The following is a 60,948-nucleotide window of genomic DNA, read 5'->3' on the forward strand; positions in this document are numbered from 1 at the left end:
TAGAGATGAGCTCAATAATAAAAGTTATTTTCATACTAAACCCATTGGCTTCTATAAAAATAAATGTAAAAGAACTTGTGTTCAGGCCATTGTAGTGCCATATCCGACATGAAAGCCATGCGAAAATTAAGGTGCCCTCGCCACGCTATTGCTAGGCAATTAAGTTGCCGTCGCCGCAACGTTCCGCATAAACTAGAAGTTGGTACCGATCCCCGCGAATTATACGTTCTACCCGTGCGTAAAATTGCCCAAGCTGAGGTGATGAGCACTGTTCAAGCAGAAATTTAACGAGACGCCCGATCTCCGATTCTCGGAGGGCGCACGCGTTAACGGCACCACGTGTTAGAACTGTCGTTGAATGCTCAAACAGAGATAAAACACGCCACCCGTCTTGAACGAGCATGGAAAGACTCGGGGGAAAGGGGGGTCACTCAAGAAGCAGCTGTGAACTATGATTCAAATCAAAGGCGTGGTTGCGATAGATGCCGCGCGCGATATCAGCAAGCATCAGCACACGGCTCGTAAACCATTCTGCGTGGTGCGCTCTCAACTATAAAAGATTGTGCAATAAGAACATTTCTCCATGGAGCGGACGAACTTGTTTTCTTACACGAGCGTTTTGTAGCAGTGGGTGTCATGATGTCGGATTCAAAAGAGTTAGCTGTAAGCCTTCGCGTTGTCGTGGACATGAGGTCATGATATCGACGAAGGCAGCAGCCGCTGTTTTCATGAGTGAACTTCTTATTTGGGCTAACCTGTGCCCGAAAAACGAAACGTCACTCTACAAGCAATGCACGCTGTAGACTAATAGCAGCGAACATCGAGCGTCAGCCGTCGATAGTCTGCCACACAGCTAAGTGCGGCAGCATTTATACTTGTTCCGTCGAAGATTCTGCAGCGTTATCGCTAGCGGCCGTGCAAGTTCCAGAACAAACTAATGTACATGGTGTGCGCGTAATCTCATCGGAAGGTTCTAAGATTATCTAGATGGCCCCCAGTCATTCGAGCGCGGTTTGCGCAAGGCAGCGTTGCACGTGTAATGGTGCGGTAACAAAAAATAGAAAAGAGCGCATGTGGCATCACCATTACAATATTGCGAATTGTTGCTAATGCAGTCATCGCTTTGCCGGTGACACTGGGTTTTCTTTAGTTTATATGGCAAAAAGATCGTCGTACCATTGCCGAGCACAGCACGCGCTCGGTGGTTGCTCGGCAATGGTGCGGCGAGTTTTAGACGCGAAGCAGCTCTTTGACTAGCCTGTGTAACGCTGTCCCAACGCACCAGGGAAGGCGTGGCCAAGTAGGCCACGCCTTTCCTCGCAGTGCACGCACGTGACGACACTCTCTCCCTAGCCTGTCACCGCTCACCCTGTGTCATCTCTCTCGTTTTACCCTCTCCACCGCTTGCAACACTCGAGCCCACTCCTCACGTTGGATTCGCTTGCAGGATTTCAAGTTAGACGGTCGTGCCCTCGCGATCTCCAACGCCAGCGTAGCTCCCGCCGATTGGTTCGGCCTCCGCGGTCTCCTGACGCCGTGCAGCTCTCGCATTGTGGTGCCCCACCCTTGGACTGCTTCGACTGGATCCCCACTTTCCTATCTCCTTCTATTTTCCGTCGCTTGCCTCTCTATTTCTTCATCTATTTCCTACTATTATTTTTATCCCTCCTTCCCCCCACCCCCATAAGGCACTGCGCCGTGTCGCCTATAGGCAAACAGAAATTAGGTGCCTTCTTCATTTTTCTTACGAACAACTAGCCAACCACGTTGACATCATCTCCTCACCCACGCCACCTCTCCGTCTGTCGGCGAGAAGAAGCCGCATGTAGGCGCGCTGCGCTCGCTCGCGCGTCGTCGTCTAGCCTGGCCGTGGTCCCGTGGCGCCGCCAATGTGGACAGCACGCCACTGCTTGCCACGCGATCACGCCGACGGGCAGGACGCCACCGGGGCATGCTTCCCACTAGTGTGCGTGTACCTTCCCCGGCCGTCACCGGCGTTGCGGGTTAGCGAAGCCGATCGCGTTCGCGAATGGCAACGTCGCGCCTGAAACACCGACGAAGCGAGAGCCAGCGAAGCCGAACGCAAGCGTTGGCAGAGGAATACTAAGGACACCGACGAGGCTAGTCAAGAACGCCGATTGCGTTCGAGAATACAGACGGCGCGCGGGTAACACCGACGAGACGCGAGCCGAGGAAGCCAAGCGCAAGCATCTTCAACGCGTCCCTCCTCCCGTGTTTTTGTGTTTCAAACAAACGTTTACTCCAGTAAACGCTACACCGAGTTTGGCTTCAAACTGTTCTTCCAGCACCCGCGTCGACGCCCGTTTCAACCGGGTCAACGCCATGCTCACCGCTGACGCTTCGCATCCTCTTCCTCCGAGGAGATGCACCGTAGTTTTTTTTTTTTTTTGCAGTACCACTGCCGTTTTTACAGTTTGCCTGACAGCTTTGCTCTTAATGCATATTTAACGCACACTCAAGTCCGGGTTTCGGCTTTGGCATCTGCTTCATACGCTGTTAGCGCGAAGCGGCTCTGTAGACGCCGCAAAAAACCGCTCCTCGACCCAGCCCCATGCGTCTCGAGACCAGAAAATAGCAAAGAGACCTGTCCACGCTATACATGTAAACTTGCAAATATTGTCTTTTCAGAAAGCGGACAAGCCGAAGTTCAAGAAAGCTCTCAAGGACTGCAGCTCTTGAAGCGGAGCGCCGTAGCGTACTGCGAACAAATGCATTCCCGAATTAGATTAAGTACTCACAGAGCGGGCCTCTTGCACGTGCGGTACAAGGAAGTCAGCGAAATGTCCAGCTGACAACACTGTCGCCTCAGCTTTTACTCTCAGACAATAAAGGGTGCACTGTCGCGCTTTTTCTTCGTTAAAGTCAAATTGGTTACATCGCACTTCACTTTCAACGATTATTCATCCACGCTATAGTTTCACTAACAAAGACGTGCACTTCTCGCCCCCCGAGTCTGTGTATGTCTATTCTCACGTTAATAACTGGCCTTGGAACGAAGAAAATTGACGTCAAATTTGCCAACGTCTAGGATCAAATAATAAACTCTTGGGGTTTTACGTCCCAAAATACGATATGAATATGAAAGAAGCCGTAGTGGAGGTATTCGGAAATGTCTACCATCTGGGGTTCTTTAACGTGCACCGAAAATTTTAGCACAAGAGCCTTTAGCATCTCGCCTCTAACGAGTAATGAAATGAGTGAGCGAGAGTGACAGAGATGTATAGGTGGTAAATAATACGTGTGTATGAGTGGGTATATATGGGGGTCCTCGGATTTATAGGTGAGGGGCGGTCATCGTCAACTTGCGCATCTAGCGTTTCACAGAGAAGCATCGACTACTCCTCTTTTCCTTTTTTTAGTGCAAGAGATCGTTCACAAACCACTGATTATATAATGACCGAATAAAAAAAAGCGCAAACTTTACGGCTCGTTTTTTTTTGTACATATTTAAAACTAACAGACAAAGATGCCGATGAATGTATAGGGTATGTTAGTAGTAAATGTAATGGAAACGTGAAGAAAAAAAAGGAAGACGAAAAGATAACTTGCCACCAGTTCATAATGAGATCACTTGCTACGTGACGCCAAAAAGCAAAAAAAAAATATTTTGTTTTACACTTGCCAAAATGGCATTCGTTACAGGCGGCGCTGATTGACATTTGTCAAAACCGTTTATTGGGCGAATTGTTGAATAAGCTCTACACTGTAAAAACATAATGTTACGAGTAACTTATTTATTAAATTGTATACGATAGACCGTGCTCGGCGAACAAGATGGCGACAGTTCATCAAAAACCAGCCACTAACGTCGTCTTTCTCTTTCTTGCAGCAAGGCTGTGCCGGCTGTTGTGTATCATAACCCCCCGGTGGTAGAAGCACCGTCTCGGCGCTTGAGCAACTCGGATGCGGTAGAAGGAGGGTGATAAGGCTTGAGTCGAGCTATGTGCACGATGTCACTCGAAGGTGACGATGATGACGTTGGATCAGCTGGAACGATCTCGTATGTAACATCAGTCACTTGGCGAACGACGCGGTATGGTTCAGTGTAGCGTAACAGCAGTTTTTCAGAAAGCCCTACACGCCGAGTGGGGGACCAGAGGAGGACAAGGGAACGCGGTGAAAAGTGCATGTTTCGATGATGGGAATCGTAGAGCTGTCTTTGGTGCTCCTGTGTTGCCTGCAGGTGGCTGCGGGTGAGTTGGCGTGCGTGGTGGGCTCGCGCGATGGCTTCGCTGGCATACTCAGTGACCGAGGGCAGCAAGGTGTCAAAGGATAGGGCAGGTTCTCGGCCTTATAGAAGATAGAATGGCGAATAGCCGGCAGTGTCGTGACGTGACGAATTATATGCAAACGTCACAAATGGCAAAAGAACGTCCCAGTCTTGGTGGTCGGCCGCTACGTATTTAGAAAGCATGTCGGTTATGGTGCGGTTGAGGCGCTCAGTAAGACCGTTCATTTGCGGATGGTACGAAGTGAAAAACTTGTGCTTGGCAGAGCAAGAGCGCAGGATTTCATTAACGACAGCTGATAGGAAGGTCCAGCCCCGGTCAGTGAGAAGTTGGCGTGGAGCTCCGTGTACTCAAATATTATTATATACCAAAAAGTCCGCCACATCGGTTGCGCAACTCGTCGGAAGTGCTCGTGTGAAAGCGTACCGTGTCGCATAGTCAGTGGCGACAGCGATCCATTTGTTGCCTGAGCTGGAGATCGGGAATGGGCCAAGCAGGTCGAGGCCAACTCGAAAAAAAGGGTTCAGTGGGAATGTCGATTGGCTGAAGGAATCGAGCTGGTAGGGAGAATGGCTTTTTGCGGCGCTTGTAGGGCTCACAAGCGGTGACTTAGCGTCGAACAAAACGGGCAAGACCAGGCCAAAAGAAACGACGACGTACACGGTCGTATGTGCGAGAGACGTCCAAGTGGCCCGCCAAAAGAGCGTCATGAAGTTGGTTGAGGACTGTCGAACGAAGATGTGCTGGTATGACGGGGAGCAAGTCATGGCCATATGGATCGAGGTTACGGCAATACAGGATCCCGTCTTTGACCAGGAACATCTGTAGAGATGCGTCGCGAGGCATTGACTCAAGCTTGTCAATGATGGTTCACAGGGAAGCATCCCGGCGTTGTTCGTGGCCAAAGTTGAGTAGCTGCGTCACAGACAGAAGGTCTGGAAAGGCGTCAGTATGGGCAGCTTCTTCCACAGGGTAGCGTGATAAACAATCCTCATCTTGATGCGACCGCTCTGTTTTGTACGTTACGGTGAACGTGTATTCTTGTAAACGTAGTGTCCAACGAGCGAGGCGTACTGTGGGATTCTTGAGTGAGGCCAGCCAGCAGAGCGTGTGGTGGTCGGTGACAACCCGGAATGGACGCCCGTATAAGTATGGGCGAAACTTGGCGACTGCCCACACAAGGGCGAGACACTCATGCTCCGTGATTGAATAGTTGCGCTCGGCGGTAGATAGCAGTCGGCTTGCAGATGCTATAACGCGGTCATGTGCGCGTTGGTGTTGCAATATATAGCATTGCCCCGATGCCATGCCCACTAGCGTCAGTGCGAACCTCGGTTGGAGCTGATGGATCGAAATGAGCTAAAATCGGCGGTGTTGTAAGGAGAGTCGTGAGCTGGGAAAAAGATGAGGCTTGATCAGCGCCCCAGAAACACGGGGTGTCCTTCTTCAGGAGGTTTGTTAGTGGGCGTGCAATGATCACGAAGTCCTTAACAAACCGTCGAAAGTAGGAGCACAAGCCCACAAAACTGCGAACGTCCTTTGTTGACTTTGGAACAGGAAAGTCCGTGACGGCGCGAATTTTCTCGGGATCCGGGCGGACTCCTGCGGCATCGACGAGGTGGCCAAGTACGGTTATTTGACGACGAGCGAAGTGGCATTTCGTAGAGATCAATTAAAGTCCGGTTCGACGAAAAACTTCAAGAATCGCCGATTACCTGTCGAGATGGGAGTCGAATGCGGGCGAGAAAACGATAACGTCGTCTAAATAACATAAGCAGGTTGACCACTTAAACCCTTGGAGCAATGAGTCCATCATTCTTTCTAATGTGGCAGGCGCATTACAGAGACCGAAGGGCAAAACTTTGAAGTGATAAAGACCGTCAGGAGTGACGAACGCGGTCTTCTCACGGTCCATATCGTCTACAGCGATCTGCCAATAGCCCATTCGAAGGTCGATAGTGGAAAAATACGTAACACCGTAAAGGCAGTCTAAGGCATCATCGATTCTAGGCAACGGGTAAACATCTTTCTTCGTAATTTTGTTGAGATGCCGATAGTCTACACAAAAGCGCCATGTTCCATCCTTCTTTCTGATCAGGACGACAGGAGAAGCCCAGGGGCTACAGGAAGGCTCGATTATGTCTTTTGCAAGCATCTTTTTGACTTCCTGTTGTATGACTGTACGCTCGGACGCGGAAACACGGTATGGGCTTCGGTGAATGGGACTCGCGTCACCAGTATTGATGCGATGAGTAACAACACTCGTTTGGATTAAGGCCGTGCAGGCGAAGTCGAAAATGTCACATATGACTCCAGGACGTGACGGAGGGCTTCCGCTTGATCAGGAACAAGGTCTGATGGTACCATGTGGCCAACGTCGACGCCCGAGAAACGTGATTGAGTTGGTTCATGGTCTGGGTGCAGCAATCATCCACTCTCAAGGGCTGAACCGTATTGTTTTGTAGAGCAGTAATTTCGGCCAGTGACATAATTTGGGGAAGAATTTGGGCAGTGAGGGCAAAATTGACAATAAGAAGGCATGTGCGGTTTTCAACAAATGTGCGGTTTTCAACAATTGCGAATAGGTCGGAGAGGCAGGACGGCGTTGTGGGGGCGAACGAGATTGACGGCGAGCAGGGGATGGTGAGCGGGCGTAGCGAGGTCTCGTCAGAAGTGCGGCAGAATCAGAGGATGTGGTCGGCATAGGGGAATCAAAATAAAATGCTGAGGACGACTGGTGGACAGAAGTGGCCTGGTTAGGAGACCCATAGGGTGCCGGCGGAGCCTGGTGAGTGCGGCAGTGGCGAGCAATATGACCGACACGTTGGCAGTTAAAGCATATAGGCTTGTCATCCAGTGTACGCCATTCGGACAAATTGCGCTGTCGAGAGTAGTTGGAACCAAATCGAGGAGCGGAGTGACGACGATAAAAAGGCTCGGCAGAGTAGACTGGTTGAACGGGGTGTAGGCCGACGTTCGATAATTCTTGACGAAAGACGGCTTGTATCAGTGAGATAGTGGTCGGAAGGATCAGGTGTTGGAAATGGAGTATCTACTGGTTGAGCTGCCTCGACCTCGTGACAAATGATGCGGGTGAGGTTGTCACATCGAGGAATTGGGTGGACGGCGTCATCACAAGTGGAAGTAGCAGCTGTGTTCGGCAAGCACGTGATGCCATGGGTGACGCGGCGGGCTTTAGCCTGTTCTAGACGGCAGCATCCTGTCAGGATCATGTCGATGCTCGTGACATTATTAAAAACCAGCAGGTTGAAGGCATCGCCAGCGATTCCTTTGAGAACGTGATTAACTTTTTCGTCTTCCGACATGCGCTGGTCAACCTTGCTACAAAGCGCCAAGACGTCAAGAATGTATGAGACGTACGATTCAGTAGACGTCTGGGTGCGAAGGGTGAGAGTCTTCTTGGCAGCGAGCTGACGACCAGATGAATCGCCGAAAAGATCACGGATCTTCGTTTTGAAAAGATCCCAGCTTGTGATTTCGGTTTCATTGGTTTCGAACCATGTCCGCGGCATGCCGTCGAGGTAAAACACAACATTGGCGAGCATGAGCGTGGGATCCCAGCGGTGGGTAGCACTGACCCGCTCGTACCGGTGCAGCCAGGAGTCAACGTCGATGGTACCGTCAGCGGAGAAAGTGCCAGGATCCCGCAGGGGTGGCAGGGTGACGTAGGTTGTTGACCCGGCTCGAGAGGGTGGTGATGAGGCACTGGCAGTTGAAGTAGCCGAAGAGTCTCCGGTGTTGCGACCACTGCGCGTCTCCATCGAGGTACGGGAGTCGTCAACCTCCCCCAATAATGCTACGAGTAACTTATTTATTAAATTATGTACGATGGACCGTGCTCGGCGAACAAGATGGCGACAGTTGATGATGATGATGATGATCCTTGATACGCTGGCGCACACCCACAAATGGAGATTAGCCAAGAACCGGGCGGCAGGATCTTAAGTAAAAGGCTTATGGTTTTTCAAACAAAAAGTAATTTTGGACTGAAAAAAGTTATGTAAAAAGAAAAGCCAAAAATCGAAAAAGGAGTATATCTGAGCAGGGAGCGATGCAGGCTATCATCAGATGCGATTTGAGGCAGAGGTAATGGTGGGTCTAAAACGAATTTTATATATATATATATATATATATATATATATATATATATATATATATATATATATATATATATATATATATATATATATATATATATATATATATATATATATATATATATATATATACAGAGAGAGAGACAGTTTAACATGGCAATCGCTTTGTTTCAATTATGTATTCAATTACCACAAAGCAGACGTTCCTGTGGATATAACCGAATTTAGTGCCGCCAAACGATAAAATTACTGCCACATTTAATTCTAATCCTAATTTTTCAAGTGGAGCTACCAGGTATCTTTTCCGCTGATAAGAATAACGGAGACAGAACAAAAAGAAATGATCTATTGTTTCCGTTTTCTCGGAAATCTGACATAAAGGTGACGCCTTTAGACCAACTTTACGCAAATAATAGTTGAGTTCCGGAATTCTGCAACGCAATCTTGTATAAGTAAGTTCGGATTGCCATGTTGCGCACCACTGTCTATTCCATGGCGGCATCTTAGATGTGCGAAATCTCGAAATTTATCCAATGAGTATCAGTTGTATTCATGCAAACAGAGGTTTCTAAACCTTATTGCTGTCGCGAAAGCCGTATCAGGCAAAATCAGGATAAGGGGACCGCTAAGAGATACTGTGGATAGTTCATCCGCCATCTCATTGAGATATATGCCACGATGGCCTGGTACCCGTAAGAGCTGCAGTTTTTGCAAGTTTGTCGGTATGAGTTGTCGAAACATGTGCATAAGGGTTAAGTTGGCTCCTGAAGACAGAGCAGCACATACTGAAAAAGAATCTGTAATTACGACTGCTTCCGATTCATCAACAACCAGAAACCAACGTCGTCTTTCTCTTTCCTGCAGCAAGGCTGTGCCGGCTGTTGTGTATCAATATTACTCAAACGTTCATGTGCGGCTGCTATGGCTAACATTTCTATTATCTGGTGTGATGCCAACCGAAGGGACAGTGCGACTGTCTTTCTTTACCCAGCGCATTGGTGGTGCAGGCTTCACCTTGTATATGAGTGACTGCCATCCAATGAAACAACTCGTGTTGACGCTGTCGACTCGGGACGGCGATGTAGCCAATGGCCAATTTCAGCATTTGGTGATGCATCTAAAGTCCTAATAATGTGCCAGAAGACGCACAGTTGATACATAATTCAAACAGCTGTGGTTGGTTCCTGAAGTGGTTAGACGCATAAATCATATTTTAGAAGTGCGCCTTGGGAACGTATCTCACATATGAACTATATCGCCTAAATAATGAGCTGGCGTATGGATGAACTAGCGTGCCACCATACGCGATTACTTCGCGAGAGCTACACTCGCGTATATAAGCCTTCACATGAATTAGCAAATAAACTATCACGCGAAATGACACGTATGTGTGAGGTTCCTAAACGATGCGTGCACGCGTCCAATGGCTTGAAGGCAGGTACGCTTTACATAGCTGCATGCCCTTGCATCCCTAGTCCCCCGGCTGATTGGGCAACCTAAAAGAGCCATTGAGAGCAATTTTCTCTGATATATATGAGCACGCGACAAAATCCAATGGAGAGCACCAATATTAATTTGAGTTGCTGCACTCCAGTTTTGTTTATTCAGAACAGAAATCTCTTATGTTCCGTAATCACAATTTCGAGTGCATTTCCGCGTAAATTCTAAGCGCACAAACCAGTACTGCGAACTCCAACCAGTCGGCGCATAACGACAAGTAGAACACGTAAGCATATATTGTGGGCACACACACACAAAAAAAAACAGCCCCCGCAGAAGCGTTAATTAAACCCGAGTAAGAGATCGTGACGTTCGCACATTTAACTGCGACCTGTAGCACAAGGCGCTACAACCACCCACGGCAACGAAACGTGACGTCATTCTTGGGTGAAAAGTACTTCACAGAACAGCGCGCACGGAAGGACAGCTTCTTATTCATCAAAACATATGCGCTGCGCTCCAAGGACTCCGTGCCTCCAGAGCAAAGATGGCAGTCACGGGCGATTGTAAACAAACGAACACTGCGAGTGATCCCACGTGACGGCATCTGGCCAACACCGATGCGGCGCCGGCCTTGGAGAGGTCGGAGGAGGTGGAAAAGAAAGCAGGCATGTGAATAACCCCGTGCGTCGCTACTTTACGAAGTTTTAGGGGCTTTAGTGCTGCCAACTATAAGGAAATTTCCTTAGATCTAGGGGATTTTGGAGGTAGGGGAGAAAGAAAATTTGTCAACATCTAGGGAAATTTTTCGCTTCCACATGAAGCAAGCAAATTAACGGAGGAACCTCCCGCCCACAACCTCCTTTTTGTTCCTTCTTCCACCTTTTCTCTTTTACACTCCCTCCCCAAAGGCGCTGTACCATGCCCTGTAGTGGTTCCGAGGGGTGCAAAGAACGACAGGGCCAGTCTGCACCCACAACACTGTGTCAGCGCTCTCCTCTCCCCCACTTCATTGCGGTTCATTCTGTGCCGTTCATGTTCGACCTGAATCCCGGCTCGAACCAAAGAAAAAAAAACACAGAATATCCATGGAGTGAATGATGATTGGTGGGGCGAAGCGTTCGTCTGTCCGTCCGTGCTTTCGTCCGCCCATTCGTTATTGCTTTCGTCCATCCATGAGTCCGTTCGTGTCCGTCCTTCCGTGTGACCATCGGTGCATCCGTCCGTCCATGCGTTCCTCCATGCGGCCGTCCGTACATCCGTTCTTTCGTCCGTCCGCGCGTCTGTTCGTGCGGCCGTCCCTCTGTCTGTCTGTCTATCCATCCGTCCATCCGTCCACCCCTCTATCTGTCTGTGCGTCCATCAGCTCCGTCCGTCTATCTGCATGTCCGTCAGTTTATCTAGTAAACACTTCAAGAACAGCCATGTCACAACTTTTCATCATGTATTCATCACATACAAGTGCCGCGGACATTGTAAGGACCACTCTTTCGGGTATGTGCCACCGGTTGCTACATACACCATCGGAGGATGGAGGAGGAGGAGGAAGGGAAGAAATGAAAGGCAGGGAGATCAACCAGACGCACGTCCGGTTTGCTACCTTGCACTGGGGGAAGGGGTGAGGGTATTAAAGGAGAAGAGAGAGAGAAGTGAAGGGCAACGTGTGTGTAGATGTGACCTTGACCATTGCACGGTTATAAGCGGTCGCGTAGTCCGGTCGTCTTCAGAAAACTTAGCAATGCCCGCGTCGCTTTGCTGGCCAGCGACGCGTAGAGCCATGAGCCAAGTATCTTCTCTTCGGAAAAAGGTCTACTGTCTAGTGTCTCTAACGTTTCGCGTAGCAAGTTGCGTTCGCTCGCAAAACGTTCACATGAACACAGATGTTCTATTGTCTCGTCAGTGTCGCACGATTCACATCGGGAACTATCCGCCATTCCTATGCGAAAAGAGTACGCCTTTGTAAAAGCTACTCCTAACCACAGGCGGCACAGTAAAGTTGCATCCTGGCGGGAGAGGTCCAATAGAACTTTAAGCTTTCTCGATGGGTCCAATTTGTGTAGGTGGCGGTTCCTGACACTGGGGTCACTCAGCCAAGTTTCCGTCATGGTGTTAGCGAACGAGTGAAGGCCCCTGGCAGCGTCGGTTCTCGACAATGGAATTGGGGTTGTCTGGGCGTCCTCGTGGGCGGATCGGGCAGCATTATCAGCAAGGTCATTACCGACAATACCACAATGTCCCGGTAACCACTGGAACACCAAGTCATGTTCTTTCAATAAAACTTCGTGAATCACTTTTCTTATTTCATTCACTGGTTCTTGATGCTCCTTCTGTCGTAAAGCTGATTGCAAGCTCTGAAGGGATGCCTTGGAGTCGCAGAACACAGCCCATTTTTGAGGTCGGGCTTCCGCGATATAAAGTATAGCAGCACGTAAGGCGGCACGCTCCGCTACTGTGGATGTTGTCCTATGCGACAGTTTGAGCTTTATAGTGACCTGGTACGCCGGGATGACAACAGCACCTGTGGAGCTGTCAGCCGAGACCGATCCATCGGTGTAAATGTGGGTCCTCTGGCCGTATTTTTCGTTGAGTAGCGACAATGTCACCTATCGTAGGACCACTGTTGAATGATGGCTCTTGTTCGTTATTCCCGGAATAGTGAGGCACACCTGTGGTTGTTGTAGGCACCACGGGGTGACGCTGGTCTTGTTGCTGGAGTGAAGCCAAAAGGAAGGCATTCTCTATGGGCAGAAATAATCTTTGAAAACATCGCGTGTGGTCTTTGAAGTGGCAACACTGCAGCATGGTGACCAGGAACTCGGCAGAGGTGTCTTATGTGGGCTCTCAAATTGTCAGTGGTGATGTATGTTCGAATTGGATGCTCTCTTGCGATCATAATTGCCCCGTATGTTGAGGTGCATCGCAGCAATCCTAAGCACACGCGTAGTGCTTGTCCTTGCAGACTTTCAAGAGTGCGGATGTTGGTCTTGCACGTACTTGCCAGCAACGGCAAGCTGTAGCGCAAAAATCCCAGAAACAGTGCCCTGTATAGCTGCATCATTGACCTTATCGATGCACCCCAAGATTTTCCGCAGAGGAACCGCATTATATGGACGATGGAAGTTAGCCTTCTCTTCAGGTAATTGAAGTGGGCACTCCACAAAAGGTCCCTGTCAATAATCACACCCAGGAAGCGATGGTTCTTCTGGTATAGAATATTTTGTCCATTGATGGTAACGGAGTATTGTGTCATGGCTCTGCGAGTAAACGCAACCAATGCACATTTCTCCGTTGAGACGGAAAGACCTTGCTTGCGGAGATATGAGCATGTCAGGGTGGCAGCCTGCTGGACTCTTGCACGTACTTGTAGACGAGTTACAGCCGAAGTCCATAGACAAATATCGTCAGCATATATGGATATGAGGATGGTACTTGGCAAAATTTCACGAAGTCCTACCATCGCGAGGTTAAATAAAGTGGGACTTAATACGGCGCCCTGAGGGACGCCACGGGAGGTATAGTAATTGGTGGTAGGTCCATCTGAGGTTTGTACAAAAAAGGACCTTCTTGTCAAATAATCCTGGATCCATTGGAACATCCGACCACCGATTCCAACAGCTTCCAATGAGTTTAGGATGGCTTTATGTGTTACGTTATCATAAGCCCCTTTGACGTCGAGGAAGAGGGCCAGTGGTATGCGCTTGAGGCTCTTCTGTTGCTGGATAAATGTTGTGAGATCAATCACGTTGTCAAGAGATGACCTACCTCGCCGAAAACCCGTCATGCAGTTTGGGTATATGTTGTAGCGCTCGAGGTACCATTCTAGGCGTGTAAGTATCATCCTTTCCATGACTTTTCCTACGCAACTTGCGAGCGCAACAGGGCGAAATGATGTCAAATCAATTGGTGACTTTCCTGCTTTAAGTAGTGGCACAAGTCGACTTATCTTCCAATCCTGGGGAACATTGCCCGCCAGCCATCGGAGGATGGACAGACTCACACACTAAGGAGCTTCGTTCCTAAAGAGTGCTATCTCTCGAGCCTGCCAACCATACGTTTTTCATTACAACAACCTCTCATTTTATCTCCTTTCACCCGCGGCATTAATTCTTTGGTTTGTTGTTGTTTTTCTGCCACTTTCCTTTATTTGCGAACGCTGCACCGTTGCTAGTCAGCTGCCCAATGGAGCCATGTGGCTCTGTTTCTGCGAAAAGGGCGGCCACAGCAAAATATTGCGAGCACACCTTTCCCAGACTGTTCGTGCGGGGCAGGCCCGAGTGCGGCGTGCTGAAATACTTCGAGGAGTGTTTTTGTGCAACAGCACAGAAAGCACCGGTACGTGTCGGAATGAAAATCACTCAGCCCCTGCATCATCGTATTCGCACTCACCCGACAGTGACTTACGCGTTCTGCTCGCCGCAAGGCCTTTTTTCTTCTCTCTCTCTCTTAGCCATATTTCCAGATCGACGGGCCGATTAGCATTTCTTTGCTCATAAACAGTGTCAGTGTGGCAATGCACAATTTTGAGAGCTTGCTTCGTAGCTATTCTGTGCAACGCCAACCTAGTACTTGACGTACTTCACGTCGGTAAGAAGGCAAAGCTGTATTGTATACGTGGTCGTGCACGTAAAGTGTGTATTTTCAGTGCGCACACTGTACAATGCCTACACACTTAGTCCGGTAACAAGAAAACTTTATTGTCCTTCCGCATGAACGACAAAACTTCTAAAAAAGCGACACGATGCCTACAACGGTAAAAACGAAAGTCTATATATATACATATATATATATATATATATATATATATATATATATATATATATATATATATATATATATATATATATATATATATATAGTTGTTATATTCACACAGCAATCCATATACACCATTCTAACAACCTGACACACACACATGGCCCCACTCATGGGTTGGCTGCTGGTGCTGCTGCTGTGAGGAGCATGCACAGTAGCTTTCGTTGACACTCGCAGTGCATCATGTTACTGTAACATAAACAACAGCGTCATAAGGCTAGACTATATTTAGTTTTATGACATTCTTATGCTCTCAAGGAGCAGGATGCTCTTCTTGAAAAGAAAAAGAAAAGGCAGATCTCATGCACAGTATACAGTAATCGATGCATAATGCGAAGCAGCCAGGAAGGAGGATACCATGCTGTACAATTAAGACGTGGATATTATGATTTGCATGTTAGGAAATGTCATTCATGGTCATCATGCAGTGGTATGCAAGTTTTGCTGTATATTAAGCTAGCGAAATTGCCGCAAGCACACCAAGAGCCCCGCATGTAAATCACGTGGTGCATGATTGTATGTCATAATTTACATGTTACCATTTGCTCTTTATGTTCAACATGCAGTCACGTCCATAAGTTGACGAACTCACCCACGAGTCGACTCAATCAAACTCAGATCAAGCCGTGAGCCTCAGTCTGAATGAGCTGCATAAGTTTTGCTGACCTATGGTCACGTCATATTAATTTTGGTATAAACCAAGCTATAGCAAAATAACCGCAAGCACACCATGAGCGTGACATGCACGTGAGCCCATTCGTGACATGCATGTCATGTTTTTCCCATTAATTTACGTTATTTGTACAAAAATATCTCGTCATATCATATTAGGCATATATCTATATATTGAAACGGCTGTGAGTGTACCAATCAATGTATAACGGTATGTATACTGTCACGGGTCCCGTTACTTAGAGAGGCGATCGCCGGGGTAATTCCAAGGGCCGAAGTATCGGCCCCCCAAACCGCACCACGAAAGCGTAGACAATTTAGAAGTGGTCCTATTTGGCGCGCCAGCGGACGCCGGCTATGGCACAAAGAACAAGTCAGAGCCAAGAGTTGATAAACAAAACAAAATTATATTCTCAATTATGGCAGACCAAAACGATACACAAATATGCACACTCGACACTAGTTGAATATGATATGTCACCAATCAAACAAATTACTACACAGTAAAATCAGCCACTACCTTCATTTTGTATCTTTTATTCAGTTTAATTACGATACCTACCACCCTTTCATTAATGCTATAGTATTCCTCTATGTTGCCAGCTATGTTGCCAAAGGAACAAGCAGGATTTCGAACAGGCTACTCAACAATTCACCACATTCATACTATCAATCAGGTAATAGAGAAATGCTCAGAGTATAACCAACCACTATACATAGCCTTCATAGATTACGAGAAAGCGTTTGATTCAGTAGAAATATGAGCCGTCATACAGACACTGCGGCATCAGGGCGTATATGAAGTATATATAAACATGCTGGAAGAAATTTACAGGGGATCAACTGCTACCATAGTGCTTCATAAAGAATGCAACAGAATACCAATCAAGAAGGGTGTAAGGCAAGGAGACACAATCTCCCCAACGCTATTTACCGCGTGCTTACAGGAGGTTTTCAGAAGCCTAGAATGAGAACAGTTAGGGATAAGAGTTAATGGAGAATACCTTAGTAACTTGCGCTTCGCCGACGACATTGCATTGCTGAGTAACTCAGGGGACGAATTGGAACTCATGATTACGGAGTTAGACAAAAAGAGCAGAAAGGTGGGTCTTAAAATTAATCTGCAGAAAACGAATGTAATGTACAACAACCTCGGAAAGGAGCAGCGCTTCGAGATAGGTAATAGTGCACTTGAAGTTGTAAAAGACTATGTCTACTTAGGGCAGGTAATAACCGCAGAGCCTAACCACGAGATTGAAGTAACTAGAAGAATAAGAATGGGGTGGAGCACATTCGGCAAGCACTCTCAAATTATGACAGGTAGATTGCCACTATCCCTCAAGAGGAAGGTATATAACAGCTGTATCTTGCCGGTACTTAGCTACGGAGCAGAAACCTGGAGACTTACAAAGAGGGTTCAGCTTAAATTGAGGACGACGCAGCGAGCAATGGAAAGAAAAATGGTAGGTGTAACCTTAAGAGACAAGAAGAGAGCAGAGTTGATTAGGGGACAAACGGGGGTTAAGGATATCACAGTTGAAATAAAGAAGAAGAAATGGACATGGGCCGGGCATGTAGCGCGTAGACAAGATCACCGCTGGTCATTAAGGGTAACTAACTGGATTCCCAGAGAAGGGAAGCGGGTTAGGGGGAGACAGAAGGTTAGGTGGGCAGATGAGATTAAGAAGTTTGCGGGTATAAATTGGCAGCAGCAAGCACAGGACCGGTTTAACTGGCGGAACATGGGAGATGCCTTTGTCCTGCAGTGGACGTAGTCAGGCTGATGATGATGATGATGATGATGATGACAATCAGCCACACTCGAAACAACGGACACATACAACAATACGCACTACAATGCAGTCGCATGCATCGAACAACCAAGACACTTAAAGACTAAAGAGTTCGAAAACTTATTCAGTCCAAAGTCCTTGGAATAAAAGCCTGAATGATACTCTTCCGAGAATCACTCACTCAAAGTCCAGCATTGTTGTCGTTCCGCTGCCCCCGAAGTTTCTCCTCCAGGAAACTTCGCATCTTCAATTGGCCGCCCTCCAAGCACCAAACTTCTTCGCCGGTAACACGTCGGCTTCCCACGTGCAGCTGTTGCCACGCGTCTTCGCTCGCTGGCCGTAGACACACACTCTTGCCTGTAGCACGAGTCTTCACCCCTCAGGTGGAGATCCTCTTCTTCTCCTCTTTTGTCACGGAAGACAAAAGACTTCGCCCACAAGGCGGAACAGCCTACGCACTCTGGTGTGAAATTTCTTCTCCTGCTTTGTCACTGAGGACAAAACCTTCGCCGACGACACGGCCGAACACCCTACGCACTCTGGCGCATACTTTCTTTTTCTCCTGCTTTGTCACTAAGGGCAAAACCTTCACCGACAGACGCGGCGAAATAACCCCACGCACACTGGCGCTAACTTACTTCTTCTCCTCATCTCCCATCTCTGCTGCTCGGTTAAATACCTTCCGTGCGAGATTCCAGAAAATTCTCATCATTTCGTCGGCGCGATACGCAGCGAAGGCGGGGAAAGCGCGAGACGGTTCGAGGGCCGTCCGCGACAGATGACGCAACGCTGTATCACCACGCCCCTTTCCATCGAGAACTTTCCAGGGCTAGCTGGCCGCCGATGTGAGGAGGTTCATCGGAGAACCTACGCTTCCGAGGGAAGAGGGACGCGTGCCCGGGGAGTCTTTGGATGCTTGTTTTTTTCTTTTTTTATCGTTGACCTCGAGGCGTCTCTCCGGCGCTTCGTCGCGAGAATTTGGCGGCGCGCCCTTTTTTGAGCACTCGTTTTGTGACATATACCAATTTTGGGGTGTACATCCCTTTAATGATATGCTAAAAAGTGTGCAAGGTCGTAGGCGGCTAGATAGATAGATAGATGTTTATATGTATATATATATATATATATATATATATATATATATAGAGAGAGAGAGAGAGAGAGAGAGAGAGAGAGAGAGAGAGAGAGATTGTTTGATTGATTGATTCAAAGTCACAGAAGTTCACTAAGAAATGCATTGCATTTGAAGTTAAACAATTGTAAAAGGTCAGCTTTTATTAGTATATTGCGTGAATGGCACCAGTGCTCTATCTGGCTTATAAATGCATATTGTTTAATTTATTGGTATATAAATATACAAAACACACCTATTTCGTTTGCAGAACCCTCTGAAGAAAGTAGCATGTTATGATCGTAAATCTGTAATGGCTGGATGGCTCATTGGGATGTTGTCACTCTCCTACCACATTGCTTGCATTGCCTCTGTTGGCAATAAAACGCCAATGATAACCCCATTTCATTCATAGACAGTGCCAAGTTTACTGCCTACATCCCAGATCAGTGGGCTTGGGCTGAAGGCTGCTGTTGCGAACGCATTTTGCCCCTTGCATTACATCGTCAAAAAGCTTACAGTGTTACAAAATTGAAGAAAAGTAAAGTATTTCTCGAGTTCAAAAAACAATACTTCTCTTTAACTTCACATATATTTAGCGAATATATATAACTTTATGAATACTTTTAGTCCACTAAGTAACCAGCAAAGTTGGTTTTCAATGAACACTGAGCTTTTTCTAAAAAAAGCGAAATTGGAATTTATTAGACGATATATCTTGAGCCCCTTAATCGTTTTTACTTCATAGCATGTTGAACAGGCTGCTATGACATATTATTTGTGCCGTTTTATTTTGACATGCTTCCACAGTGAATATTGAATTTCACAAATTTATTCAATTTGGCTCGTGCCAAAATTTTTTAATGAGTTTATATACATAAATGTAATTTATTTATTGGTACATTATCTCATTAGCTTGCCATAAACACCATTTCATCGAGTGCATTCTATAGACATCCTTTGAATGAAAATTGTTGTTTGATACTCTCTAGCTGAGTCGGCGAAAAGCTATAAACTAGCACGAACAGGCAGGAAACTTTTCGTCTAAGAAAATTAGCAAGCAGAGCAAGTTTTAAACACAAAGAAAAATGTGGTGATTTTTAAGCCAGATTTTGCAAAAAGCTGTTGGAGAGTGAGAATCATTTTAGTGGAGAGTTGAAGATGTTTGTCTGGCTTTTCGCTTGACATGTTACTCCAGATACTGGGTGATAACTATGATATATGCAGTGATAAATACATAACACATGCACTCACACACGTGCACTACACTAATTACGATGTTTCATTCAGATTTGGGGCGTAAAAGAATGTCAGTAGCACTTTTGTGGCATGTAACGCACTGGAGCTACTTTTCCATGGGCCTAAAATATCTGGTGACTCTCCTTAAAAAGTATAAGTGATTGCTGTCTATATCTAACATATTCTGGCATTTTGGATTATATTTATCATACCTTTATTTCGTGTTTGTTTGATACTATTGAGATTTTGCTGTAATTTTGAACAATCAAAAACATTCCCCTAGAGTTATTCAAACAAAACACCAAATTGAATGGTACTGCACAATATTACTTGCACTTTTCAAATACCTTCGCACCATTATTCTTACACGTAAACTCTACCATGCTGTGTCCAAACTTTTATTTCATGACTTCATCAGTGTACTGTTATGATTTACTTTAGAATTATGTCTCTAAATTTAAGTTTACAGACTTTAACAAAGTAGTACGACCTTTTCGAGACAGTGTATTGGAAGGCTCCAGACAATTTGAACCCCATTGGGTTCTTTATTGTGCCCTAGTATTCCACCTGACGTGGTTCTCTAGGATTTCACTTCTACAGAAATGCAACCGCGGTGCCTGGATTAATCAAAGCTGCATATATTGGGCGAGTAGGCGAGTACTGTATGAGCCACTTGAAGCAGCACCACCTCTGAAAATATAAGTGCATATATGTGCACCAGCCTATACATGCAAGCGCTTCTCTTGAATAAAAAATGATTTTTTTGTGGCTAAAGTATTTTCTTGCTATTTTTTTCTTCAGGCTTAGAAATGGCATAAAAAAGAAATTCACAAACTTTATTGATAATGACTAACCAGCCTAAAAATTGATAAAGCGGTTTCATTTAAAAGGGAAGGAGACTTTAGTACATTAGAATTGTCGTTTACTGATTTTATTGCAACAAACGCCTCAAGGCCCTTACTTGTAGGGATATATTACAGGAGGAGGAGGGAAAAACAGATAAGCTGTAGCATCAATAAAAAGCAGAACAACAATTCTCATCAAACAAACACCTAAAAAGTGTGACATAACAAACAAAATAAACAAAAAATGCAATTCTAAAAATCGAAAAGCTCTAATGACACAGCCTACAAATGGGTATTATTTTTAATAAGTTTATTAAATTTAAGTGTATTCATTTCAGTTGCAATATAAGGAGGCAGCCAGTTCAACTCGATAATGGTTTTAGGGATGAATGATTTAGCAAAGTTGGAAGTACAGCAAGCTATGTGTTTAATTTTGAAAGGACGATGGTGATGTGGAAATATGATTGGAAAAAATGAAGTAATGAGTGGCACTATATTTTATAAAATAGAGGTAAACAAACTAGTGTACAATGATGGTAAAGGTTATCAAGACCAGCACAAGCCTTTAGGACTGACACACCAATGAAATGGTAGTAATCAGAAAAAAAATAAAATCTGTTGCATTTTTCTGGAGAGGTCGATGTTACCTATGATGTAGGCCTAATCCTGGTGCCACATCTATGAAGTATACTCTATATTTTAGGATGAATTGAAGTAAAGTGGGTGAGTTTATGCACCTGTGCAGGAGCATGTTGCAGATTACAATTTGAGAGGCAGAGAGATAGTGGCAACTACAAAGCGAAATAGGTATGGCGGTTCCATGTCATGTCAAACATAGAATGAACATTTAAATAGTTGTCAGTGGAAGCTGAATCAACATTTATGTCATTAGAAGTATGTGAAGTTCAGAAATCAGCATGAAACTTTTTGTAAACGTGACAAGTTTAGCCTTACACTTATTTAGAAATGTAGCCATGATGAGAACCAAGTTGTAATTGAATAGAGGTTGCTTTATAATAACTGATAGCCAGAGTTACTTCTCATGGCTCAGTACACTACAAATGTGATCATCAGTGAAAAAGTCTAGTTTGAGAAAAAATACATTTAGGCAAATTATTAACAAATATTAGAAAAGAACAGGGGACCAAGAAAACTTCCCTGCAGAGTGCCAGATATTACTTGAGCCGTCGAAGAGTTAGAGCCATTAACAGAGGTGAATTGACTGCGATATCAGAGGAACCCTTGTATACTAAGATGTGTGTGTGAATGTTCAGTTGTGTTAACTACAAAGTTTATGGCCCGTATTCACAAACCATCCTTGGCCTTTTCTCGAGTTCTCCTCAAGTTTCTGTACCCTCTACTTGTGTTATAAAGGCACAAAAATGGTAAGGAGGTCAAAAACTACAACAAGACTGGTTCACGAATACTGGCCAACTTCGTACATCAAGCGCAATAAAGGCTTACAACCGATAACAAAAACTTGAGGTAATACCGAGGATGGTTAGTGAATACAGGCCTATGTTCGGAGACCCAATCAGTGCATCGAAAAAACTGGGAAACAAGGTTTCAACTTGAAAGCCAGTGCCTATTAATAAGCCATGAGTAAATTATGTCAGCTGATGACCACAAGGAAATTCCTTACAGAAACTGTGCTATTTAAACATGATGTAATCTTTGAAATAATTATTAATTTGAGTTTGAATGATTCCTTCAAGGAGCTTGGAAAAGGTGTAAGTTAAAAAAATGGGTCTGTACTTTAGAAAATCAAGGCAGGTGCCTGATTAGAACATTGCATAACTTGGCTTCACACCAGTCATGAGGAATGCAGCAAAAGGATAATGATCAATGAAAAAAGTGCAGTAAAAGCTTCAAAAATACTCCCAAATATATTTTTCATGTGTCGTGGCTAAAAACAAGGAGATCCATACTTGCAGCATTTTTATTGTTTGTAAATAAAGAAAAGATACCATCTTTACTGATGACTACAAATTTATTGCATAGAATAGAGAAATCAGGAAATGAACTAAAGATTTGAAAAGGAATAACCATTTCAAGAGTGAAAACAGATGAGAACGCTTTTATAATCATATAGGCAGAATAGACGCCATTCAGCTAGTCAATGTTCAGATGCATCAGGACATAAATGTGGCTTATATTACATTCCGAAATCTCCAGGGTTTATTACATACCATAGTGGACACGCAGGGACGTCTGCGTAAGCAGGTGTTTGGTGTGTAGCGACACCACGGACCTGAGTTAAGGGGAGGGGGGGTTCTCACCAGACATAAATTGGCCACCCTGGTGCAGTATCTGGCCACTACCTCCCATATGCATACGTCAATTAACTCACGACCACCAGTCCCCAGCAGCTGCGAAGCAACTGACCACAGCAGCGGTCAGATCTGCAACGCAGCAGAGGGTGCTAAGAATCTCTGGATCCAGACAGGCCACCATTGGAACCTGAACTTGGCAACGTTTAACACTAGAACCTTATCTAGTGAGGGAAGCCTAGCTGTACTATTCGAGGAGCTAGAGGGTGTTAAATGGGATATAATAAAACTCAGTGAGGTTAGGAGCACAGATGAGGCCTATACGGTGCTGTAGAATGGGCACGTCCTTTGCTATCAAGGCTTGGCTGACAGAAGAGAACTGGGAGTGGGTTTCCTATTTCACAGAAATATAGCTGGAAACATATAGGAATACTATAGCATTAATGAAAGGGTGGTAGGTATCGTAATTAAACTCAATAAGAGATACAAGATGAAGGTGATACAACCTTATGCGCCTACATCCAGCCACAATGACGCATCAGTTGAAAGCTTCTATGAAAACGGACGTGGAATCAGCAATGAGTAAGGTAAAAACACACTATACTATACTGATGGCAGACTTTAATGCAAAGATAGGGAAAAGGCAGGCTGGAGACCAGGCAGTATAGATTATGGCATCGGTACTAGAAATGCCAAAGGAGAGCTACTAGTAGAATTTGCAGAACGCAATAATTTACGGATTTTGAATACCTTCTACCAAAAACGAGGAAACCGTAAGTGGACATGGAGGAGCCCTAATGGGGAAAGTAAGAACGGAATAGACTTTATAATGAGTGCACACCCAGGCATCGTCCCGGATGTGGAAGTGGTTGGCAGGGTATAATGCAGTGACCATAGAATGGTACGGTCTCGAATTCACCTAGACTTGAAGAAGGAACGACAGAAACTGATACGCAAGAAGCCAGTCAATTAGCTAGCACTGTGAGGGAAAGTAGAGGAATTGAGAGTCTCCCTTCAGAACAGGGGCTCGGCTCTTAACGAGGAAACCAGCCTTAGCGTTGACGCAATGAATAATAATCTGAAGGGTATCATTACGGAGTGTGCTGTGAAAGTTGGAGGCAGGGTAGTTAGACAGGACACTGGCAAGCTTTCCCAGGAAACGAAGAACCTAATTAAGAAGCGTCAAATCATGAAAGTGTCATGTACAACAGACAAAATAGAACTGGCAGAGCTTTCGAAGTTGATTAATAGACGTAAGGTATGCGATGTAAGAAGGTATAACATGGAAAGAATTGAACACGCTCTGAAAAACGGAGGAAACGTCAAAACAGTGAAGAGGAAACTTGGAATAGGGAAAAATTGGATATATGCACTAAGGCAAAATAACTACCAATATGGATAGGATAGTTATAATAACAGAGGAGTTTCACAGAGATCTGTACAGTAGCCAGGCCGACCACGACCTTAATATTATAAGAACTTGCAGTAACTCAGATGACACCCCACCAGTAATGATAGAAGGAGTCAGAAAAGCTTCGAAGAGCATGCAAAGAGGCAAAGCTGCTGGTGAGGACCAGGTAACATCAGATCTACTTAAAGATGGAGGACAGATTGTGTTAGAAAAACTAGGCACCCTGTTTACGAGGTGTCGCCTGACGGGAAGAGTACCAGAGTCTTAGAAGAACGCTAACATCATCTTAATACATAAGAAAGAAGATGACAAGAACTTGAAAAATTACAGGCCGATCAGCTTGCTCTCTGTAGTATGCAAGTTATTTACAAAGGTAATTGCTAACAGAGTAAAGAAAACATTAGAATTCGATCAACCAAAGGAACAAGCAGGATTTCGAACAGGCTACTCAACAATCGACCACATTCATACTATCAATCAAATAATAGAGAAATGCTCACAATATAACCAACCACTATTTATACCCTTCATAGATTACGAGAAGGCGTTTTATTCAGTAGAAATATCATCAGTCATGCAGACACTGCGGAATCAGGGCGTCGATGAAGCATATACAAACATCCTGGAATACATCTACAGGGGATCAACTGCTGCCATAATGCTTCATAAAGAAAGCAACAGAATACCAATCAAGAAGGGTGTAAGGCAAGGGGACACAATCTCCCCAACGCTATTTACCGCGTGCTTACAGGAGGTTTTCAGAAGCCTAGAATGGGAACAGTTAGGGATAAGAGTTAATGGAGAATACCTTAGTAACTTGCGCTTCACCGACGACATTGCATTGCTGAGTAACTCAGGGGACGAATTGCAACTCATGATTAAAGAATTAGACAAGGAAAGCAGAAAGGTCGGTCTTAGAATTAATCTGCAGAAAACGAAAGTAATGTACAACAACCTCGGAAGAGAGCAGTGCTTCGAGATAGGTAATAGTGCACTTCAAGTTGTTTATTTATTTTTATTTCATAATACCCCTAAAGGCTTCCGAAGGGGTATTACATAGGGGAACGGACACATGAAACAAACTTTTGTACGCTTATACAATCTAAAAACAAGATTATACAAAATAATGAAAGCGAGCTAAATACAAAAAGCAACAACAACAACAAAAATCAGATACTATGAAAAAAAGAAAAAGAAGTAGAGATAGAATATTGAATACTGGAAACATAAATTAAGGGCACTAACAAATACAGTATACAAGGAAAAAAACTAAAATGATGGCATGATCTTAAGATACAAAAGTTCGCATTTAACACATAAATAATACAAATCAAGTGTGTACAATGGTCGTGAAAAACATTAACACATGATAACAAGAAAATTAAACACTGATGTACATATGAAGAAGCTTAATGAGAGTACGCGCGGTGGATATCTAGTCGGAAATGTTGAGCAAAAGTTCGTGAAATGTGAAATCTGCTTGAGTGGCAATGTGGGATGGCAAGTTATTCCATGCAACTATTGTTCGGGGAATGAAGGAATTAGCATAATGAGCTGAGCGACAACTTATACGTTTTATCTTGAAGATATGGTCTGTGCGTGGAAAGATGACTGTTGGTGCTTCGAAAATGCGGTGAAGGTATGGGTGATGATAGAGTTTGAGGAGAAGCGATAGGCGGGCTGTTCTGCGGCGATGAGTTAAGTCGTCAAGCTGAGCGCAAGTTTTTGGTAAAAGACTATGTCTACTTAGTGCAGGTAATAACCAAGAAGCCGAACCAAGAGATGGAAGTAACTAGAGGAATAAGAATGGGGTGGAGCACATTTGGCAAGCACTCTCAAATTATGACAGGTAGATTGCCACTATCCCTCAAGAGGAAGGTATATAACAGCTGTATCTTGCCGGTAGTTAGCTATGGAGCAGAAACCTGAAGACCTACAAAGAAGGTTCAGCTTGAATAGAGGATGACGCAGCGAGCAATGGAAAGAAAAATGATTGGTGTAACTTTAAGAGACAAGAAGAGAGCAGAGTGGATCAGGGAACAAAACTGGGTTAAGCATATCATTGTTGAAATCAAGAAGAAGGAAAATGGACATGGCCTGGGCATGTAGTGCGTAGACAGGACAATTGCTGGTCGTTAAGGGTAACTAACTGGATTCCCAGAGAAGGCATGAGAGTTAGGGGGAGGCAGAAGATTAGGTGGGCAGATGAGATTAAGAAGTTTGTGGGTATAAAGTGGCAGCAGCAAGCACAGGACCGAGTTAACTGGCGGAACATGGGAGAGGCCTTTGTCCTGCAGTGGACGTAGTCAGGCTGATGATGATGATGATGATGATGATGATGATGATGATGATGATGATGATGATAGTGGAAAGCCCCTCAACTGACGGCTTGAGGCTTTGAGCATTTTTCTGTAATCCATATCACTTGCTGTTGAATTTTCAAGGATTAATAGGGTACAGTGTAGACCTACACAGACATTTTTGTTTCTTCTTTTTATTGGCTCTTTGAGGCAAAAATGCACATTTACTACGCCGTACTTTTGTAACAGGTATGTGTCGTATCATGAGTTCGGGTAGTTTTGAGCGGCGTCTAATTTTGTTCAATAAAATGGGGAGAACATACGGCTAAAAGGCTCTCAGAAAAAGAAGTTTCAAGGTTTATCTCATCAAAATCAAAACCTACAATTTGTATAGGCTTCGTAATAAACTGAGTTAGGCGAAAATCTGAACAGGCTTTTATAGTAAGGCATGTGCTACCTTATCACTAACCGAGATAGATAAAGTGACAAAACTGATACTTGGAAGTTTGAAATCGCCGAACGTTTGTAACTAAACACTAAATTTGGCGTAGGTGAGGAGGCGACAAAATTTTTCAGTAGACCATCATATAAGGTCAGGAGGATTTCGCTCGGTCCTTTAGACCCACATGTTTTTGTCCTGCCACTGTTGAGCTTCAGTTATGGACTAAGTAGCCAAGAAGGGCATCTCTTAATCTGTCTATGTTATGAGAGATTAAGGTGCATGTGTCGTATCAGTTTAGGTCATCGTGCACAATGAATGCATGGATCCGATGCAAGCAAATCAACGCAATACAGGCATCACACATGAAGCAAGCACTTCAGCTCCTTCGTCAGACATATTATCGCAGCACTTCCAACCATTCCCTGGTCACATCAATCGCGAGACGTGAGGACTTCGTAGATCATGTGAGTTTTTCGACAAAACTGTAGTGCTTTTGTAATCTAGCTGCTATAGGCAACATTGAAAGAGGCTCTCGTGCAGTGCCAGGATTGCCAGCCTAATGCTGACTGTACTAGCATTGCCGTCACAGGTGAAATTAATGAATTAGTGTGGTTTTAATGTTGGGTGTTGCATTGATTAAATTGATGGAAACCTGTACAGTATGGCTAGTAATTCAAGTAGTAATGGGTTAGTCATTTTTATCTCATTTGTGAAGAAAGGTTGGATGAAAACAGCTTGTATACCTTTCTCTTATGTTGATGATAATAACCTTTCTACTTGGAAAAGGTTTGTACATGCATACGAAGCTACAATAGTCAGCCCTGTGCATAGCCGTACAAGGTTTGCAAGTCCTACCTGCGAACCAATCGCTACACTATAATGCGCTAAAAAAAGAAAAGAAAATCGAAGAGCACCTGCAATTGCTTTATATGGCAGTCTTCTTGCGAACATATTCAACTCATACTTAGTGGAAGTGCAGCAGCACATCGTAGCCGCATGAATTAAGATGTGTGACCCTGGGCATGAGGGAGGTCAAGCTGGTTTGCTTGGTGGTCCAGACACGACTACCTGGTCTAGAGGCACAAGCGACAACACGGCCAACATTCCAGATTTGTTTAAAAGAAATAAGCGGACCATCTCTTCCTCAGAGTGTAAGCATGTAAACATTTTAATATCCAGTGCAAGGGTATAGTTAGCACAGAAGCTTAACGTGGTATGCATAGCACGTACATAAATTACTTTTTTGTTAACTTTTTCATATAAGGCGATCAATAATGTGCTGCATGAAAACTGAAAATTGCATACGCAAGTTGGAACGCATTCTTGATTTTAGCAGCGCACTGAAAGATCCTCGTCCCTCAGAGCACTGCTGAAATCAGTAACAATAATGTGCTGTCTGCGACACAAGTTAACAAGTTTCTCCTAAGCACATATTGGACTGATCTTCCTGAATGCCGCCTCCTTTGATTTCGAATGTTTGATTATCCTCGCAGAATTGGACATTTATACGCTTGTTCAACAGTCGATGCACTTTCTTGCTGAGACGTACAAGGACACACAAAACTCCAGGCCCGTAAACGAAAACGATGCAACTGACTGCATCGTTTCCTCCGCCACTGGGTAAGCAATGCTGTTCGCGCTATTTATTGAGGCTCTGATGACAGAAAAATGCGCCGCAGTAGACGTGGTACCAGAACAGCATCACTGGACGCATAGATTTTGCGAACGAAAGGTAAGGATGCCCATTAATTTGACACCAGACCACCGATTTCCTCTCGGTCTACCAAAGAAACACTCTGTCGACAGGCAAGGATGCACATTAATTTGACACCAGACCACCGATTTCCTCTCGGTCTATCAAAGAAACACCCTGTTGACGTTGCGATGCAGATTTATCACACGGTGTTCGGCAAATGCTGTTAACATGGCACATTGCGATGTAGAACGTACACATGTACTGTACAATAATTTGGGTAGTCGTAGGATCAAAATACGCTCCATACCGAAACCAGGGGCAAACCCGCTGCACCCTCGAGCACAGAACAAGCAATCAACTTATTTTCCTTTTAATAATACTTATAAACCAACAAATAATTTATTAGGTTGTTAAACTGAGCAATATATACTAATATTACAAAAACACTATACAAAACAAACATTTTTATACAATGCGTTATTGATTAATTTATGCACATTAAAAAACACGTTACACACTTGTTTAAGAACGCCTTTGTAAGTTTATTGCATTATAAAGTAACAATTTGCACATTTGAATAGCTTTACGTTAACTTTTTTTTTAAAGTGACGTCACTTCTGTGCGGCGCCGGAGCCACTTTTGTGTGAAGATGGCTGCTCTGCCGCGCGGCGCAGGCACGGAGGAAGGAAAAGGTGACGCTGCCACACCCTTTCTCTCTTTCATTTTGAAAATGTTCTCGGTCGCTAGCGTCACCTGTGACGGACGGTGCAACAGCGCAACACTTTGCATAGCCTCCGAAAGAGTAGTACACAGTTGCAGGTCTCGAACAACTCTCGGCTGACGCGCTCCTATTGGCTGCAGATGAAAAACGCTTAGCTAGTACCAGAGTTTCCCACAATACTTACTAGAGGAAACTCTGGCGCTAGTGTCTACGGAAGCTTAACGTCCCTCCATAATTTATTGAGGGACTTTACGGGAGCTGCAACGCATGGCGCTTCAGCGAGCATGGGAATGATGGGTAGTACACACATTTGTCTAATATTCGTATTTCTGGCCTACCTTTGGCTCCTTGTGTGTTCGTGTGTCTTGGACATGGTGGAAGAATGTGGTCTTGTAGCTGTTTTCTTACGAAACAAGTATTAACAAATGTTCAGCGGTAGCGCTTCACCATTTTATTTTTTTAGACTTACTTTCGAAATTGGCTTACGAAGTTAAAAAGCATTCAATCTTTCTTTCAAAACAAAACCGAAACACAGCAATAAACGAAGCCGCAAGTGCGATTCACCGCCCGCAAGTACGAAGACTAGGCAAATGTGTGAGCTACCCACGGAGGAAGGAAAGGTGCTACCACGGTGGGTGTTACCCATCATTCCCACGGTCGCTGAACGATCGCGGCGCCAGAGTGCCCTCTAGTTAATTTTAGAAAACTCTATGGGAGGTGCGCCCCGATCACGACCTACTGTATTGTGCTGACCGCCCAGCGAGCGAAGCGCCAGCACGCCCTTTCTGGTACTGGCTTTGCCGATATGCGCTCTGTGGCGCTACAACTTACCCATCAGCACCGATTGATGACGGGCAAAACATAGGCCGCTGCGCTTTTTCCCAACATTCTAGCGCCAGAGAGCCCTCCAGTTAATTTTGAGAAACTCTATGGCTGGTACCGCCCTTCGCCATGATAATGGATGGATGGATGGATGCTATGAGCGTCCCCTTTATAACGGGGTGGTGACAAGTATGCCACCAGGCTCAACAAAAAAAAAAAACCTTTTTTTTTCTTTTTATGTTGGCCTAATGCCTCTACTTCGATAAATTCTATCTTAATGGAAAAAAAGGTAAATTTTCAGCTTAAGTTCTCTGCCATTTACGGCACACTGTCCATATTTTTTTTTCCAATATTTATTTTTGTCCTTTCTCTCTAATTTTCTGCCACCAATACTCTAACCGTCTCTTACTTATTTCAATCGCGGGTGTGTTCAGCTTTCCATTGTTGTCCCTAAAACCCAAGGCTTCCTGTAGGCTCGTGCCCAAACGTACACCTGGGTGGATATCTCCACATTCAATCAGAACATGCTCCGCCGTTTCCTTATCTTTCCCGCAGCATGTGCATTGTTCTTCTTCTTTACTGAATCTTGCTTTATAACTACGCGTTCTAAGGCAACCCGATCTCGCTTCAAACAGTAAAGCGCTTCCCCTTGAATTATCGTAAAATGCCTCCCTCCTTATTTCATTTTTGCCCTTTCGGTAGTTACTCAAAGCCGGTTTTTTCTCCATAGCTGCCATCCAGTAAATCCTCTCCGCCTCCCTGACTTTTCCCTTAACGCTCTTTGTTGACATATGGCTTACAATACCAGCCGTATACTTACTAGTGAGTCTTCTAGTTCTTTTTCTCCACTGTGTGTCCACGCTCTTCCTATACAAATAACGGAACACCTTCTCTGCCCATCTACTCTCCTTCATATTTCTTAGCCTTTCTTCGAACCTTATTTTGCTCTGCGCTTCCCTCGCCTCAAAACCTGCCCACCCCATATCGCCCTTTACAGCCTCGTTTGTCGTCTTCCCGTGAGCACCCAACGCGAGGCGTCCCACAGTCCTTTGATTTACATCCATTCCCGCTTGCACCTCTGCCCTCATGCACACCACTGAGTTCCCAAAAGTAAGCCCTGGAACCATTACACCCTTCCACAGACCTCGAAGCACCTCATACCTATTGTATCCCCACAACGCTCTGTGCTTCATTATTGCCGCATTCCTCTTTCCTTTTGCTGCCGAGGCTTTTTCCTGTACCTCCATGTATCTATCACTCTCATTTACCCATACTCCAAGGTACTTGTATTCACTTACCCTCGGTATTTCTTGGCCTTGTATGGACACCGTCTGATCACAGGGATCATTGAATACCATCAATCCACACTTCGTTACACTGAATCCTAGTCCAAGAGCTTCACCTTCCCTTCCGCATATATTCGCCAGCTGCTGTATGTCATCTCGACTGTCCGCAAATAAGACGATATCGTCCGCATAAAATAAACCTGGAAGCTTCTGCTCAATCATCATGCCGCCCTGTTTGTGTGACAGATTAAAACCAATGTTGCTACCTTCTAGCGCTTTTTCCATACTCACCATGTACAGCATGAATAACAGCGGGGACAAAGGACATCCCTGTCTCAGACCCCTGCTAACCTCAACGTTCTCTTTGCTACGCATTCCTTCCCACTCTATGCAAACTGTATTTTCTCGGTATATCTCCCTCAAAAGCTGTATACAGTCGTCGCCCATGCCCATTCCTTTCAATATATCCCACAAAATTTCCTGATTAACGTTGTCGTATGCCCCAGTGATGTCTAGAAAAGCCACGTACAAGGGCCTATTCTCTATTTTGGATATTTCTATACACTGAGTGAGAACAAACAGGTTATCGTCTAACCGCCTGTCGACTCGAAATCCGTTCTGAAGTTCTCCCAAAATATCGTTATGTTCGGCCCATGTTTCTATTTTCATTTTTACTGCTTGCATCGCCATCCTGTATAGTACCGATGTAATGGTTAGTGGTCTATACGAGAGAATCTTGTCCTTTTCTCCCTTGCCTTTATAGATTAAGTTCATTCTACTTTGTCGCCAACTGTCCGGTATTTGTCCGTCCTTTAAGCTTTTTTCTACTGCTTTTAACAATGCTTCTTTAGTGTTATGTCCTAGTTCGTTAATGAGGCTAACGGGAATCCCATCTAAACCCGCGGCAGTGCGCTTTGGAATTTTTCCCTCGGCCTTTTTCCAGTTGAAATTATCAAGTACTAGCTCTTCCTCTGTTGCTTTCTCCGCCACACTTTTACTCACCGGGGAGATCCCCTGGACGCTCTTTTGAAACGAATCGGCTGTTACCTTTTGGATGTAACCTAGCGCTTCGTACCCTTCCAATTGATTTCCTCCTTCATCTAGAATATGTTGTTGCGTTGTGACAGACTTCCTACCTAGCGCCTTTATGTGGCTCCAAAAAATCCTAGGCGCGGCCTCCTTTTTTTCGTGTATCTCTGTCATCCAGCGTTCACTTTCACCTTTAATTTTTGCCTCTACCAATTTCTGTACAAGGGATTTTTTCTCTAAATATATTTCCCATATTTTTTTGACTTCGTCCTGCGGCCGCTTCTCCTTTTTTGCCTTTCTATGCTCCCGTGAGGCTTCGCGTCGCTTCTCGATCGCCTCCCGGATTTCCTTGTTCCACCAACTTTTTGGCTTCCTTTTTCCTTTCCAGCAAACAGTTTTCTTCTCTTTTCCTATCTCCTTCGTCATTAGATGTAACAGCTCACTATACTCCCAGTCCTTGCCTGGTATTTCGCCTACTTCTTCCTCGACTCTTGCGGCTATATTTATTATTTGTTTGTCATTTAAATACGAGCTGCCAGACTTTGATTCCATGCTCATATTTTCAGTTTCGTATCCCATTTGTAATGTTATTCGTTTATGATCACTACCCAAGCTGTTAATGCCTTCCTCGTCTATCCTCATTTCTGTCAGTTTGTGGTAAATTCCTTCAGTCATGAGACAATAATCAATACTTGATTGCTTGTTTCCGACTTCCCATGTGATCTGGCCGTCACATTTAGGCCCCGTGTTAACTATCTCCAGACTATGTTGCTCGCAAAGATCTAGTAATAACTTCCCATTGGTGTCTGAATATCCGTCAAGGTCATGTATGTGGGCATTCATGTCCCCTAGAAGGATGATTTCGGCCCCATTACCAAATTCCTTAATATCCGCACTCATGCAATCCACTATCTCCTGATTCTTTTCTCTGCAGTTATTCCCCGTCCACAAGTAGGCTACCCCTAGCCACGTTTCCTTTCCACCTACTGTGCCCCGAACCCAGAGGTGCTCTGAACACGTCTGTTTCACTCTAACCCATTTGGCTCCGCGGTGAATTAGCATTCCTACACCCCCACCTTTCCTTTCCGATATGGTCCTGTTACACCCTTCCCAAACATAATTTTTAATATGTGGTGGCTCTTCCAAGTCTCTAAGGTGTGTTTCTGTAACCGCATACACGCCTATCTGTTCTTTGTTTAACTGCTCCTCAATCTCTAACCATTTTGCCTTCTTTCTGCCACCCTGCATGTTTATGTAACTAATTGCAACACGCGCCTTTTTCCTTTTTCTTTTACCTTTTTTCTGGTTTTTCGCAATTCTACCTGTCAAAGCGTCCTCCTGGTTGCTTTCCCTGTTACGAGCTACCCCGGACTCCGAAGGGCCCGTGAGCCCCCCAAAAAAGCTACTGCGCGTCCTGCCAGTCGCCAGCCCACCTCGTGTCCAAGCCTCTTATCGAAATGAATCCTGTCTCTTTGGAATCCACCCCACCTGTGCACTTCCCTGTTTAAATCCACTACCTCGAAACCCTTCTCTCTACTAATCCGCCATATCTCCTTGTTTGCGTCGACAACCGCTCTTCGCAGGTTGACGTTGCGCACCGGTACTTCCGGTACTGTGCATACTACAATTTGCACCTGGGGGGACACGGTGCGCATGTCATCCACCCCTCTCGCCAAGGCCGTCGCTAGTCCTGACGATTCTTTTTTCAGGACGTCATTTAACCCTCCCGCAATTACAACGAGGTTACGATTGCCAGCCTTAGCTGCGAGTTGTTCACCCGCTTGACTCATTACTGTCCCCAGCGTTTGTCCTGGGAACGTCCCTATCGCAACTCTCTTGTCGCCTTTCACCCTTTCTTTGATTGCCGCTGCGCATCGGACCAAATTTGAGTCACCGGCGATGATGACCTGTTCCGACATTCCTTCTGAAACCTGCACCTGGCTGCTGACTAGGTGACTAGCGTGAGTCACGGCTGCTGGTTTGCTCCCTCCCTCCCTCAAAACTACTTCCCGGTAGCTGGGCCCTGTGGCCAATGTATCTGCCTTTGTCATGCCTGTTTCCTTCATCTCTCCCGCACGGGGGGTCGTCGCCATAATGCTTCCGCCGTCACCTGCATCTTCGTTCCCTTTCACGACCTTCGATAGGCCCTTCTCGGCTGCCCGGAGCCTTTCTTCCATGGCTGACGTTTTCTCTCGCTCCTTCGCCAATGCATTCTCCAGCGCTGCGATTTTCTCCATGAGCCCACTCTGGACCGCCATCATATTTTTCATTTTCTCCTCGAACTCGCACTGTCTACACTTGGCTTTCTCACTGTCATCTTCTGCTTTCTCCTCCGCACCAATTTCCACCTTCCGCCCTACCCCGCACTCGGAACACTTTACGGTCTTTTTGACCATGGCTAGCTCAGTTTACCGATGCCCACGTGTTAGAAAACTGTACTAAAATACACTGGTCTAAGCCAAAAAGAACCACAATAATAAATAAATACGCTACACTTCACAGCACCTGCGCATGCACGTGGTCGGTCTACGCGCAGGCTTCAGCCACGTGGTGGCTGGAGAAAAAAAGACACAGTACAAAATACTAATAAAAAAAAACCGTACACCGTACTAGACCTAATCAAGCCTTACGCTAGCGCCTTACGCTCTCATAACGCTACATATAGAGGCAAGCTGGAAACATGCAAAAACACTTATCTGTAGCTGTCATTCCGGAGCTCTCCAAAAACACGTCCGACCTCTACCAAAGCGACGCGAGAGACCACCTTCCGTGCAACGTTTTTAGAGTTGCTTCCGTGTGTGTCGGTCGCGAGCGCCATGTGTCGGTCGCGAGCGCCATGTGTCGGTCGCGAGCGCCACCGCGCGGATTTTGTTTAAAACTGACGGCAGGCCAACTTCGTTGGGAGCGCGAGCCATTCTTCAGGCATCTTTCTAGAGGAGGCATTGCAACGTTACTAGATCCTGCCAGTTCTCAAACTGCGGAGCTCCGCCTGACGCCGTTCCGTTGCGCTCCGCGTGGGGGCGCGCGCGACGGAGTTTGCCCGACAAGTTGCGGCAAGTCGCGACAGACACGGACGGCCGGACGACCGTTCTAAACAGCCCGCTGCAGTGTGCTTGGTAACGTTTGCGCGAGTACCCGCAGATGTTTGTGGACTGTGCTGGCAAGTGTATGAACCATGCCACGCTGTTTCGTGCCCGGGTGTAAAAGCGGGTACGATTCCGTTTTACCTTCGGGTGAGACATTTTTTCAGGCCGCCCCGAGACGCCTTGCACTATGGCAGCGAGCAGTACCCAGGCAGGACAAAAAGCTTTCAAGCACGTGTTCTGTTTGTGACCTTCAGCGATGAAGACATTTCGAAAGTCTTCGAGCACAACATTTGTGGTCAGCTGGTAACGATGCGACAAATGGGCACTGAAAGACGACGCCGTGCCTCGGCTGTTTCCGAATGGCCCGAGTTACCTTTCGAAACCGACACGGAAACGCAAGGCTCCTGCTCGCAGACTCTCCCCGGCAAAAAGCAAGCGTCGAAAAGGACAAGGTGAGCAGTTGGTGAGCAGCCACCAAGAAAGCTCGCCTATTGTGAAGCCGTTGAACATTTGCATTGTGTGTGTGTGCCTTGGGCCTCGGCAATAAACGCATTTCGCGGCACTGAGAATAAAAGTTCCACTTTTTTGCTCAGTTTTTGTTTGCAGTAACGAATATCCGCAAACATTGGCCGCACGTTTGCGGGCAGCTTCGCCGCTATAGCTTTGCTTTTCATTCCGCTCATATATATATATATATATATATATATATATATATATATATATATATATATATGAAGTTTATTGCTACATAAACACAAAACATGCATAAGTAGCAAGGATGGCGGAATAAAAGCTGCTTAAAGGCAGCTTGACTAGTCCCACCTCCCCATACAATAGCAGCAGCAACATGACAAGAATTCACACAAAAAATGCACTTGTTGACAACCTTAAAGTAGATACACAGAGCAAGGCATTAAATAAATGGAAATTTAGCTCATTCATAGAAAAAAAACGACAGGATGAAGATTTCGAAAACACAAAATTAATGTTAACATTAATAGTAACAGTTGAAATAATGCGTATTTAGAAATGTAATGTATGTAATGTAATACATAAAGCATCACCCGATTGTTCGAAGAGGTCCCTAATGGTAGTTTAAATTTGAGACGCATTGAACGAGTATTTCAAGGCAAAGAACGGCCATTTACAACGCGCGCCGCCGGCTTCCTGCTGCACAGCAACGGGCTAACCGTGGCCGCCGCGCCGTCTGGTGAGCGGAAACGAAACGGGGCCACGCATCAACGGCAGCCGCCGTGGGAGTTTGAGAAGTGGCAGGATCTAGTAACGTTGGAGGCATTGATCGGTACGATGCGACTGGCGAAAAGATGGTAATCGCTGGAGCGAAATCTTCTGCGTTCGTGTTCTGCACTAAGATTTCTTCACTCACAAAACCTATTCAATTAATTAAAAAAGTAACACGCAGTTTGAAACAAAAAGTATTATTTTCATACTTTTGCTGTAATATTTGTTACTGTTGCAAATTGTATACATTTTTTTTTTCTAAGTGCGTTTCTGTACAGAACCAAGACGGCGCTACCGTCGCTTATAAATAGCGGTCCCCAAGGGTCTGCTGTGGCGTTCACAACTATTCCAGCGAAGATATTAACGAAGACAAATCACCCATGTGGTAGCAGCAGCAACGCTTCGTGGTAGGTTTGGTTGCCGTATCGCTTTGTTGCGTAAATTGTAAATCATGGTCAAAGCCGGCGACTCGCGGCGATGCAGATCCGTGGACGTCGTGGTGAAGAATACTAAGCATGGTAAGGGCATTTTGGCGGGCAAAGGGAGTAGTAGGCGACTGCCACTAAGTTTGGCGGGAAAATTTTCGGCGAAGGTGAAACGCAATACCTTGTTGCAACGCAACGCCTTGCTCTCTCATTGTTTCTTTTTTTCCGGTCCGCATCGTCTAATCATACGATCGAGAGTTTTGGGTGAATACCCGGATGGCATTTACGGAAATTAACTTCTTAGAAGACAACTAGAGCACGGCAACTTTCATAGCGCACTTCTAGAAGTGTGGCAGTTGGGGTTAGTTGGTATGACATGACGATAGTTATGGCGCGAAAAGAGAACGACGACTTTCTTGTCTCTTTGTCGTCGTACACTTCTCGCGCCATAACTATCGGCACTTATAGACGCGCGTGATTGTCTCACGTCGCTTTGATGCGCGCTTGAATTCAACATTGTACACGCGCTTCATATGTTTCCCGGCACTTGTATATTTATTGTTTTTAGGACATGCTAACGACCTATGTATAGTTTGCAGTACAATGAAGTAGGGCTAGAATCGTTGGAGTATTTGCGACGACTTTTTGACGGTGCCCTGAAAAAGTACGTCATGCACAACTAACCTTACACTCGGGAAGAAAGGAAAAACTTTATTCGCGAGGATTTGGGACAGGGGTCTTGAGCTCGATTGGTGGGGCCCCAAGTCCAGGGCTCCACTGGCTGCCGCCGCCTGGCTGACGTGACCCAAAAGTGAAAGGAAGACAAGCACTCGTGTGCTAATGTACAAACAACGTTGACGTGTGTGGACCTTAATCACTGTTCTTAGTGTCTTCAAACGTTCTTTTAAGCCCTCTTAGGCCCGCGGTGCTTTTGGCAGATTTCTTTTGACAGTTTAGGTTGCTTTTACGGATTTGTTCACTGTTGGCCAAGAAAAAAAAGCATCGAACTTCAAATGAATTGAATATCCGGCCTGCATATTCAGCATGTCTAAATTTAATGTCATTCGCTGCAGACGATCACTTTGCATCAGGCATGCCATACCGTGGCAGCCTACTTAGAACCCAACCTTTTTCTCTCTTAGTCAAAAATTAACTGTGTCCACGTTCAGAATAGATGCCGAACGACACTCCGAACAATCACTACATATGTGCACAAATCAATACTGCAGCTTGTCTTTTTTGCTAAAAAATGGTGAGTGCCTTGGGTGAGTTGTATTCACAAAGGTGAATTTGACTCATTTTTTGTGAATTCGACTCATTTATTGACTTGCTTACCTGGATGTGTGAACTGTACAAAATTTCCTAGCTAAACACTATATGCAGAGAATGGGAAAAATGCTATAGGTTATCTGTGCCACTAGTTAGAAACGTTTAGCTGGATTTTTGTAGCAAATTAGGCTACATGTTTATGGGCCAACATCCTTGAAATAATGCGTCCAATGCTCTACCGATTTGAGCTACTGTGGTGTTTGCTTTCCCATCCATATTATTGGGTATTTATGTTTGCGTAATCCTGGGAGGCCTATCCAACTCCGCTCACAGCCATACAGGTGTGGACCACTGACTTTTTGCTAGTTGGCTTCGCACAGCATGTAATCACACAATAACGTGCAATGTGATGCCAACAAGCAAAAAGTATGGCACCTTGAATTCCTAATGTATCTTCTTGATCGAAACGACTGTGTTTGATAGAAACACAGTTGTTTGGAGAGCCTTGGCTTTCTTCATTTGCCTGCTTACAATTGATGATCATTAACACCGCCTATTAGTGCACGAGGGTATGTCTTTATGCAGCACTGTCCTCCACAATGTGAGTAGTAATAAGTGTAAAAAGCTAATATAAAAAATTAACCTGCAGTCTAAGCATGTGCATTACAATGTCAAAGCATGCAACTTCAAGTGGATGTTGGGGTTCATCGAAGTAGTTTTCTTGCTCTCCTCAATAAGGTACCATGTGAGACGACGTAAATGTGTCCTGCCTGCCGTGTTGTATACACTCACAATTCTGCTTGCTATACTTTGGATGTGAAAATTGTTTTAGCAACATATTCTATTGTGGCATGGTCTACAATATATAGCTCTGCTCTGTATCATACATTTGACCTATTATGTGGCACATAGCTAAGATTTCCAGATGCTTGTATATTAGTGGTAAGATATGCGAGAAATTCTCCTATTTTGTAGGTACCATTGAAACACAGTTTAACGAAGTGGTGTCAGTGTTCCAAATATTTTGTTCAGTCAAGTGTTCGTAAAATAAGCAAGTTTTTTTTTTTCCCCTTCACAGTTTAGAGTAATTGTTCGCCACTGTGGTGTAGTGGTTACAGTGCCCGGCTGCTGAAGCGAAGGTTGCAGGTTCGATCCTCGCTGTGGTAGCCACATTTCAAATGTGGCAAAATGCTAGAGTTCGTGTCCTGTGCCATGTAAATACCCATTAAGAACCCTTGATGGTCACAATTACTGGAGCCCTCTACTATGGCACCCCGCATCATCATATCATAGTTTTGTCATGCGAAACCTCTGCAATTATTATGCCAATTAGAATAACTTGGAAACGCCCAAAAGCTACTGCGGTCCTGATTTCTCCGATACCGGGAACCTGTGCCTGCCGAGTGATAAGTCTGCAAGGGTGGCTGGGATCTGCAACCTTTCGTGTCCGGGCGCTGCAGCCCCGATAGACTTCACGAAAAGCTATTGCAGGCTGCCGATTTAACACATGAAAAAAGAACCGACATAAAATAACATATTGTGAGATTTTTGCATCTATGTCTAGTTATCGACCCCCTAGTAGCGATTTGCCACCCAAAGTGCAACTGAGGAACAAATAACTATGTTTTATTGAGTTACATCATTGGCGTTTAACACAATTCAAGACGGCCAGCAAGCCCATTGTTTTTAGTGCTGACAGTGCTCCTTTGCGGTCACATCCATATCCCACCTCAGTTGACCACTTCTCCACAGAAAGGAGTCACGGGAGGCTCAGCTGCTCCGCTAATATTTCGTCTGCTAGGCACACATGTTCAGTGATGTCTTGTCACCAGCATTGCTGTCGTCACTGTCAAAAGTGTTGACTAGTGTTGAATACGGCAGTCTGTAGCTTGGAATAGCCACGATTCGCGACATACAAGATCATTTTTGCTTTGATCAGCCCTTTTCAAAATGGCGATTCAATAATGGATGACATTCCAAGCAACAAGCTGGAAGTGCCTGGAAACGCATGCTTGGCCCATGCTCGCTCGTATGTGACAAACTCATTGTGCTCTTTCTGCACTTTTGACAACACGACAGCAGCTCGCAACTGTTGACCGACATGCTGACTGGCGAGCACACATTGAATGATGCTTTTTTTTGCATGTCTTTAATTGGTGTTTTTATTGGTGGTTTGTTTGTTATAATTTCATGAAATCTGCGACAAAGACCAGCCGTGGAGAGCGGGCTGGCGTCGGTGCCAGTCGCTCTTCAACACGTCAATCCAAGTACTTGTCAGCGAACTGGCATTTACAGCTAGCTTCAGCACCTGTCAGTGCCATGATAAGAAAACTCAAATTGTCGACATCATTATTATTAGCGCATCGTCACTTGGGATGGTATGCGCCACACTGAACACGTCACAATAGTATTAATGTCGCAGAGTGCTGAAGGCCCCCTTTGAGCTTTTTTACGCTCTTTGCCCTCTAAATAAAATAACTTCTAGGTGACAGACACCATTCAAACTTGGCCCAACCATACTTGAGCAATCAAATGAGGATAAAGCTCGTGCTTGAAATTTTATGTCAGTGCGCCTTTACAAGTTTCCGACTCCCTAAAGACAGTTAAATTCATTTTTACTTATTAAGAACTAAGTGAGCCATAAGAGACACCATCAAAATTTTTGAAATCACAGTGAGTTGGTGTAATATCTCCATGAAGGCAATGCCTTGTGCACTTTTTTTTTTTCTACGTTTTCTCACTTAACACCAGTATTTTTGCAGTAGGGGCTGTGATTTTCTTCTAGTGAAAGGGCAATGAAAATTAATACAAGAAACGTCATTTTTCTTTTTAATGTCCTTTTAGGGGAACACTTCTATGTATTTGCTAATGTTAGTGAATCAATATCGTGCAAGTTCTTTGAAATTTCATAAATTAGTTCCAGCATTTGTGTGATTACATGAACCTCATGCTGCTTGCTGTCTACTATGGTCCTGGTTAGCTCAGTCATGGTTACTGCCCAGATAACATTGAAGGGCTGGATTTTATCTCTCCACTACGTGGATTAGTTTAGGCGTGACCGTTCAGTTCTATTACATTTTAATCTTGCATTACCAGGTTAAATATAGCTGCTGGAATTGAGTGAAATTCCTGTGAAATGCAACCACATGAATTTACTGTGAATGCTACCTACAAAATTTTCAATAATGAGCCAATCTTTTTAAACAGGCAGAGAACTTGAGCATGGGAAAGCCTTTCAACAAAGACTCTAATTAGTTCTACATTTTTAAATGATACTTTTTCTTTCCTTTCAGCCAATATGTCGCTCAGCCATTCTAAAAATTGGGCCTTGAACGGGTGGTTTCTTTCCCAAGTGTCTATCCAGGTAAGTGTTGTCAGCTTGTATCACTGTGTTACAAGTATTAGGTGCTCTAAATAAAATGTGTTTATGTTCTTGCTATGAAAAATAGGGATGTGCAAGTGTGAGGTAGTTTGAAATGTATTTTCACATCGCTTGCGGCAGCATGCACCTATGGATCCCTGTTACCAACAGGGATTGCATCTGCTGTGCAAATTCAGGGGGCCTGGACCTGACACATCCTCGCAGCTTGTTCAGTAGAAATGACTGCAGTTCTGCTCTAACTCCTATAACATGTTTTGTTCATCCCAAAGTAAGCGCTTGTGCGAAGTGGGGTTCAAAAGCATTTGTGTAAGGTGTCGTGAGCGTTGTATTCATTTGGTTTTCATCCATGACTACGTCTCTTTAGCATCAACATGTAACCCTTAAAGGCGCACTGACATCAAATTTACTTGTGCCAAGATTTTTGCGTCAACGAGTAGCTATAGACCCCGTAGCAGCGATTCGCGACCTAAAATGCAACTGAGGAAAGGATAACTATCACTTTTATTGATTTGTATCGCTGGTATCTAGCACGATTCAAAATGGCCGGCAATCCCGCCATTTTTAGCGCTCGGAGCAGTACCAGTGGCACTACCTCGCGGTCACCTCGAGATCTCGTTACAGCTGACCACGTCTCCGCAGAAGAGTGACGTCAGGCTCAGCTGCTCTGCAAACATTTTGTCTTTTAGGCAGACACATTCAGTCATGCCTTGTCACCTGCATTGCCGTCGTCGCCGTACAAATTGTCGACTCGGGATGAATGCAGTAGTCTGGAGCTTGGAATCTCCGCGATTCACGACGTCGTGATTAATTTTTTCTTCGGCCTTTTACAGAACAGCGATTCCAAAATAAACGCCGTTCCAAGCAACACTGAGGAGGTGCGCAAGGATGCATGCTTCGGCCATGTCCGTGCGTGTATTTCAATTAGCTATATTGGTGTGTTTTGGCCTGCACAGCATTCAGGTATACGCAAAGGGGTCAATGGAAGATCGCTATTGGGAATGAGCATCAGCGGAGAAACAGAATAAGTTTCCTGCTTCCCAGGTTCTTTGCACCTCCAGATGGCCTCGGCTATCCAGCCTCTCGCGGTTGCGGCGTCCGTAACCCAGCGATCGCAAAGGAGTCTACAGAAACTAAAATTGAATGATACCCGAGTGTTACTTGTTAGCGATGATATGTCTATACGCTGTTCCATTTTGATAGTTCGTGGTCGTGTTGGCGTGCAACAGGGGTGGATCCAGCCACCCATTTTGGGGGGGGGGGGGATTGCTTGAATCAACACCAGAAAGGAGGGCGTGGTCATTACTTAGTTTTACTAGAACAAAGACTTTGTAATGACATAAATACTGTTAATGCGTACACACAGTGGTCCCACTCACTTGTGCTAACTGGTGATTGCTGATGTCCTAACTGGTGGTTGGCAAGCACTGGAGAGAGGGGGAGGGGTGCTGACAAGCTATGTGGGGTTGGTGGGGGATCGTCCCTACTGCCCCCTTCTGGATCCGCCACTGGCGTGTAACATATACATGATATGAAAAGACACCCTCGCGCTTTTTCCGCGCTTCGAACGAGGCAACTGCAACTCGCAGCGGTTGCCTGATGTGCTGGCCGACAAGTGCACATTGAATCGTACTCTTTTCTTGCGTCATTCTTTTAAAGATGGTTTGAGTCTTGGTAATATCACGAAATCATTCTAAGCGGTGCGACCAAGGTCGGACGTAACAAGCGAGTGCAGGTCTAGGCTTCGGTACCAGTTGGCGCCACGATAAGAACACTCGTATCGCAGATGTCATCGCTAATAGCGCATCGTCACTCACTGTGGTATGTGCGGAATGTATCGCACCAAACACGTCGCAGTAGTGTTGATGTCGCAGGGCACACTATTTTCAATAAAATCTCGTACGCTGTTTGCCGTCAAAATTAAGTACCTCTGTGTCTGAATTTATCACCTTACGAAGCAGCTGCCTCAAAATTTTTATTTGTTGAAGAGGAGCAGAGTTCACGAATTTGTCACTTGCTTTAAGGGCTTTCTCTCTGCTGCCCCAAAAAGCCCGCTGGAAGCTAAAGAGAGAGGGGTGGTGTGGGCGAAATAACCTGAAGTTGGCACGCATCACGATTATGGGCAGGCGAGATGAATAATGATTGCTATCTTCATTTGCAATTCCTGTGCATGTTAGTATGGCTACTCTGTAATTTTAGCAGACTACAGAGTGTGGCGCCAGAACCTGGTGGCAGCCCACAACAAAAAGCGGCATCTGATCCGAGCGCCGCTCTGATATGTCTGTATTGGTCACTTGCAAGCCATCTGTTTGACGTCAACAAGCAGTTGCTAGCAACTTCAAAGAGAGTGAGCACAGCCCTCTATGGAGGAAGGATGCCAAAGAAAAGAAAGTGGTAACTTCACTTGTAAGCTCTTTGTGCTACAGACAACTGCAACATTGGTCTTAAGCTGTTCATAGCAGTGTTGGCTTTCTGCAGGATATGTTTTCTCACTCACCCTGAAAGGTGGTTCACGACGTCGTTTAAGACCACAAAAACTAAAGGTCACTACAAAAAATGTAAAGATTGCATTGTGCGACCGTAATGAATAGGTTTGTGCAAAGATAGCACTGATAAATGTTAGGCAGTGACTATGGTGAAGCCATTCTGAATATTCGGCCTTGAACAGGTGATCTTTCACAAGTGTCGGTCCAGATACAGTTTATAACGCCTTTATAAGAGACATTGATATAAGGGACAAATGGGCATAAAATACTTTAGTATGCCTATTGTAAAATATGGGGGATGGGAAAATGCATACGAGGTCCCCTGCTTATAAGAGACGTCTCGTATAAAAGACAAGAATTGCTGCCTGGAGCATGCCTCTTATAAAGGGGTTTAACTATGTGTTGTCAGCTTGTTTCACTGTATTACAGGAATTGGGAAATGTATTTGTTTTCGCTGTAAAAAATAGGGATGTGAAAATGTGAGGTAGCTTGAAATGTATTTTCACATTGTTGTTGCAGCATACACCTATGGAGATTGCCAGTCCTGTGGGCAACAGTGATCGCATCTGCCGTGCTAATTCTGGTGGCCTAGACCTGACGCATCCTTGCAGCTTGTTCAGCAAAAACGACAGCAGTTCTACTCTAACTCCTGTGACATGTTTCCTTCATCACAAAGTAAGCACTTGTGTAATGTGGGGTTCAAAAGCATTCGTGTAAGGTGTCATAAAGGGTTCCTGAAGCACTTTTCCAAATAATATTGTAACATGTGTCTGAATTTTTTACCTTACGAACCAGCTGCCTCGAAATTTTCTTGGGATCTGTTGAAGAGGAGCAAAGTTCAGGGATTTGTCACTCGGGTTAAGTGCTTTCTCTCAGCTGCCCCACCACGCCGCGGTGGTCTAGTGGCTAAGGTACTCGGCTGCTGACCCGCAGGTCGTGGGATCGAATCCCGGCTGCGGCGGTTGCATTTTTGATGGAGTCGAAAATGCTGTAGGCCCGTGTGCTCAGATTTGGGTGCACTATAAAGAACCCTAGGTGGTCGAAATGTGCGGAGCCCTCCACTACAGCATCTCTCATAATTATATGGTGGTTTTGGGACATTAAAGCTCGCATATCAAATCAATTTCTCGGCTTCCCCGAAACGCACCCTGGAAGCTAAAGAGGAAGGGAAAGTGTGGGGGAAATAAGCTTATGTCAGCACGCATCATGACCATGGGCACAGGAGACAGGACATGATTGCTATCTCCCTTTGTGATTCCTCTGCAGGTTAGCATCACTACTCTGTAATTTTAGCAGGCTTTAGAGTGTGGCGCCAGTACGTGGTGGCAGCCCACGACAAAGAGTGCATCTGATACGAGCACCGCTCTGATATATATCGGTAGTAGTTACCAGCAAGCCATCTGTTTGATGTCAACAAGCAGGTGCTAGCAGCTTCAAAGAGAATGAGCACAGCCCTCTATGGAGAGAGGGTACCAAAGAAAATGGTAACTTCACTTGTAAACTCTTTTTGCTGCACACAGCTGCAAGCTTCGTCGTAAGCTGTTCATAGCAGTGTTTGTTTTCTGCAGGATTTGTTTTCTCACCAAACCCGAAGGGTGGTTCATGACCTCTTTTAAGACCACAAAAACTAAATAACACTACCCAAAATGTAAAGATTACATTATGTGACTATAGTAAATGGGTTTGTGCAAAGACAGTCCTAATAATTGTTAGGCAGTGACTACGGTGGCGGGGCTCGTCAGCGCAGTATTATCAAAAGACTGAGGTGGCCCACCAGCTTTGTGTAATGGTAAAAATGAGGGGGCCCATTGCCATAAATTTGTAGTCGTTTCAGATGCCACCATCATGTGGTTTGTAGTGGCGTAGTGGGTCGACATGCAGTTGAAGAAGTGGCCATACTTCAGGTTGCCAGTTCGAATTCCTGTTATGTGTTCTTTTTCTTTTTTTCACAGTAATGTGTTCGAGATGAAGGTTACTGTTCTCAGTCGTAATTCTGCTTTTTTGCGAGAAAATCGTGCCGCTGTCTGCGGTGGTTGTTAGTCAGCCCTACCGTTTGGATTTTGTGATGTAGTGTCATTGGTGTGCGACTTCGTTTTGAATCGCGCTGACCAAGTATTTCTGCTCTCGCTATTGTTTCAAGTATTATTGCTTGTTTTTAAATGATAATCGTGTTTATTCATCAGGAATAACTATCAACCTTCTTTTATATCCAATGTGGAATGAGGACCTTTCCCTGATGATTTTAGATTGACATTGTCATGGGCAAGCTGATTACGTAGTATGCGTGCAAATTTAATTTTATTATCGCACCGAACAACCATTCTTGGTGGGGTTCCCGCCTCTTTGCATTCATTCCATTGCTCCAGCTAATCATTAGTTACACGTATTGTGATGCGCCCAAATCAATTCGTTTCACATATTTTTCGTGCCGCTGTATAGAGGGAACAAGTTGGCTAATGCCAAACATAGTGCAAGGCAACACAGTCTATTGCAACCCTGACGGCTGTGTTGTTGAACAGTACCTTTCAATAAGTCCCAAAACTATAACACTTATAAGTACAATACATGCGACTCGAAATGAGGGACTACTTTGCCTGAAATCGTGCACACAGGCTTCATGTAATCAAATCGACTTCTTCAAATGAGGGATATGCACGCCACTTCCATCCCATAAATGTGTGCTGTTGCGATGCAAGCGTCATTAGACAAGCGAAATCTCTATGCTACGGTAGATACTCGCTGTGTGGTGCGCTCTCTGTAGTAGTCTTCCAATCGTGAGACAATGCTTTCCCCACGGGAGGAGTGTTTTGTATCGTTCTTGGCTATTAAGGAAACAGTGTAAGCCCTAAACCTGCCATGTGTTTAGGCAGTTTATCTACCTTTTTCTCCATAACCATTAGACTTACAGTAATTATTTCACTATTATTGTTATCATAAGTCATTCCTCTTTTTACTGAAGCATATTTAGCGCTGACAATTGAAATCCAAATATTTTGTGAATTTTTCACTTCAGGTATCTAATTATTGCTCAATAGCTGTTAGCTGTGTTGAAGAAGAGCAGTTCCTTACACAATAATTATGCTGCAGCATATTGCCTATTTGTTTCTAAATACTAGACAAAATTTGATTGTGGATACTGTGCTTGCTGAGGGAAAGGAACATAAGTACAAAAAAATGTTTTGAGATAATCACATTCAAAGTAAAAAATGTGCATTGTTTCAAAAGTACAAGATAACAGCCAATTGACGGGCCCGTTCATTGGGCACCAGCTAGATAGTCATTATCAATATCATTTTTATTTTTGTGTTGAAAAAGTCTTGTCTGGTGAGCCTCTTTTGTCACCTGCTGTGTAGCCCTGTCAGTAAAGTACTTGCAGGTAAAGGGTGCATAAGCTAGGCTTTGTACTGTGCAGTGCCCTGGCGAAATTTCAAAAGATTAAGCACATTCACATGAGGTATATTGCCATCATTAAAAGGGCCCCGCCGCGGTGGTCTAGTGGCTAAGGTACTCGGCTGCTGACCCGCAGGTCGCGGGTTCGATTCCCGGCTGTGGCGGCTGCATTTCCGATGGAGACGGAAATGTTGAATGCCCATGTACTCAGATTTGAGAGCACGTTAAAGAACCCCAGGTGGTCAAAATTTCCGGAGCCCTCCACTACGGCGTCTCTCATAATCAAATGGTGGTTTTGGGACGTTAAACCCCACAAATCAATCAGCCATCATTAAAAGGGAGCACAGCATTAAGAGTGCATATTTTCAGTGTTTGGTGCCTGAGGAAAACATTTTTTGAAGTGTGCTCCCACACAGTTCGACTCTTTAGTGTTTTCAGTTTTTCCATAGTGACGTTAAGCAAGTAATTCTGGGTGAGCTAGTTTCAGATATTTTGGCTTAATAGCAGATGCTGGCAGGTGTTCTTTATTATTGAATTGTTCACCATTCAACTGGGCTTTGGTTATGTGGAATTTGCACCAGGTATCAGCTTCCTTCCGGCAAAGGCCGTGGAAAGGATTGGCATTCTTTGATGCCATGTGAAAATATGTGGCCCAGACAGCTTTTCGCATGTCCTCCAAGCTGGCTCTTTTTCGTTTAATGGCCAAAGAATAGTAGCCTTTGTGCTCACCATCAGGTGGCACTACTAAGATGTCCCTGCCCAGACATAGATTTCCAGACAGAAAGTTTCCTTTCGTTTTTGCTGCTCTGGCCCCATTCTTTTCTGAATGTGCCAAATGCACTCTAGCTTGGAAACTCTAACCTCTCTTTATGACTATGATGGTTGAACTGCAAGAAATAACTTGGTACATAAGATGAGGGCATGACAGGCCATTGCACAAATTTTGACATATGTCAATTGTAGGGAGAAAAAAACACTGTATTTACTCGATTCTACCGTGTCCTCGATTGTAACGCGCGCTTGGTTTCCACGACGAAAAAAAAAAAACTAAGACATCGATTGCAACGCGCACCCATTTTTCTCGTTGGCCCGCACGATCACACCACTCGGGAAAACGACTCCTTTCGAGAGCATCTTCCGTTTAAATATGAGGTACGGGGGAAGCTAGTGCCTATCTGACGTGCAACGGAGCATTGCTGTCACTCTAGTTTTACCGTGGCCCGATGTCAGCACACGAACTTGCTCCGCCCCCCTACTCCTCGACGGTTGTGGTGCCAGGCATGTCGAATTAAAGAGGCGTCTGATCGGCATTCCCGATTTGCCCAAGCAGGTAGCCATTGTTGTGCCGCAAGTTTAGGAAGAACCTCTGAAGACTGTGAAGCTTTTCTTTGTACTCCTCCGGCAACTTCCGGCATATGCCCGTTCGCCTTCGGAGGGAAAAGCCTTTCCTCTTCATAAAGTTAGTTAGCCAGCACCTGCTCGCTTTAAACTGGCTCCGCATTAGCCCTTTTTCTAAGGCTAACTGCATGGCCAGCACTTGGAGCAGTTCTGTCGTCACGGGCCGCTGTGCCGCTCACTGCTTAATCACATACTCGCCGAGCAGCTCTTCAATTTGTGGAAACCGACCCTGCTGTGGTCCACTGAAGCTTTTGCGTGAATCTTTGCTGTCGACAATATTCTGCTGCTTTTGTTTCCGCCAGTCCCGCACGCACGTTTCGGGAACTCCGAACGACCGCGATGCGGCTCGATTTCCGTCCGTTACAGCACACGCGATGACTTTTCTTTTAAAAGCGGCATTGTGGTGCATTCGTCGGAGTTTTTGGAATCGACCCTACCATGCCGTCGATGCTAATCCACTACAAGATGACGAACTCCTCAGCACACGTACGAAGTGCCGCACATGGGAAACACATAGGCAGAAATGGCTGACGCGCCATGCCGACGCACGTAGGGGGCGGCCATTTTGGAAGTGCCGATGGCAATGGACTGACTGTATTCATATTTTTTGGTACTCGATTTTAACGCGCATGCGATTTATGAACTCGCTTAACCGGAAAAAAGGCGCGCGTTAGATTCGAGTAATTACGGTACCTGCAAAGTCTCCCGGATCGGCCGGGAGTCTCCCGGATTTGGACCGTTTCTTTACGTTTGTACGGGGGCCATGAAAATCTCCCAGAAATCGAAATTTTTGTGCGTGATCCAGCCGCCTTAACAAAAAGGCAGTTGAATCCACTCCAGGCTTTTCGAACGTACCCTATCTTATTATGAATGAGTTTAAGAGGCGTTCATCTAAACGTACCGTAGAATCTCAGTGATGTGAAACCGCGGCAGATAGGCATTCGTGAAATTCCTCGGCGAAATTCTACTACGTCTATTGGGCCTAAACTCGAATGTTCCGAAACACATTTCATAATCGCGGCGGGTGATATGAAGTTTAGTACGGAAATCATTGAACGAAGGCCGAGAGCAGCGTATTCGAAGCTTCGAAATTATGCGTGCAGCCGGCGCAGGCAATGTCTTCTACAGTGTGCGTGATTGTCGCTGCCACAACCTCTGTCAACGAAACCAAGGTTTGCTTTTGACGCGATCAGGAATGGCGACGACGTAACTAACTGGCAGTCCCGAAAGTGTGCATGCGTCCAACACTCAACCAGTCAAAGCAACGCTGCTTTCCGCAAACCTTGCGGACAAAACCGCGACAGATGCGATCGTAGATGGCATAAAACGACTTTGTTCTGAAGGCGTGTGCGCAGTCAAGCGCATGGGGATTCGTAAAGGAACTAACATTTGTCCCAACTGCCGTGCACAACATCGCGGTCACGGCGGCGCGATAGCAATCTACAAGCTAAGAGGGCACGCAGCAGTAGACTAGAGGCGGTAAATACACAAAAAAAAAATTGGCTCCGTGTCTGCATCTAATCTGCAAATGTCGTCGAAAGATTATAGTCTTGCATGCGGAGAGACTGAACAAAACATTTATTTGATGTTCTGCACAAAAAAATCGGTGAATGGTATTCCGGAGGTGCTTCGTTAGAGTGCCTCGAGCGTGCAGCGGAGGCGAACGAGCGCATCAAGTCACGTCACACGTGAGACTTGAGCGCCATCTGGCAGTTCTTTTTGGGAAACAAAGCGCGTGGCCCTAAGACGGGTAGGTGCCGCCACTGTCTCGTCTTAGCAAAGTGTTGGAAACACTCCCCGTTCCGTGCAAGCGTTGCATGGTCAGCGCAGCGTGATAAGCGCTACGGTCCTTAAAATTACCTTTGTATGCCTTTTCTAGTAAAAGACGAACATGCAGAATATATGTGTGTTGTTATGGTGCCTGAGACATGTGCAATAATTGCTTTTTAACTGACAATCGCACACGTATGAATGCTGATCCTTGAGCAACATTGGTGGGCGCTGCGGATGGGGTCGGCTGTTCGGGGTATCGGCTCGTGCTGTTTAGAGTGTTCGCGGTGACAGTGGACAAACAGACAAATGTATAGACAGACAGACCAAAGTTTTGCGTGAAAGGTCCCCAAGAAAGACTGTCGTCTTTAAGGGCCAAACAACGAAACGTTCCTTTCCTCAGTAAGGAAGCCTTCATTTTTGTGAGGCCGCCTTATGTCACTCTGAAAGCTTCCTCACTAAGGAGCCCTCGGTGAAGGCTTCCTTGGCGCTTCCTCAGCTTAAGGTTGCTTTGGGGCTACCTTCGTGCGCCCCTAGGTCCGCTCCTTGCCCTGAACGAGCGCTTCGCCTCACAGCTAGCCCACGTGAAGTTTTCGTTTTCGAGGCAACCCTCCCACCCCACCTCTGCGGGGAGACACGAGCGGCGAGCGTGCGTGCACGGTGCCAGGCACGACGGCACGCAGTGTTGCTAGAATGCACCACGTTTTGCGCTCGACTACGGTGGCTTTTCACATTCAGTAATCGTAGTTGGAAGAAAGCGTACACGCGTCTCTATATTAACACTTCAATTTGGAAGTGATGTGGTGACCCAACTTTTTTTTACAGAATAAACGCTTGTGAACAAAGCTTATATTCGATAATCTCGAACGCAGGAGCGCGGCAACCCTTCCTCCCGCGAGGACGGGTTAAGGGAGCTTTCAGAGTACGCTTGCTTCCTCCGTCGGTACTTGGTTGTAAGGAGGCCTCACGTAAGGAGAGGACGCGGTCAAAGGAAAGGAACGTTTCGTTGTTTGGGCCTAAAAGTCAGTTTCGTCGCAAGGGCGAAGCGATGAATGCGACAGCAACAACTTGGAGTGTGACACTGAGAACGGCAACCAGATCGAAACACGCAGCGCGCTGCTGACCCACTAATGACACACGAAAACAATACACACAAGACGAGAGCGAACCAACAACGTTTACCGCTCGACAGGTAGCGCGCTGTTAAACAAACAAAACGAAAGCGATCTTCTATACATAATTACAGGTATGGATGACTACAAACTGACAAGTGTCCCAGTTATACCTTGCTGTGTATGAAAAGCGCGCTCTTTTTGCGAACGGGGCCTGTGTATAGACCGAAGATACCTTTGTGGGCCCCGGCCACCAACGCAATCGTTCCAGTAAAAGCCGAAGGCACACGATTCTCCCCACCGCAAGATAATCGCGGGCGCACAAACATGAACCCCCCTCCCCCATCTGTGGGGCAAAGCAGGCGGCGAGCTGGGCACCGAGCGCGGGCGGCTTTTTTAAATGCGAAGCCTTTCTTGGCGAACTTCGGCGACTGTGAGCATATCTATCTAGCCGCCTACGACTTTTAGCTCTCCTGGCCGTTCCGATAAAGGTATCTATACCAAAGTTGGTATGGCATAACATGACTGTACGAAGACCATATTTAACTAGTCATAACATGAAACTCATGACATGTGTGTCATGACTGTCATGATTTATATTTGATGCTCTTGTGGAGGTTTCGTTCACATGACATGTTGAAAAACTGGTATGGCATGACATAATTGCATGGCAAACACAAATGACAGATGCTAACATGAAAATCATGGCATTTGTGTCATGTCACAACATGCCACGCTGATGATACGCTGGTGGCCGTTTCGCTAGCTTCACTTATACCAAATTTGGTATTACGTGATATCAATAGATGACGAAGGTATGTGACTGGTGCAAACATGGTAATCATGAGATGCGTGTCATGTGGGAACATGACTACATGTCAGTCACGACACCAATACATTTCGACGTGACACGGTGCGCATGCTCGTCCGTGTTCATTTCGTCGCGTCACGCCGGCGTTGCCACGTCAGGCGCCGGTCCTGCCATATACTTGCGGGCGCGCGCTGTGTTGCTTTGGCACATGTGCGTTTCAGCGCGTCCGGCGTCCCTCTGTCATGAGAAGAGGCAGACGCGGTGCTGTCTGGGTAACGCATCGGCGCGAAATGCAGCATGTTGCCGTCGGGCCGCGCCGACAGACGCCGGTCGCGCCTGGCGTCGGACTATAGAGGGCTCGCGTTATGCTAATGTAGCCTCGCTGTTGCCAGTGTACGCGCGCGTCAATGCTATATAGGAGTATATTGGGCCCTTCATGATACGCTCGCGGTCGTTTTGCTAGCTCCACATATAACAAATTTTGTTACGTGACGTCAATGGATGACAAAATATTGACTGGTGCCAACATGAAAATCTTGACACTGGTGTCATGTAAGAACATGAGAACATAGCGTGCTCGCAGCCGTTTCGCGAGCTCCACATATACTAAATTTGGTATCATGTGACGTGAATAGCTGCCGAAAGTAAATGACTCATTCAAACATAATCATGACACGGAAGTCATACACGGTATTATTTGCCTCCACCCCGTAACGTTGTGCTTACTTTAAGGTGACATATCAATCTTCCTCATTCGCGCTTTGGATATCACCCATTCCCACTGTAAGTGGGATCTGCTGATTTTTTTTCCTTTCTGGAGTGATAATATATATAGATAACTATACATATAACGCGAATGATGGCGGTGGTGGCAATGGCAAAAAACCAGCCTAGACTGTCAATAACACAAGGGCCAGACACGTTTTGGTGTTCCTGTCAAAAGAATCTACGTAGGAGGGAGCAAAGCTTTGACCCGCGCTTTTGCGGCAGCCAGCTGCACCGTACCGTCCGTTCACATGTGTCCCAGTAAGACATACACCAGCTGTTTCGAAGGAAATATTCTGCTAGTTGTGTTGATCCTTTGAGACTCTCACCTTAGTGGGAAACCCTACCTTCGTGTATTCGGCCACTCCAAGCCGACCACAACGCTGATGTTTGCGCTTGCAATTGAGACACCCCTCACCCCCTCTTGGTTTTTCTCGGTGTTTGTTTTTTGTTTGTTAGTCTTTGTTTTGTGTTTTTTTTTTTTTGCGGAAAAAAATTGAGAGCAAATAATTCGGCCTCCCTCGCTGCGGAAATCTCCTGGATTCAGAATCCTTGAACTTGGCAGGTATGAACAAATGACTGATTCTACTTCAGAAAAGCCTGCAGATTTCAAATACCGCAAAAAAAGTGATTGTTTTCAATATTTTTGTTTACCCTGTCCCCTTAGAATGCAAGCGGGTCACGGGTCGTCTGGTTGCTTTTAAGTTACAAGTGCTGGCCGGCGTGGCTGCAAGCTTGGGTAACCACTAGGTGTGACCGAGTCAATGAAACTAGTACGAAAGAATGCGTCGATGTATACTACACTGAGTGGAGATAGCTGTAGGGAACTTGAACACTGTGATCTCGCGCTGAAGTAAACAACAAAAATAATAAAAACAGCTGCAATCACTTTAGTAAGAGCATACACTGCAGCCCCTTGTCGGGGCCCGTCACCATAGGCAGCGCTGTTAAGACGCGGGCCACCTCACTATTGCATTATTACGGCTGTATTGCCCCGATGTGGTAGTGTCTGTGAGCTTTTAATGATGGTGGTTCAAACTTTATATACTTGCAGTACTACTGCAGAGTTTGCTGGTGGGGTGGGGATCGGATCAGGGTTTCCCGGCAACAGCCACTCAGCGAGTTGGGTCCGTCAGCGAGAACCCCTCGACTTAGCTGATCATCCAGGTCCGAGTCCAGGATCTCGCTGGCCAGTGGCTTATCCTATCACTTCACTGTAGAATGTTGCCCAATGCAATTGTCTTTTTAAAATAACGTACTTGGTCGGCACAAATCGAACAGAAGTTACACACCAACACATCATGTTGCACACCAGCAACACACCCACTGCGCTTCGAAAAATCTACGCTGTAGGGCTGTCTAACAACAGTCACCTTCCCTCCGCATGCTTCACATAACATCGATTGCCAAGGTACGTGGGATCTGGCAAATTTTTTTCCCCTTAAACAATGGGGATTGCCTGCCCCCCCCCCCCACTATTACAATTACACTGTGCTGATGGGCGTGCTCACTCTAAGGATGATACTGCACCGACTGGTCTCGTCACCATAGTCACGATTACACGATGCTGATGGACCCAGTCACTGTAGTCTCTACATAAATGTTAATCAGTAAATTAGTCGCATGTCATATTTTTGCTTAGTTAAGTGAGCAAAAAAAAAAATTGTGCTTTAGAATACAAGTTTCGTTGTCCTATTGAAAAGTAACTGCTGCAGTTAATAGAAACATTAAAAGAAACTATATATTCATTACAAAGCATTGCCCCGCAGGTCGCGGGTTTGAATCCCCGCTGCGGCGGCTGCATTTCCGATGGAGGCGGAAATGTAGGCTCGTGTGCTCACATTTGGGTGCACGTTGAAGAACCCCAGGTGGTCAAAATTTTCGGAGCCCTCCAGTGGACTACGGCGTCTCTCATAAACATATGGTGGTTTTGGGACGTTAAGCCCCACATATCAAATCAACAAAGCATTGCATATAGGAAAAAGGGGATAAATTATCACAATACAGTCGAAACCCGCGATAACGAAATCCTGAGGGTACGAAATTCTCACTGCAACGAAATATTTTCGGATCACCGACGAACGGCTATAGGAGTCAATGCATTTTGTAACTCGCGACTACAAAAAATATTCATACCCCAGTCCCTCATTAACAAAATTTTTGAAACACGAGTGTGCAAATAATCTATTCTTGCAACATTTACATTTGAAAACTGCTGAAATGCATTCATGCCACACTTAAATTGTGCAAAACTATCGCTAAGCGCACTTGCAAAGCAGCCGCAATCATTGTTTACAAAAAAAAAAAAAACTTGAGGCTCGCGACATTGATGATGGTGGCTTGCCAAAACACCTGTTCATTTTTGTGGACTACATACGTAGCCAAAGCCACAATCCTCATGGAGTGTCGTTCGTTGGCTTGGCTCTGTGCTTTGTTTTGTCGGCTTTGCGCACACATGGTCACGTGTGTGGAGCCATTTGTGGAGAGTTCGCGTAGTCGCTTGGTGCAACGTGAACAGTGTGTTGCGATTGCTTCATCTGATTTCGCTGCCTGTGAATATGCCGCCCCTAATGAAAAAGCGGAAGTTCATCACGCTGGAAGTTAAGGCTGCAACCATCAGCGAGGTGGAAAAGGACAGAAAAAAAATTGACATCGCCGAAAAATTCGGCGTTGCTTGCAGCTTGTCCACGATTCTCAAGAACAAGGCCTCTATTCTTGGTGCACTTGAAAGCGGCGCGTGTGCAAGAAACAAAACCGTGACGGCTGCAGCGTTCCCGAACGTGGACAAGGCGATGTTCGCGTGGTTTTGTAAACAAGGTGCCTTTATCTGCCAAGATCCTGCAACAGAAGGTGCTGGACTTTGCTTGTAAGCTCGGCCACGTCAACTTTAAGGCGAGTCCCGGCTGGCTGAGCTGTTTCAAAGCTCGCCAAGACATCATTGCCAAAGTCATCTCCGGGAAGGCAGCAGCCGTAGACTGTGCGACAACGTCGTTGTGGCTGCTGAGCAACGAAGAACTGCTCGACCAGTACAAGCCCTCAGACGCATATAATGCCGATGAAACGGCATTGTTTTATGAAATGCTGCCGTCCAAGACCTTGGATTGGCCAGAAGTGCCACGGTGGAAAGCGCTGCAAGCGGCGCGTGACGATTTTGTTCGCCAACATGAATGGCACAGATAAACGGCCACTGCTCGTTATTGGCAGGAGCAAGAAGCCCTGCTGTTTCAAGGGGAATCACAGGCTGCCAGTAAGCTACACCACGAACTTGAGAAGTCGTGGATGATGTGTGCTATTTTTAGCAGCTGGCTCCAGTCTTTCGATGCCGACATGCGGAAGGCAAACAGGTCAGTCTGCCTTCTTCTCAACAACTGTAGCGCCCATCACGTCGACGTGCAGCTCGGAAATGTGCGCCTCGTGTTTTTCCCACCAAACTGCACTTCGGTGCTGCAGCCTCAAGATCAGGGGGTTGGTAGCGTGATGTGTGCGTATAGAGAGAGGCTGATTCAGCGTTTGCTGCTGAATATACATATGAAGTGCCCGACTGACCTGGACTTGTTCATGGCGCTAGAGATAATCGCCGCTGCATAGATTGCGATTAGTCCAGCCGTGATAATAAATTGCTTCACACACGCCGGCCTTGTTACTCCGCAGGCATCATGCACTAATCTGGCAGAACCAGAAGAAGGTTCGCCTGTAGGCGCATTTGACAACAGTACTGGTAACAGCGCAGTGCCGTTGTCACTGACCAGTGCATGGGGCGAACTTTGTGCCGTGGCAAACGAGATTCCCAATGGCCTCAGTGTCCATGAGTTCGTTTGCGCGGACGAAGGCGTCGTCGTGCACAAAGAAGTGACTGATGAAGCCATCGTCAGTAGCGTGCGCGAGGTGGCCGATCCCGATGAGCAACGACTGGAGCAGCTAAAGAAAACAAGTCCGCAGGATGTCCTGAACGCCTTCGACACAATTTGTACGTTTTTCGGCGAGCACGACGACGACGTGACGATGGCCTATTTTTTACAGTGAGTCGAGAAGTATGAAATTGCTGCATGGTAAAGCCCGCCAAAGTAAACTTACTGACTTTTGGCAATAAAATTTTTTTTGTTTTCTGAATTTCGTGTCATTTCTGCTGCATTCTCGCGCCAACGAAATTCTCGCAAGAGCAAAGTTTTGTGCTTTCGCCGCCGATTTCGTTATTGCAGGTTACAACTGTAGTACTTCAGAACACTGCTAGCAGTTCACTGCAAGACGTGGAAGTCTTGCACTACGATACAGTGCACTTGTAATAGAATGCAAGCGGTAAAATAATAATAATAATAATAATAGCCAGAATAAGCATATAAGGTGCAGTACATAAAATATTCTGGCACGCAAGCTTAGAAACATAATAAATTCTGTTACTCTGCAATTTCTGTTATTCCGTTATTATTTTGCAATTCTGCGATTTTGACGTCGAGCAAGGATGGCACAGAATGAACCGCAATGAAGTGGGAGAGAGGAGAGAGATGACTCAGCGTTGAGGGCGGACACAAGACCTGTCCCCCCTTGCACTGCTACTGGGCATGGCACTGTGTAGAGGGGGTGTAAAGGAAAAAAGGTGGAAGTAGGAACAAAAAAAAAAGATGTTGTGGGCAGGAGGTCCCTCAGTCGATCTGCTTGCTTCACGTGGAAGCAGAAAATTTTCCTAGATGTTGACTCATTTTTCTTTTGCCTAAGTACAATGAAAATTCTCTAAATATAGGGAAATTTCCCTAGAGTTGGCAGCACTGACAACACATCAAACTGCATGTATCCTGTTGATGTATACCACTTAAACACAAAAGATGAAAACCATGACCATAAATAATCAGTATCGCAGTAGGCAATCATTTAGGAGCTAGTTCCCTAACATAGGGTTTCGCAAAATGTGTTTTCTATCCCAATAGTTACAATTTTGACCACAGGCAATCTGGCAGCACTAGAGACCATTCCATCGTACAACCTCGAGCTAACGCCCCAGAAGATTTCAATAATGTATGGGCTCTTTTCCCATCCCACCATTTTCACTGTTCTATTCACATTTTTTAGCTGCCGATCCAAGGCGAATCATGCAGTGAATACATGCATATTTAGTAAAACATTTCACTAGATCCATGGGTGTACATTCTTTATTCTTCGCGGCTCTTCTGTCGCCATCTTGAATTCAGATTCATGACCAAGCAAGGGCCCCCTCCAAATCTAGTCAAATTATCCTTCATCGTTGGGGCTTGCCTGTGATTTAACGGTAATTGTTTCAAGCATAATCATATTTCTATTCATGGTAATACTGCACGAAGTTCTTTATGTTGTCACATTGTATAACACCATAATGCAGATCTTTCAAGGTGGCCAGGATCTGAACCAAAAGGCATCACCTCTATCTCCACCCGCTCCAGACGAAATAGATGGCAGCATCCAGCCTGGTGCGACTACAGAAAGCATCTCAAACGGCCACCCAAGCATTACTTTTGTCGCACAGAAGGCAGCTGCCATATTCCAGATGGCACTTGTGTTCTCACAAGGGAGGTCTTGTGAGCAGACCACCCTGTTTTGCTTGTGGCTTTGCCAAGTGGTACTGTTTTTTTCTATTTCATCCTGTGATCAGATCAACCGGTCAATTAATTTTTTTCACTCCCATTTTGTGAGCAGACCACCCGATCAATCTTTCCTTTGTTTCCACCTTGTGACCAGATCACCCAACAAATTAATTTTTTTCACTCCCATCTTGTGAGCAGACCACCCAATCAATGTTTTTCTTTTGTTTTAGTCTTGCGAGCAGATCACCCAGTAAATTAATTTTTTTTACTCCCATCTTGTGAGCAGACCACCCAATCAATGTTTTTCTTTTGTTTCAGTCTTGTGAGCAGATCACCCAGTAAATTTATTTTTTTCACTCCCATCTTGTGAGCAGACCACCCAAAAAATGTTTTTCTTTTGTTTCCACCTTGTGAGCCGACCACCCGATCAATCGTTTACTTTTGGTTTCTCCTTGTGAGCTGACCACCCTGTTTTGTAATAGTCAGTCAAGTAATATTTTTATGATCTGTATTTCTTTACCTTTTACCTAAGAGTCTGCTTATTAATAAACATTACCATTCTATAACTATTTAAAAATGCAATTTTCCTTGTGATAGCATTGTTGATGCTCAAAGTGCCTTGGTGCAGGCAGCTATGTAGCTGTCACATCTATGCTGCATTTCTAATGCACTTAGTGTCTCTGTGGAATTGCTCCTCTACATTGTTTTTTTTTTTCTCTTTATGCTCAATTCACAGCTTTAAAATGCTATGAAATATCCTAGCATAGCATTCAGGCACACTTTGGTCAACAAAAGCTGGTGACCGGTGCATTGTAAAATAACAGTGCTTAAGTGGTAGCTAAATGCATTGTTACATTTTTGTGCATTTAAAATTACGGCAGCTGGTGTTGGTGCACTGTATGGCCACCATGCTGTAGTCAGTCAAAATATGTTTTCTACGGTTAGTTTTGAGCACATCCTACTCTGTATGTAACATTAGCCGAGGCTGCAACCATACCTTGCTTGCATCACAACGCAATTACAGCGAGGCTATTGTGTGGTGTGAAAAAAATGCATAGATTCCAGGTGGTGCCATGCAAAAAATGCACCATTGATTTACTCTTATTGTATTTGGCTTTTCACAAGAGCATTCAGACTTTTGCATTTAAGGCAGCTGTTTTCAGTCCACCTTTCATTTCTCAAGAAGCAGTAAAATATTTACTAATTAGTACATGTTATGTCTGATATACATATTGTCGCGACCCAGCACCTCCACCAGTGTTGCGACGTCAAGACGGAGGTCGTACTTGAAGACGCTGAGAAAACAGCAGCGGGTCGGTCTCATTATATGCCAAATATGCCTGCGTTAATATTACTTATAGCTTTGTTGGCAGTTTATTTGTGGGTGCACGCACCCACGTCACCACAGAACACCTACCACGACGGAGACAGTTTGGTCTGCATGCTGCGCCCTCTCCACTGTAATGGAACATTTGTACTTTGTACCACTTGCATTTTCAAGTGGTGCAGAGTGCTGGCATCTACAGCTTTGTGGAACAAAAATAAAGAAGTCTGAAACCAATGGCTTGTCTTTCTCTATAGGTAGGCACACTCACTCATTAATCGACTTATTCGGATTAGGCCGCGAGTTTAAGTCTAAGCGAGTCTAGGTGAGTAATATTTTGGAGAGTTTGAGTCCAGCTAAAGAAAATTTTTGCGAGAGTGAGTCGGTCTGTGCGGCTCGGGAAATTATTTGGCGATTCAGTCCGAGCAAGCACAAAGCTCAAGATATAGTATTTCTCGAGCGAGTTTACATTTTTTCGCTGACATATGGTCCTATTTACTCATCTTCAGCATTATGATCAGCCTTGATTTACACTGGCATCTACTCGCACGTAATCTACCAGTGTTGCTCGTACACTAATTAAATATTTATTGATCGGAGGTGTCTCTTACGTGTGGGGGTGGAAGGATGCCTTAATATCATTCTCACGAGCTCTTCCAAGGAAGTTGCTGATAAATGATAA

The 60,948-nt window shown here is 45.3% G+C and overlaps 2 protein-coding genes across 4 annotated transcripts in view; both read left to right on the forward strand.

The window, feature by feature from the left end:
* Positions 1 to 3,444, forward strand: part of LOC142776275 (uncharacterized) — a 15,315-nt gene extending 11,871 nt beyond the window's left edge. Inside the window, exon 5 of the mRNA XM_075879633.1 lies at positions 2,650 to 3,444. Within this exon, the coding sequence (XP_075735748.1) occupies positions 2,650 to 2,700 (51 nt within the window). The 3' untranslated portion in view covers positions 2,701 to 3,444. The remainder of the gene's footprint in view (positions 1 to 2,649) is intronic.
* A 31,775-nt stretch (positions 3,445 to 35,219) lies between these two features.
* On the forward strand, positions 35,220 to 60,503 carry LOC119161263 (uncharacterized). 3 transcript variants are annotated; one of them, XM_075879636.1, is made up of 4 exons: positions 35,220 to 35,795; positions 41,573 to 41,643; positions 44,664 to 44,819; positions 58,741 to 60,503. In XM_075879636.1, exons 2-4 carry the CDS (start codon positions 41,578 to 41,580, stop codon positions 59,134 to 59,136), a joined length of 618 nt encoding a protein of 205 aa, XP_075735751.1. In that variant the 5' UTR covers positions 35,220 to 35,795; positions 41,573 to 41,577; the 3' UTR covers positions 59,137 to 60,503. The 3 variants fall into 3 exon arrangements, with proteins under 3 accessions (XP_075735751.1, XP_075735750.1, XP_075735749.1); XM_075879635.1 differs by lacking the exon at positions 35,220 to 35,795 and adding an exon at positions 36,864 to 36,992; XM_075879634.1 differs by lacking the exon at positions 35,220 to 35,795 and adding an exon at positions 36,873 to 37,103.
* The last annotated feature ends 445 nt before the right edge of the window (positions 60,504 to 60,948 follow it).

The sequence above is a fragment of the Rhipicephalus microplus genome, chromosome X (assembly GCF_043290135.1).
Source record: "Rhipicephalus microplus isolate Deutch F79 chromosome X, USDA_Rmic, whole genome shotgun sequence".
NCBI lineage: Eukaryota > Metazoa > Arthropoda > Arachnida > Ixodida > Ixodidae > Rhipicephalus > Rhipicephalus microplus.

Excerpts from the sequence above, each read along its gene's own strand:
- LOC119161263 (XM_075879634.1), top strand. The coding sequence starts at position 37,037 with ATGGTCAAAGCCGGCGACTCGCGGCGATGCAGATCCGTGGACGTCGTG. Across the intron at positions 37,104-41,572 it reads GGTGAAGAATACTAAGCATG|CCAATATGTCGCTCAGCCAT; the intron begins GTAAGGGCATTT and ends CTTTCCTTTCAG. Across the intron at positions 44,820-58,740 it reads CATGTTTCCTTCATCACAAA|ATCTTTCAAGGTGGCCAGGA; the intron begins GTAAGCACTTGT and ends ACCATAATGCAG.